Here is a 72,089-nt window from a genome sequence, read left to right on the forward strand (position 1 = left end):
ACAATTAAAAAAAATTTGTAGTTTGAGAAAGAACAACTTAATCTTCAGCAATCAGTATAAAAAGAGGTGCAAATGCCAACCATACATACCTAAAAGGTGGAGCGGAAGTATTCAGCTGGAAGTAGGTGTGAATGTTCGACCATAATTTGTAAAAAGCGGGTAAGAAAAGGTTCGAATGCCCGACTATATATTAACAAAAGCGGGAGGAGAGGTCTTCGGATGAGAGTGGGTGAGAATTTCCAACCATAATCTATAAAATACGGTGAAAAAAAATATGTGAATGCCTCATAGAACACTAAAAGCGGAAGTGTTCGGCTGCAAGAAGGTGTGAATGTTCGACCATAATTTGTAAAAAGCGGGTAAGAAAAGGTTCGAATGCCCGACTATATATTAACAAAAGGGGGAGGAGAGGTCTTCGGATGAGAGTGGGTGAGAATTTCCAACCATAATCTATAAAATACGGTGAAAAAAAATATGTGAATGCCTCATAGAACACTAAAAGCGGAAGTGTTCGGCTGCAAGAAGGTGTGAATGTCCGACTATATTTGGTGAAAAGCAGGTGAAGCAAGGTCTGAATGCCCAACCTTACATCATCAAAAGCGAGATCAGAGGTGTTTGGCTGCAAGAAGGCCATAGTTTGCCAAAAGCGGGTAAGGTGCGAATGACCGACTAAATATCAACAAAATTGGGGGCGGAGGTCTTCGGATGCAAGTGGGTGTGAATATCCCACCATACAAGTATGGTGGAGAGGAAGCTGTGAATGGCCGACCATAGTAAAAGGCGGGTGAGAGAAGGTGCGAATGTCAAACCATACATAATCAAAACAGGGAGCGGAGGTGTTCTGCTGTAAGAAGGTGTGAATGTCCAACCATAGTTGGTAAAAAGCGGGTAAGAAAAGGTTAAAATACCCGACTGTACACAATCAATAGCGGGAGCGGAGTTGTTCGGCTACTAAAAGTCCAACCATGGTTTGTAAAAAGCGGGTAAGAAAAGGTGCGAATGCCCGACAATGTATGATCAAAAGAGGGAGTGGAGGTTTTCGGCTGCAAGAAGGTCTGAATGTCCAACCATAATTTGTAAAAACCGGGGAAGAAAAGGCTCGAAAGCCCGACTATACACCATCAAAAGTGGGAGCGGAGGTGTTCAGCTGCAAGACGGTCTGAATGTCCATCAATAATTGCTAGAAAACATGAAAGAAAATTTTCGAATATCAAACTGCACATGTTCAGCTGCAAGAAGGTGTGAATGTCTACCCATAATTACTGAAAAATGGGTAAGAAAAGGTGCGAATGCCTAAACATACATCATCAAAAGAGGGAGCGGAGGTGTTCCGCTGTAAGACGGTGTGAATGTCCGACCATAGATGGTAAAAAGCGGGTAAGAAAAGGTTAAATTACCCGACTGTACACAATCAAAAGAGGGAGCGGAGTTGTTCAGCTAAGAGAAGGTGTGAAAGTCCGACCTTGGTTTGTAAAAAGCGGGTAAGAAAAGGTTCGTATGCCCGAATATACACCATCAAAAGCGGAAGCGGAGGTGTTCGGCTGCAAGATATTGTGAACGTCCGACCAAAGTTTATAAAAAGCAGTTAAGAAAAGGTTCGAATATCTAACCAAACATAATCAAAAGCGGGAGCAGAGCTGTTCGACTGGAAGTAGGTGTGAATGTCAGATCATAATTTGCAAAAAGCTGATGAGAAAGGGTGAGAATGCCCGACTATACACCATCAAATGCGGTAGCGGAGTTGTTCGGCTGTGAGTAGGTGTGAATCTCCAACCATAATTGCTGAAAAATGTGTTAGAAAAGGTAAAAATGCCGGTCCATACATAATCAAAATCGGGAGAGGTGGTGTTCAGCTGCAAGAAGGTCTGAATGTCCATCAATAATTGCTAGAAAACATGAAAGAAAATTTTCCAAAATCAAACCACACATGATCATAAGTGGGAGAGGAGGTGTTCAGCTGCAAGAAGGTGTGAATGTCCACCCATAATACCTGAAAAATGGGTAAAAAAAAGGTGCGAATGCCCAACCATACATCATCAAAAGCAGGAGTGCATGTGTTCGGCTACAAGAAGGTGTGAACGTCCAACCAAAGTTTGTAAAAAGCCGTTTAGGAAAGGTTCGAATATCCAACCATACATAATCAAAAGCGGGAGCAGAGCTGTTCGACTGCAAGTAGGTGTGAATGTCAGATCATAATTTGCAAAAAGCTGATGAGAAAGGGTGAGAATGCCCGACTATACACCATTAAATGCGGTAGCGGAGTTGTTCGGCTGTGAGTAGGTGTGAATCTCCAACCATAATTGCTGAAAAATGTGTTAGAAAAGGTAAAAATGCCGGTCCATACATAATCAAAATCGGGAGAGGTGGTGTTCAGCTGCAAGAAGGTCTAAATGTCCATCAATAATTGCTAGAAAACATGAAAGAAAATTTTCGAAAATCAAACCACACATGATCATAAGTGGGAGAGGAGGTGTTCAGCTGCAAGAAGGTGTGAATGTCCACCCATAATACCTGAAAAATGGGTAAAAAAAAAGGTGCGAATGCCCAACCAGACATCATCAAAAGCAGGAGTGCATGTGTTCGGCTACAAGAAGGTGTGAACGTCCAACCAAAGTTTGTAAAAAGCAGTTAAGAAAAGGTTCGAATATCCAACCATACATAATCAAAGCGGGAGCAGAGCTGTTCGACTGCAAGTAGGTGTGAATGTCAGATCATAATTTGCAAAAAGCTGATGAGAAAGGGTGAGAATGCCCGACTATACACCATCAAATGCGGGAGCGGAGTTGTTCGGCTGTGAGTAGGTGTGAATCTCCGACCATAATTGCTGAAAAATGTGTTAGAAAAGGTAAGAATGCCGGTCCATACATCATCAAAAGCGAGAGAGGTTGTGTTCGGCTGCAAGTAGGTGTGAATGTCCAGCCATAATTACTCACAAACGGGTAAGAAAAGGTAGTATTGCCAGACCATATATGATCAAAACAGGGAGCGGAGGTGGTTCAGCTGCAAGAAGGTTTGAATGTCCGACTAAAGTTCAAATATATTAACAAAAGCGGGAGGAGAGGTCTTCGGATGAGAGTGGTTGAAAATTTCCAACCATAATCTATAAAATGCGGTGAAAAAAAGGTGTGATAGAACACTAAAAGGTGGAGCGGAAGTGTTCGGCTGCAAGAAGGTGTGAATGTCCGACTATATTTGGTGAAAAGCAGGTGAAGCAAGGTCTGAATGCCCAACCTTACATCATCAAAAGCGAGATCAGAGGTGTTTGGCTGCAAGAAGGCCATAGTTTGCCAAAAGCGGGTAAGGTGCGAATGTCCGACTAAATATCAACAAAATTTGGGGCGGAGGTCTTCGGATGCAAGTGGGTGTGAATGTCCGACTATATTTGGTGAAAAGCAGGTGAAGCAAGGTCTGAATGCCCAACCTTACATCATCAAAAGCGAGATCAGAGGTGTTTGGCTGCAAGAAGGCCATAGTTTGCCAAAAGTGGGTAAGGTGCGAATGACCGACTAAATATCAACAAAAGTGGGGGCGGAGGTCTTCGGATGCAGGTGGGTGTGAATATCCCACCATACAAGTATGGTGGAGAGGAAGCTGTGAATGGCCGACCATAGTAAAAGGCGGGTGAGAGAAGGTGCGAATGTCAAACCATACATAATCAAAACAGGGAGCGGAGGTGTTCTGCTGTAAGAAGGTGTGAATGTCCAACCATAGTTGGTAAAAAGCGGGTAAGAAAAGGTTAAAATACCAGACTGTACACAATCAATAGCGGGAGCGGAGTTGTTCGGCTACTAAAAGGTGTGAAAGTCCGACCATGGTTTGTAAAAAGCGGGTAAGAAAAGGTGCAAATGCCCGACAATGTATGATCAAAAGAGGGAGTGGAGGTTTTCGGCTACAAGAAGGTCTGAATGTCCAACCGTAATTTGTAAAAACCGGGGAAGAAAAGGCTCGAAAGCCCGACTATACACCATCAAAAGTGGGAGCGGAGGTGTTCAGCTGCAAGACGGTCTGAATGTCCATCAATAATTGCTAGAAAACATGAAAGAAAATTTTCGAATATCAAACTGCACATGATCATAAGCGGGAGAGGAGGTGTTCAGCTGCAAGAAGGTGTGAATGTCTACCCATAATTACTGAAAAATGGGTAAGAAAAGGTGCGAATGCCTAACCATACATCATCAAAAGAGGGAGCGGAGGTGTTCCGCTGTAAGACGGTGTGAATGTCCGACCATAGATGGTAAAAAGCGGGTAAGAAAAGGTTAAATTACCCGACTGTACACAATCAAAAGAGGGAGCGGAGTTGTTCAGCTAAGAGAAGGTGTGAAAGTCTGACCTTGGTTTGTAAAAAGCGGGTAAGAAAAGGTTCGTATGCCCGAATATACACCATCAAAAGCGGAAGCGGAGTTGTTCGGCTGTGAGTAGGTGTGAATCTCCAACCATAATTGCTGAAAAATGTGTTAGAAAAGGTAAAAATGCCGGTCCATACATAATCAAAATCGGGAGAGGTGGTGTTCAGCTGCAAGAAGGTGTGAATGTCCACCCATAATACCTGAAAAATGGGTAAAAAAAAAGGTGCGAATGCCCAACCATACATCATCAAAAGCAGGAGTGCATGTGTTCGGCTACAAGAAGGTGTGAACGTCCAACCAAAGTTTGTAAAAAGCAGTTAAGAAAAGGTTTGAATATCCAACCATACATAATCAAAAGCGGGAGCAGAGCTGTTCGACTGCAAGTAGGTGTGAATGTCAGATCATAATTTGCAAAAAGCTGATGAGAAAGGGTGAGAATGCCCGACTATACACCATCAAATGCGGGAGCGGAGTTGTTCGGCTGTGAGTAGGTGTGAATCTCCGACCATAATTGCTGAAAAATGTGTTAGAAAAGGTAAGAATGCCGGTCCATACATCATCAAAAGCGAGAGAGGTTGTGTTCGGCTGCAAGTAGGTGTGAATGTCCAGCCATAATTACTCACAAACGGGTAAGAAAAGGTAGTATATCCAGACCATATATGATCAAAACAGGGAGCGGAGGTGGTTCAGCTGCAAGAAGGTTTGAATGCCCGACTAAAGTTCAAATATATTAACAAAAGCGGGAGGAGAGGTCTTCGGATGAGAGTGGTTGAAAATTTCCAACCATAATGTATAAAATGCGATGAAAAAAAGGTGTGATAGAACACTAAAAGGTGGAGCCGAAGTTTTCGGCTGCAAGAAGGTGTGAATGTCCGACTATATTTGGTGAAAAGCAGGTGAAGCAAGGTCTGAATGCCCAACCTTACATCATCAAAAGCGAGATCAGAGGTGTTTGGCTGCAAGAAGGCCATAGTTTGCCAAAAGCGGGTAAGGTGCGAATGTCCGACTAAATATCAACAAAATTTGGGGCGGAGGTCTTCGGATGCAAGTGGGTGTGAATGTCCGACTATATTTGGTGAAAAGCAGGTGAAGAAAGGTCTGAATGCCCAACCTTACATCATCAAAAGCGAGATCAGAGGTGTTTGGCTGCAAGAAGGCCATAGTTTGCCAAAAGCGGGTAAGGTGCGAATGACCGACTAAATATCAACAAAAGTGGGGGCGGAGGTCTTCGGATGCAGGTGGGTGTGAATATCCCACCATACAAGTATGGTGGAGAGGAAGCTGTGAATGGCCGACCATAGTAAAAGGCGGGTGAGAGAAGGTGCGAATGTCAAACCATACATAATCAAAACAGGGAGCGGAGGTGTTCTGCTGTAAGAAGGTGTGAATGTCCAACCATAGTTGGTAAAAAGCGGGTAAGAAAAGGTTAAAATACCCGACTGTACACAATCAATAGCGGGAGCGGAGTTGTTCGGCTACTAAAAGGTGTGAAAGTCCGACCATGGTTTGTAAAAAGCGGGTAAGAAAAGGTGCGAATGCCCGACAATGTATGATCAAAAGAGGGAGTGGAGGTTTTCGGCTGCAAGAAGGTCTGAATGTCCAACCATAATTTGTAAAAACCGGGGAAGAAAAGGCTCGAAAGCCCGACTATACACCATCAAAAGTGGGAGCGGAGGTGTTCAGCTGCAAGACGGTCTGAATGTCCATCAATAATTGCTAGAAAACATGAAAGAAAATGTTCGAATATCAAACTGCACATGATCATAAGCGGGAGAGGAGGTGTTCAGCTGCAAGAAGGTGTGAATGTCTAGCCATAATTACTAAAAAATGGGTAAGAAAAGGTGCGAATGCCTAACCATACATCATCAAAAGAGGGAGCGGAGGTGTTCCGCTGTAAGACGGTGTGAATGTCCGACCATAGATGGTAAAAAGCGGGTAAGAAAAGGTTAAATTACCCGACTGTACACAATCAAAAGAGGGAGCGGAGTTGTTCAGCTAAGAGAAGGTGTGAAAGTCCGACCTTGGTTTGTAAAAAGCGGGTAAGAAAAGGTTCGTATGCCCGAATATACACCATCAAAAGCGGAAGCGGAGGTGTTCGGCTGCAAGATATTGTGAACGTCCGACCAAAGTTTGTAAAAAGCAGTTAAGAAAAGGTTCGAATATCTAACCAAACATAATCAAAAGCGGGAGCAGAGCTGTTCGACTGCAAGTAGGTGTGAATGTCAGATCATAATTTGCAAAAAGCTGATGAGAAAGGGTGAGAATGCCCGACTATACACCATCAAATGCGGGAGCGGAGTTGTTCGGCTGTGAGTAGGTGTGAATCTCCGACCATAATTGCTGAAAAATGTGTTAGAAAAGGTAAGAATGCCGGTCCATACATCATCAAAAGCGAGAGAGGTTGTGTTCGGCTGCAAGTAGGTGTGAATGTCCAGCCATAATTACTCACAAACGGGTAAGAAAAGGTAGTATTGCCAGACCATATATGATCAAAACAGGGAGCGGAGGTGGTTCAGCTGCAAGAAGGTTTGAATGCCCGACTAAAGTTCAAATATATTAACAAAAGCGGGAGGAGAGGTCTTCGGATGAGAGTGGTTGAAAATTTCCAACCATAATGTATAAAATGCGGTGAAAAAAAGGTGTGATAGAACACTAAAAGGTGGAGCCGAAGTTTTCGGCTGCAAGAAGGTGTGAATGTCCGACTATATTTGGTGAAAAGCAGGTGAAGCAAGGTCTGAATGCCCAACCTTACATCATCAAAAGCGAGATCAGAGGTGTTTGGCTGCAAGAAGGCCATAGTTTGCCAAAAGCGGGTAAGGTGCGAATGTCCGACTAAATATCAACAAAATTTGGGGCGGAGGTCTTCGGATGCAAGTGGGTGTGAATGTCCGACTATATTTGGTGAAAAGCAGGTGAAGAAAGGTCTGAATGCCCAACCTTACATCATCAAAAGCGAGATCAGAGGTGTTTGGCTGCAAGAAGGCCATAGTTTGCCAAAAGCGGGTAAGGTGCGAATGACCGACTAAATATCAACAAAAGTGGGGGCGGAGGTCTTCGGATGCAGGTGGGTGTGAATATCCCACCATACAAGTATGGTGGAGAGGAAGCTGTGAATGGCCGACCATAGTAAAAGGCGGGTGAGAGAAGGTGCGAATGTCAAACCATACATAATCAAAACAGGGAGCGGAGGTGTTCTGCTGTAAGAAGGTGTGAATGTCCAACCATAGTTGGTAAAAAGCGGGTAAGAAAAGGTTAAAATACCCGACTGTACACAATCAATAGCGGGAGCGGAGTTGTTCGGCTACTAAAAGGTGTGAAAGTCCGACCATGGTTTGTAAAAAGCGGGTAAGAAAAGGTGCGAATGCCCGACAATGTATGATCAAAAGAGGGAGTGGAGGTTTTCGGCTGCAAGAAGGTCTGAATGTCCAACCATAATTTGTAAAAACCGGGGAAGAAAAGGCTCGAAAGCCCGACTATACACCATCAAAAGTGGGAGCGGAGGTGTTCAGCTGCAAGACGGTCTGAATGTCCATCAATAATTGCTAGAAAACATGAAAGAAAATGTTCGAATATCAAACTGCACATGATCATAAGCGGGAGAGGAGGTGTTCAGCTGCAAGAAGGTGTGAATGTCTAGCCATAATTACTAAAAAATGGGTAAGAAAAGGTGCGAATGCCTAACCATACATCATCAAAAGAGGGAGCGGAGGTGTTCCGCTGTAAGACGGTGTGAATGTCCGACCATAGATGGTAAAAAGCGGGTAAGAAAAGGTTAAATTACCCGACTGTACACAATCAAAAGAGGGAGCGGAGTTGTTCAGCTAAGAGAAGGTGTGAAAGTCCGACCTTGGTTTGTAAAAAGCGGGTAAGAAAAGGTTCGTATGCCCGAATATACACCATCAAAAGCGGAAGCGGAGGTGTTCGGCTGCAAGATATTGTGAACGTCCGACCAAAGTTTGTAAAAAGCAGTTAAGAAAAGGTTCGAATATCTAACCAAACATAATCAAAAGCGGGAGCAGAGCTGTTCGACTGGAAGTAGGTGTGAATGTCAGATCATAATTTGCAAAAAGCTGATGAGAAAGGCTGAGAATGCCCGACTATACACCATCAAATGCGGTAGCGGAGTTGTTTGGCTGTGAGTAGGTGTGAATCTCCAACCATAATTGCTGAAAAATGTGTTAGAAAAGGTAAAAATGCCGGTCCATACATCATCAAAATCGGGAGAGGTGGTGTTCAGCTGCAAGAAGGTCTAAATGTCCATCAATAATTGCTAGAAAACATGAAAGAAAATTTTCGAAAATCAAACCACACATGATCATAAGTGGGAGAGGAGGTGTTCAGCTGCAAGAAGGTGTGAATGTCCACCCATAATACCTGAAAAATGGGTAAAAAAAAGGTGCGAATGCCCAACCATACATCATCAAAAGCAGGAGTGCATGTGTTCGGCTACAAGAAGGTGTGAACGTCCAACCAAAGTTTGTAAAAAGCAGTTAAGAAAAGGTTCGAATATCCAACCAAACATAATCAAAAGCAGGAGCAGAGCTGTTCGACTGCAAGTAGGTGTGAATGTCAGATCATAATTAGCAAAAAGCTGATGAGAAAGGGTGAGAATGCCCGACTATACACCATCAAATGCGGGAGCGGAGTTGTTCGGCTGTGAGTAGGTGTGAATCTCCGACCATAATTGCTGAAAAATGTGTTAGAAAAGGTAAGAATGCCGGTCCATACATCATCAAAAGCGAGAGAGGTTGTGTTCGGCTGCAAGTAGGTGTGACTGTTCGACTAAAGTTTGTAAAAAGTGGGTAAGACAAGGTGCGAATGCCTGACAATGTATGATCAAAAGCGGGAGCGGAGGTGTTCAGCTGCAAGAAGGTCTACATGTCCATCAATAATTGCTAGAAAACATGAAAGAAACTTTTCGAAAATCAAACCGCACATGATCATAAGTGGGATAGGAGGTGTTCAGCTGCAAGGTGTGAATGTCCACCCATAATTCCTGAAAAATGGGCAAAAAAAAGGTGTGAATGCCCAACCATACATCATCAAAAGCAGGAGTGGAAGTGTTCGGCTACAAGAAGGTGTGAACGTCCAACCAAAATATGTAAAAAGAAGTTAAGAAAAGGTTCGAATATCCAACCAAACATAATCAAAAGCGGGAGCAGAGCTGTTCGACTGCAAGTAGGTGTGAATGTCAGATCATAATTTGCAAAAAGCTGATGAGAAAGGGTGAGAATGCCCGACTATACATCATCAAATGCGGGAGCGGAGTTGTTCGGCTGTGAGTAGGTGTGAATCTCCGACCATAATTGCTGAAAAATGTATTAGAAAAGGTAAAAATGCCGGTCCATACATCATCAAAAGCGAGAGGGGTTGTGTTCGGCTGCAAGTAGGTGTGAATGTCCAGCCATAATTACTCACAAACGGGTAAGAAAAGGTAGTATTGCCAGACCATATATGATCAAAACAGGGAGCGGAGGTGGTTCAGCTGCAAGAAGGTTTGAATGTCCGACTAAAGTTCAAAAATATTAAAGAAAGCGGGAGGAGAGGTCTTCGGATGAGAGTGGTTGAAAATTTCCGACCATAATGTTTAAAATGCGGGTAAGGTGCGAATGTCCGACTAAATATCAAAAAAATTTGGGGCAGAGGTCTTCGGATGCAAGTGGGTGTGAATATCCAACCATACAAGTATGGTGGAGAGGAAGCTGTGAATAGCCGACCATAGTTTGGAAAAAGCGGGTAAGAAAAGGTTTGAATACCCGAACATACACCATCAAAAGAGGGAGCGGAGGTGTTCCGCTGTACGAAGGTGTGAATGTCCGACCATAGTTGGTAAAAAGCGGGTAAGAAAAGGTTAAAATACCCGACTGTACACAATCAATAGCGGGAGCGGATGTGTTCGGCTACAAGAAGGTGTGAAAGTCCGACCATGGTTTGTAAAAAGCGGGTAAGAAAAGGTGCGAATGTCCGAAAATTTATGTTCAAAAGAGAGAGCGGAGGTTTTCGGATACAAGAAGGTTTGAATGTCCCACCATAGTTTGTAAAAAGCGGGTAAGAAAAGGTTCGAATGCCCGACTATACACCATCAAAAGTGGGAGCAGAGGTGTTCCGCTGTAAGACGGTGTGAATGTCCGACCATAGTTGGTAAAAAGCGGGTAAGAAAAGGTTAAAATACCCGACTGTACACAATCAATAGCAGGAGCGGAGTTGTTCGGCTACAAGAAGGTGTGAAAGTCCGACCATGGTTTGTAAAAACCGGGAAGAAAAGGCTCGAAAGCCCGACTATACACCATCAAAAAGAAGGTTTGAATGTCCATCAATAATTGCTTTAAAACAAGAAAGTAAATTTTCGAATATCAAACCGTACATGATCATAAGCGGGAGAGGAGGTGTTCCGCTGTAAGACGGTGTGAATGTCCGACCATAGTTGGTAAAAAGCGGGTAAGAAAAGGTTAAAATACCCGACTGTACACAATCAATAGCGGGAGCGGAGTTGTTCGGCTACTAAAAGGTGTGAAAGTCCGACCCTGGTTTGTAAAAAGCGGGTAAGAAAAGGTTCGAATGCCCGAACATACACCATCAAAAGAGGGAGCGGAGGTGTTCCGCTGTAAGACGGTGTGAATGTCCGACCATAGTTGGTAAAAAGCGGGTAAGAAAAGGTTAAAATACCCGACTGTACACAATCAATAGCAGGAGCGGAGTTGTTCGGCTACAAGAAGGTGTGAAAGTCCGACCATGGTTTGTAAAAACCGGGAAGAAAAGGTTCGAATGCCCGACTATACACCATCAAAAAGAAGGTTTGAATGTCCATCAATAATTGCTTTAAAACAAGAAAGTAAATTTTCGAATATCAAACCGTACATGATCATAAGCGGGAGAGGAGGTGTTCCGCTGTAAGACGGTGTGAATGTCCGACCATAGTTGGTAAAAAGCGGGTAAGAAAAGGTTAAAATACCCGACTGTACACAATCAATAGCGGGAGCGGAGTTGTTCGGCTACTAAAAGGTGTGAAAGTCCGACCCTGGTTTGTAAAAAGCGGGTAAGAAAAGGTTCGAATGCCCGAACATACACCATCAAAAGAGGGAGCGGAGGTGTTCCGCTGTAAGACGGTGTGAATGTCCGATCATAGTTGGTAAAAAGCGGGTAAGAAAAGGTTAAAATACCCGACTGTACACAATCAAAAGAGGGAGCGGAGTTGTTCAGCTAAGAGAAGGTGTGAAAGTCCGACCATGGTTTGTAAAAAGCGGGTAAGAAAAGGTGCGAATGTCCGACAATGTATGATCAAAAGAGAGAGCGGAGGTTTTCGGATACACGAAAGTTTGAATGTCCTACCATAGTTTGTAAATAGCGGGTAAGAAAAGGTTCGAATGCCCGACTATACACCATAAAAAGCGGGAGCGGAGGTGTTCCGCTGTAAGACGGTGTGAATGTCCGACCATAGTTGGCAAAAAGCGGGTAAGAAAAGGTTAAAATACCCGACTGTACAAAATCAATAGCGGGAGCGGAGTTGTTCGGCTACAAGAAGGTGTGAAAGTCCGACCATGGTTTGTAAAAAGCAGTTAAGAAAAGGTTCGAATATCCAACCAAACATAATCAAAAGCGGGAGCAGAGCTGTTCGACTGCAAGTAGGTGTGAATGTCCAGCCATAATTACTCACAAACGGGGGAAGAAAAGGTAGTATTGCCAGACCATACATGATCAAAACAGGGAGCGGAGGTTCAGCTGCAAGTTGTGAATGTCTGACTATAGTTTGTAAAAAGCGGGTAAGACAAGGTGTGAATGCCCGACAATGTATGATCAAAAGAGACAGCGGAGGTGTTCGGCTGCAAGGTCTGAATGTCCAACCATAATTTGTAAAAACCGGGTAAGAAAAGGCTCGAAAGCCCGACTATACATCATCAAAAGTGGGAGCGGAGGTGTTCAGCTTCAAGAAGGTGTGAATGTTCGACTAAAGTTTGTAAAAAGCTGGTAAGACAAGGAGCGATGTCCCGACATTGTATGATCAAAAGCGGGAGCGGAGGTGTCCAGCTTTGAGTAGGTGTGAATGTCCGACCATAATTGCTGAAAAATGTGTACCATTTTACTGGACCATACATCATCAAAAGCGGGAGAGGTGGTGTTCGGCTGCAAGAAGGTGTGAAAGTCCGACAATGGTTTGTAAAAAGCGGGTAATAAAAGGTTCGAATGCCCGAATATACATCATCAAAAGCGGAAGCGGAGGTGTTCGGATGCAAGAAGGTGTGAACGTCCGACCAAAGTTTGTAAAAAGCAGTGAAAAGCGAGAAAAAGCTTTTCGTGAGTTCTCTATGATTTGGGATTTTGCTTATAAAATGCATTACTTCACTCAAACTATGTTAAAACTGATTTGTCCTTCATATTTACCATGTCTAGATCGACTTCAACAAAGAAAAACATTGGACTTTGCAGTAAAAGAAAGAGCAAATCTAAAGTTTCAGGAATCCGAGTATAAGCCTGCTTTCATGAGTTCTGCACGATTTCGGATTTAGCTATAAAATGAATTGCTTTGCTCAAACCAAGTTAAAACTGCTTTGTCCTTCCATATTCAATGTCTAGATCGACTTCAACAAAGAAAAACATTGGACTTTGCAGTAGAAGAAGTTGAAATCCATCTACACATTGATAAATATGAAGGACAAAGCAGTTCCCACTTGCCCATAAGAAAATAAGCTTATTCTGGGATTCCTGATCCTTCAGTTTTGCTCTTTCTTCTACTGCAAAATACAATGTTGTTCTTTGTTGAAGTCGATCTAGACATTGATAAATATGAATGAAAAAGCAGTTTTAACTTGGTTTGAGTGAAGGAATTGATTTTATAGATAAAATCCCAAATCATGCAGAACTCCTCAAAAGGGGCGTATGGCTTAATCACAAGTGTGGCTCTTTCTCATTCAGGGTAGTATGAGGAAGTTTATGCTTGAAATATATGTAGAAATGGGTACATATGAAGGACAAAGCAGTGTTAACTTAGTTTGAGTGAAGGAATTCATTTTATACATAAAATCCGAAATCGTGCAGAACGTATGAAAAGAAGCTTATTCTCGGATTCCTGATCCTTCAGTTTTGCTCTTTCTTCTACTGCAAAATACAATGTTGTTCTTTGTTGAAGTCGATCTAGACATTGATAAATATGAAGGAAAAAGCAGTTTTAACTTGGTTTGAGTGAATTAATTCATTTTATACATAAAATCCGAAATCGTGCAGAACTCATGAAAATAAGCTTATTCTCGGATTCCTAAAACTTTTGATTTGCTCTTTCTTTTATTGCAAAGTACAACGTTGTTTTTTGTTTAAATCTATCGAGACATTGATAAATATGAAGGTAAAAGCCGTTTTAACATAGTTTGAGTGAAGGAATTGATTTTATAGATAAAATCCCAAATCATGCAGAACTCCTCAAAAGGGGCGTATGGCTTAATCACAAGTGTGGCTCTTTCTCATTCAGGGTAGTATGAGGAAGTTTATGCTTGAAATATATGTAGAAATGGGTACATATGAAGGGCAAAGCAGTGTTAACTTAGTTTGAGTGAAGGAATTTATTTTATACATAAAATCCGAAATCGTGCAGAACGTATGAAAAGAAGCTTATTCTCGGATTCCTGATCCTTCAGTTTTGCTCTTTCTTCTACTGCAAAATACAATGTTGTTCTTTGTTGAAGTCGATCTAGACATTGATAAATATGAAGGAAAAAGCAGTTTTAACTTGGTTTGAGTGAATTAATTCATTTTATACATAAAATCCGAAATCGTGCAGAACTCATGAAAATAAGCTTATTCTCGGATTCCTAAAACTTTTGATTTGCTCTTTCTTTTATTGCAAAGTACAACGTTGTTTTTTGTTTAAATCTATCGAGACATTGATAAATATGAAGGTAAAAGCCGTTTTAACATAGTTTGAGTGAAGGAATTAATTTTATAGATAAAATCCCAAACCATGCAGAACTCCTCAAAAGGGGCGTATGGCTTAATCACAAGTGTGGCTCTTTCTCATTCAGGGTAGTATGAGGAAGTTTATGCTTGAAATATATGTAGAAATGGGTACATATGAAGGACAAAGCAGTGTTAACTTAGTTTGCGTGAAGGAATTCATTTTATACATAAAATCCGAAATCGTGCAGAACTCATGAAAATAAGCTTATTCTCGGATTCCTGGATATTCACACCTTCTTGCAGCTGAACACCTCCTCTCCCGCTAATGATCATGTAAGGTTTGATATTCGAAAATTTTCTTTCATGTTTTAAAGCAATTATTAATGGACATTCACACCTACTTGCAGTCGAACAGCTCTGCTCCCGCTTTTGATTATGTTTGGTTAGATATTCGAACCTTTTCTTAACTGCTTTTTCACAAACTTTGGTCGGACGTTCACACCTTCTTGCAGCCGAACACCTACGTTTCCGGTTTTGATAGTGTATATTCGGGCATACGAACCTTTTCTTACCCGCTTTTTACAAACTTTAGTCGGACATTAACACCTTCTTGCAGCTTAACCACCTCCGCTCCCTTTTTTGATCATGTATGGTCTGGCAATACTACCTTTTCTTACCCATTTGTGAGTAATTATGGCTGGACATTCACACCTACTTGCAGCCGAACACCACCTCTCCCGCTTTTGATGATGTATGGACCGGCATTCTTACCTTTTCTAACACATTTTTCAGCAATTATGGTTGGAGATTCACACCTACTCACAGCCGAACACCTCCGCTCCCGCATTTGATGGTGTATATTCGGGCATACGAACCTGTTCTTACCCGCTTTTTAAAAACCATGGTCGGACTTTCACACCTACTAACAGCCGAACACCTCCGCTCCCGCATTTGATGGTGTATATTCGGGCATACGAACCTGTTCTTACCCGCTTTTTACAAAATATGGTCGGACTCTCACATCTTCTTGTAGCCGAACACATCCGCTCCCGCTATTGATTGTGTACAGTCGGGTATTTTAACCTTTTCTTACCCGCTTTTTACCAAGTATGGTCGGACATTCACACCTTCGTACAGCAGAACACCTACGCTCCCTCTTTTGATGGTGTATGTTTGGGCATTCAAACCTTTTCTTACCCGCTTTTTCCAAACTATGGTCGGCTATTCACAGCTTCCTCTCCACCATAGTTGTATGTTGGGATATTCACACCCACTTGCATCCGAAGACCTCCACCCCAAATTTTGTTGATATTTAGTCGGACATTCGCACCTTACCCGCTTTTGGCAAACTATGGCCTTCTTGCAGCCAAACACCTCTGATCTCGCTTTTGATGATGTAAGGTTGGGCATTCAGACCTTGCTTCACCGGCTTTTCACCAAATATAGTCGGACATTCACACCTTCTTGCAGCCGAACACTTCCGCTCCACCTTTTAGTGTTCTATCACACCTTTTTTTCACCGCATTTTATAGATTATGGTCGGAAATTTTCAACCACTCTCATCCGAAGACCTCTCCTCCCGCTTTTGTTAATATATTTGAACTTTAGTCGGACATTCAAACCTTCTTGCAGCTGAACCACCTCCGCTCCCTGTTTTGATCATATATGGTCTGGCAATACTACCTTTTCTTACCCGTTTGTGAGTAATTATGGCTGGACATTCACACCTACTTGCAGCCGAACACAACCTCTCTCGCTTTTGATGATGTATGGACCGGCATTCTTACCTTTTCTAACACATTTTTCAGCAATTATGGTTGGAGAATCACACCTACTCACAGCAGAACAACTCCGCTACCGCATTTGATGGTGTATAGTCGGGATTTCTCACCCTTTCTCATCAGCTTTTTGCAAATTATTCTCTGACATTCACACCTACTTGCAGTCGAACAGCTCTGCTCCCGCTTTTGATTATGTTTGGTTAGATATTCGAACCTTTTCTTAACTGCTTTTTCACAAACTTTGGTCGGACGTTCACACCTTCTTGTAGCCGAACACATGCACTCCTGCTTTTGATGATGTATGGTTGGGCATTCACACCTTTTTTTTGCCCATTTTTCAGGAATTATGGGTGGACATTCACACCTTGCAGCTGAACACCTCCTATCCCACTTATGATCATGTGCGGTTTGATTTTCGAAAAGTTTCTTTCATGTTTTCTAGCAATTATTGATGGACATGTAGACCTTCTTGCAGCTGAACACCTCCGCTCCCGCTTTTGATCATACATTGTCGGGCGTTCGCACCTTGTCTTACCCACTTTTTACAAACTTTAGTCGAACAGTCACACCTACTTGCAGCCGAACACAACCTCTCTCGCTTTTGATGATGTATGGACCGGCATTCTTACCTTTTCTAACACATTTTTCAGCAATTATGGTCGGAGATTCACACCTACTCACAGCCGAACAACTCCGCTCCCGCATTTGATGGTGTATAGTCGGGCATTCTCACCCTTTCTCATCAGCTTTTTGCAAATTATGATCTGACATTCACACGTACTTGCAGTCGAACAGCTCTGCTCCTGCTTTTGATTATGTTTGGTTGGATATTCGAACCTTTTCTTAACTGCTTTTTACAAACTTTGGTTGGACGTTCACACCTTCTTGTAGCCGAACACATGCACTCCTGCTTTTGATGATGTATGGTTGGGCATTCGCACCTTTTTTTTTTACCATTTTTTCAGGTATTATGGGTGGACATTCACACCTTCTTGCAGCTGAACACCTCCTCTCCCACTTATGATCATGTGTGGTTTGATTTTCGAAAATTTTCTTTCATGTTTTCTAGCAATTATTGATGGACATTTAGACCTTCTTGCAGCTGAACACCACCTCTCCCGATTTTGATGATGTATGGACCGGCATTTTTACCTTTTCTAACATATTTTTCAGCAATTATGGTTGGAGATTCACACCTACTCACAGCCCAACAACTAGGCTACCGCATTTGATGGTGTATAGTCGGGATTTCTCACCCTTTCTCATCAGCTTTTTGCAAATTATTCTCTGACATTCACACCTACTTGCAGTCAAACAGCTCTGCTCCCGCTTTTGATTATGTTTGGTTAGATATTCGAACCTTTTCTTAACTGCTTTTTTACAAACTTTGGTCGGACGTTCACACCTTCTTGCAGCCGAACACCTACACTTCCGGTTTTGATAGTGTATATTCGGGCATACGAACCTTTTCTTACCCGCTTTTTACAAACCATTGTCGGACTTTCACACCTTCTCTTAGCTGAACAACTCCGCTCCCTCTTTTGATTGTGTACAGTCGGGTATTTTAACCTTTTCTTACCCGCTTTTTACCAACTATGATCGGACATTCACACCGTCTTACAGCGGAACACCTCCGCTCCCTCTTTTGATGGTGTATGTTCGGGCATTCGAACCTTTTCTTACCCGCTTTTTACAAACCAGGGTCGGACTTTCACACCTTTTAGTAGCCGAACAACTCCGCTCCCGCTATTGATTGTGTACAGTCGGGTATTTTAACCTTTTCTTACCCGCTTTTTACCAACTATGGTCGGACATTCACACCGTCTTACAGCGGAACACCTCCTCTCCCGCTTATGATCATGTACGGTTTGATATTCGAAAATTTACTTTCTTCTTTTAAAGCAATTATTGATGGACATTCAAACCTTCTTTTTGATGGTGTATAGTCGGGCTTTCGAGCCTTTTCTTCCCGGTTTTTACAAACCATGGTCGGACTTTCACACCTTCTTGTAGCCGAACAACTCCGCTCCTGCTATTGATTGTGTACAGTCGGGTATTTTAACCTTGTCTTACCCGCTTTTTACCAACTATGGTCGGACATTCACACCGTCTTACAGCGGAACACCTCCTCTCCCGCTTTTGATGGTGTAGAGTCGGGCATTCGAACCTTTTCTTACCCGCTTTTTACAAACTATGGTGGGACATTCAAACCTTCTTGTATCCGAAAACCTCCGCTCTCTCTTTTGATCATACATTGTCGGACATTCGCACCTTTTCTTACCCGCTTTTTCCAAACTATGGTCGGCTATTCACAGCTTCCTCTCCACCATACTTGTATGGTTGGATATTCACACCCACTTGCATCCGAAGACCTCTGCCCCAAATTTTTTTGATATTTAGTCGGACATTCGCACCTTACCCGCTTTTGGCAAACTATGGCCTTCTTGCAGCCAAACACCTCTGATCTCGCATTTGATGATGTAAGGTTTGGCATTCAGACCTTGCTTCACCTGCTTTTCACCAAATATAGTCGGACATTCACACCTTCTTGCAGCCGAACACTTCCGCTCCACCTTTTAGTGTTCTATCACACCTTTTTTTCACCGCATTTTATACATTATGGTCGGAAATTTTCAACCACTCTCATCCGAAGACCTCTCCTCCCGCTTTCTTTAATATATTTTAACTTTAGTCGGACATTCAAACCTTCTTGCAGCTGAACCACCTCCGCTCCCTGTTTTGATCATATATGGTCTGGCAATACTACCTTTTCTTACCCGTTTGTGAGTAATTATGGCTGGACATTCACACCTACTTGCAGCCGAACACAACCCCTCTCGCTTTTGATGATGTATGGACCGGCATTTTTACCTTTTCTAACACATTTTTCAGCAATTATGGTCGGAGATTCACACCTACTCACAGCCGAACAACTCCGCTCCCGCATTTGATGATGTATAGTCGGGCATTCTCACCCTTTCTCATCAGCTTTTTGCAAATTATGATCTGACATTCACACCTACTTGCAGTCGAACAGCTCTGCTCCCGCTTTTGATTATGTTTGGTTGGATATTCGAACCTTTTCTTAACTTCTTTTTACATATTTTGGTTGGACGTTCACACCTTCTTGTAGCCGAACACATGCACTCCTGCTTTTGATGATGTATGGTTGGGCATTCACACCTTTTTTTTGCCCATTTTTCAGGAATTATGGGTGGACATTCACACCTTGCAGCTGAACACCTCCTATCCCACTTATGATCATGTGCGGTTTGATTTTCGAAAAGTTTCTTTCATGTTTTCTAGCAATTATTGATGGACATGTAGACCTTCTTGCAGCTGAACACCACCTCTCCCGATTTTGATGATGTATGGACCGGCATTTTTACCTTTTCTAACACATTTTTCAGCAATTATGGTTGGAGATTCACACCTACTCACAGCCAAACAACTCCGCTACCGCATTTGATGGTGTATAGTCGGGCATTCTCACCCTTTCTCATCAGCTTTTTGCAAATTATGATCTGACATTCACACCTACTTCCAGTCGAACAGCTCTGCTCCCGCTTTTGATTATGTTTGGTTAGATATTCGAACCTTTTCTTAACTGCTTTTTACAAACTTTGGTCGGACGTTCACAATATCTTGCAGCCGAACACCTCCGCTTCCGCTTTTGATGGTGTATATTCGGGCATACGAACCTTTTCTTACCCGCTTTTTACAAACCAAGGTCGGACTTTCACACCTTCTCTTAGCTGAACAACTCCGCTCCCTCTTTTGATTGTGTACAGTCGGGTAATTTAACCTTTTCTTACCCGCTTTTTACCATCTATGGTCGGACATTCACACCGTCTTACAGCGGAACACCTCCGCTCCCTCTTTTGATGATGTATGGTTAGGCATTCGCACCTTTTCTTACCCATTTTTCAGTAATTATGGGTAGACATTCACACCTTCTTGCAGCTGAACACCTCCTCTCCCGCTTATGATCATGTGCAGTTTGATATTCGAAAATTTTCTTTCATGTTTTCTAGCAATTATTGATGGACATTCAGACCGTCTTGCAGCTGAACACCTCCGCTCCCACTTTTGATGGTGTATAGTCGGGCTTTCGAGCCTTTTCTTCCCCGGTTTTTACAAATTATGGTTGGACATTCAGACCTTCTTGCAGCCGAAAACCTCCACTCCCTCTTTTGATCATACATTGTCGGGCATTCGCACCCTTTCTTACCCGCTTTTTACAAACCATGGTCGGACTTTCACACCTTTTAGTAGCCGAACAACTCCGCTCCCGCTATTGAGTGTGTACAGTCGGGTATTTTAACCTTTTTTTACCCGCTTTTTACCAACTATGGTTGGACATTCACACCTTACAGCAGAACACCTCCGCTCCCTGTTTTGATTATGTATGGTTTGACATTCGCACCTTCTCTCACCCGCCTTTTACTATGGTCGGCCATTCACAGCTTCCTCTCCACCATACTTGTATGGTGGGATATTCACACCCACCTGCATCCGAAGACCTCCGCCCCCACTTTTGTTGATATTTAGTCGGTCATTCGCACCTTACCCGCTTTTGGCAAACTATGGCCTTCTTGCAGCCAAACACCTCTGATCTCGCTTTTGATGATGTAAGGTTGGGCATTCAGACCTTGCTTCACCTGCTTTTCACCAAATATAGTCGGACATTCACACCCACTTGCATCCGAAGACCTCCGCCCCAAATTTTTTTGATATTTAGTCGGACATTCGCACCTTACCCGCTTTTGGCAAACTATGGCTTTCTTGCAGCCAAACCCCTCTGATCTCGCTTTTGATGATGTAAGGTTGGGCATTCAGACCTTGCTTCACCTGCTTTTCACCAAATATAGTCGGACATTCACACCTTCTTGCAGCCGAACACTTCCGCTCCACCTTTTAGTGTTCTATCACACCTTTTTTTCGCCGCATTTTATACATTATGGTTGGAAATTTTCAACCACTCTCATCCGAAGACCTCTCCTCCCGCTTTTGTTAATATATTTGAACTTTAGTCGGACATTCAAACCTTCTTACAGCTGAACCACCTCCGCTCCCTGTTTTGATCATATATGGTCTGGCAATACTACCTTTTCTTACCCGTTTGTGAGTAATTATGGCTGGACATTCACACCTACTTTCAGCCGAACACAACCTCTCTCGCTTTTGATGATGTATGGACCGGCATTCTTACCTTTTCTAACACATTTTTCAGCAATTATGGTCGGAGATTCACACCTACTCACAGCCGAACAACTCCGCTCCCGCATTTGATGGTGTATAGTCGGGCATTCTCACCCTTTCTCATCAGCTTTTTGCAAATTATGATCTGACATTCACACCTACTTGCAGTCGAACAGCTCTGCTCCCGCTTTGATTATGTATGGTTGGATATTCGAACCTTTTCTTAACTGCTTTTTACAAACTTTGGTTGGACGTTCACACCTTCTTGTAGCCGAACACATGCACTCCTGCTTTTGATGATGTATGGTTGGGCATTCACACCTTTTTTTTACCCATTTTTCAGGTATTATGGGTGGACATTCACACCTTCTTGCAGCTGAACACCTCCTCTCCCACTTATGATCATGTGTGGTTTGATTTTCGAAAATTTTCTTTCATGTTTTCTAGCAATTATTGATGGACATTTAGACCTTCTTGCAGCTGAACACAACCTCTCCCGATTTTGATTATGTATGGACCGGCATTTTTACCTTTTCTAACACATTTTTCAGCAATTATGGTTGGAGATTCACACCTACTCACAGCCGAACAACTCCGCTACCGCATTTGATGGTGTATAGTCGGGCATTCTCACCCTTTCTCATCAGCTTTTTGCAAATTATGATCTGACATTCACACCTACTTGCAGTCGAACAGCTCTGCTCCTGCTTTTGATTATGTATGGTTGGATATTCTAACCTTTTCTTAACTGCTTTTTACAAACTTTGGTTGGACGTTCACACCTTCTTGTAGCCGAACACATGCACTCCTGCTTTTGATGATGTATGGTTGGGCATTCGCACCTTTTTTTTACCCATTTTTCAGGTATTATGGGTGGACATTCACACCTTCTTGCAGCTGAACACCTCCTCTCCCACTTATGATCATGTGTGGTTTGATTTTCGAAAATTTTCTTTCATGTTTTCTAGCAATTATTGATGGACATTTAGACCGTCTTACAGCGGAACACCTCCTCTCCCGCTTATGATCATGTACGGTTTGATATTCGAAAATTTACTTTCTTGTTTTAAAGCAATTATTGATGGACATTCAAACCTTCTTTGGTGTATAGTCGGGCTTTCGAGCCTTTTCTTCCCGGTTTTTACAAACCATGGTCGGACTTTCACACCTTCTTGTAGCCGAACAACTGCGCTCCTGCTATTGATTGTGTACAGTCGGGTATTTTAACCTTTTCTTACCCGCTTTTTACCAACTATGGTCGGACATTCACACCGTCTTACAGCGGAACACCTCTGCTCCCGCTTTTGATGGTGTATAGTCGGGCATTCGAACCTTTTCTTACCCGCTTTTTACAAACTATGGTGGGACATTCAAACCTTCTTGTATCCGAAAACCTCCGCTCCCTCTTTTGATGGTGTATGTTCGGGTATTCAAACCTTTTCTTACCCGCTTTTTCCAAACTATGGTCGGCTATTCACAGCTTTCTCTCCACCATACTTGTATGGTTGGATATTCACACCCACTTGCATCCGAAGACCTCTGCCCCAAATTTTTTTGATATTTAGTCGGACATTCGCACCTTACCCGCTTTTGGCAAACTATGGCCTTCTTGCAGCCAAACACCTCTGATCTCGCATTTGATGATGTAAGGTTTGGCATTCAGACCTTGCTTCACCTGCTTTTCACCAAATATAGTCGGACATTCACACCTTCTTGCAGCCGAACACTTCCGCTCCACCTTTTAGTGTTCTATCACACCTTTTTTTCACCGCATTTTATACATTATGGTCGGAAATTTTGACATCTGCCTTACATGTAACAGATTAGCGGTTTAGCAGTTTTAATTTAGTTTGAGTGAAGGAATTCATTTTATAGCAAAATCCGAAATCGTGAAGAACTCATGAAAGTAAGCTTATTCTCGGATTCCTGAAACTTTAGATTTGCTATTTCTTTTACTGCAAAGTACAACGTTGGTTTTTTTGTTTAAATCTTTCAAGACATGGTAAATATGATTTTTATATATATAATAAATATATTTATTTCTGTTTACAATATATGACATGTAATAGAACTGAACCGGACCGGGGGACAAGGAAAGAAGAAGAAGAAGAAGAGGAAAGAAGAGAAAAACAGAACATACATCGCATACAACACAGCTGTGGATATAGATGACCTGAGACGACATGATAATACATCAACTGCTTAGCGACCATGCTACTGGACTAATGAATGTGGTTGTGTGTGTATGAGAACATGCAACACCCATGGCACAGGACCTACATGATAACCGTGCTTAGTTATGAGTGTATAAGCGTACAGGGCCACAATCCACAGCCCCCCCAAGCAATCAGAAGCAGGCAGAGAAGGCCACAAGACCCAGGCCACCAGCAGCCCCCACAGAGCACAGAACCCAGGAAGCCCACCGCAGGGGCAACCACGCATCCACCCAGAAGACTGCAGAGGAAGCCCCCGGAAAGAGCCCCCATAAGCATAGGGCAGAGGCCTTCCGGGAGCCAGGGGCAACAGCCCACCGACGTCGCCAGGCCCCAGCCGCCCAGACATGGGCCGTGTACTGGATCCGGGCCCCAGGAGCCCGAGCGCCCCCAAACCCCCCGGCAGAGGCCCCACCCAATACCCAGGAGGGCCAAGCGCCCCAGACAGCCACACAGTGGGTCAGTGCCTGCCCCAGCACCCCTGGCCAAGTGCCCTGGGAGTCAAGACGTGCCCACAGGTGGGTGAAGTCGCGAGCAGCGGAGAGAGGCCACGCCGCCCCCCCCATCGGGAGAAGCACAGGCAGGCCAGGCGACAGCAAGTCCAAGATCCAGGCCCAATCATTACCACACACACTTTCATGTCCCATACATCCACACGTCCTCCCTCCCTCGACTCCGCTGGGGTGTAGTGCAGCGGGCACACCAGGGGGCCAGCAGCCCCCCAGCCACCACAGACCCCAAACCAGCAGAACAATTAATTAATCCTCCTGGCCCCTCCCGCCCCGAGCAGCAACCAGGAAGCAGGGGTGTGCGAAGAAGACCCCTCCCCTCACCCTTCTGGCTCTTCAATATTTTCTAATAGTGAGCAATTAAAATTGAGGGGCAGCCAAACTTGTAGAACTGGGAGCGTGGCCCTCTGGGCAGCCTACATACCCAAAGAGCCCCGCCCACCAGATGCCACTCAGTGTAACCACCCCCCAAGACCTAATGTGTGTGTGTGAGTGTGTTTGATAAGTAGTAATGTCTAAGGTGTAATTAAAACAGGGGTGGGAACTGCAGAGGGCAACTACTGCAGAGTCCACTACACCCCACCGAACACACACGCCCCCAAAACCCTTCATGTGTGAGTGTGTGCTGTGTACAGGAGCCAGAAGGGAGAGGGGTATGGGGATATACACTGGGGGCAGCCAGGGACTGGCTGCAATAGGCATCCCCGCTACCAGGGAGCCAACACAGGACAGGAGGGCCTGATGTCCACCAGGCTCGGGGCCTGCAGCGACCATATTCTGGGAGCTACTGTACCCCCAGAAGGTACCCATCCCGCCCCACCCCACTCAACCCAACCCCACTCCGGAGGACCTCTACAAAAAACAAACAAACAACAACAAAAAACAAACAAACAAACCACCCGGTCACACCAGTCGCAGCAGCCCGGGCCTGAGACCCACCATCACCCAGGCCCCCCCAGGCCCCCCCTCAACAGGTGCGCTCTTGTGAAAAAGCAAACAGCGGCAGCAACAAAAACACAACGGGAACACCGTATTGAGGCTTTGTTCTGACCGCTCATTTGGTATGGCGTTTCTTTCAAGCAATTCTCCCGGTTAGCCCGCACTCGGCTCGCTCCCAGAGCCGTGTTAAAGTCTACTTCGCATTCACTCTCTTTTCTCCGCAGACTAAAAGAAAGTTTCATCTTGGGCTCCCTGAAACTTGCATCCTGCACCGCTGTTTGCTTTTTCACAAGAGTAGAGAAGAGCGCACCGTTCCCAGCGGCACTGCAGTACGGGGTCAATGCTTGGAGTGAACGGAGCAAGCTAATTTTTCAACTCCTATTGCTAAAAATCCATTTAATATGTAGTCCTCGTATAGAGGACATATCAGATATTAAACTGATAAGAACAGATACTACACTTGATCTTAGCCAAAAGGCCGAGAAGCGACAACTGTCCACTGGTTCACGTCCGAGGGCCCTTCCTGGCACAATGCGCACTTGTCCGCTAACACCCCTGTTCTTTTTATGGCCATAGGTGGCCAGAGTGTCACTTTGCACCTCCGCCCACCTGCTGCACTGAGCACTCTTCAGCCCTTTTAAATGGTATAACTTTGCACTCCCGCACGCTCCAGCAAGCACCATTCAAGCAACAACTTTGCACTCCAGCTTCGAACATCGGCACAGTCGCAACAAGTAAGGCGACTCTACTCAGAGAAGTCACTCTGCACAGTAACAAGATTTCTTTTGCACAGACAGAAAGGGCTTCACCCGCAAAGGTAAAGCCTGCCAAAAATAGAAACAACTCATTAGTGCTGCTCTCCACAGATGTCTTTAGTAAAAGGCGAAAGACTTGTACGTTATGAAGAGAAACCAGAGTACGATTATCCGTCACTGCGGGAGCAGGGCATCAGGCTAGTTGGCATAGCCACCTTCCCCATGGTGAGCTTTGCTTGGTTGAGACGCTTGCCCCCCCCCACCCCCCCCTCCCACCCCCCCCCCCACCCCCTTGCTCCTCGGCTGACCAAGTAGGAACAATCGGGCCCTATTCGATGGCTGCCTTGTCTTTTACTCTGTGCAAAAGACAAGGCAGCAACAAAAACACCACGGGAAAACCGTATTGAGGCTTTGTTCTGACCGCTCATTCGGTGTCGCGTTTCTTTCAAGCAATTCTCCCGGTTAGCCCACACTCGGCTCGCTCCCAGAGCCGTGTTAAAGTCTACTTCGCATTCACTCTCTTTTCTCAGCAGACTCTTGGGATTTTATCTATAAAATGAATTCCTTCACTCAAACTATGTTAAAACTGCTTTGTCCTTCATATTTACCATGTCTAGAAAGATTTAAACAAAAAAAAACAACGTTGTACTTTGCAGTAAAAGAAAGAGCAAATCTAAAGTTTCAGGAATCCGAGAATAAGCTTACTTTCATGAGTTCTTCACGATTCCGGATTTTGCTATAAAATGAATTCCTTCACTCAAACTAAATTAAAACTGCTAAACCGCTAATCTGTTACATGTAAGGCAGATGTCAAATTCACCGAAATAGGATCTAAGGGTATTCGGCCAATCGAGCTGTAGCAGCTTTGGTAAAAGAGTATAAGTTGAAGAGTTTGTGAATAAAGGTGTGCGCACACATAGTGAGCTGTAGGAAAATAGGCAGGGAGCAATGCCGGCTGGGGTATATGTTCTTGTATGTTGTCTGACTGTTTGATTTGAATGTGTTGTGTAAGTGTCCTGTTGAATGTTACATGTTTGGGCTTTGACACTTCACTGTGGTTGTTAACTGTGTGGTGTGTCCTGAAATGTTATAGGTTTGGGCTGTGTGACATGCTTAATGCTTGTCAGTAGCTACCCACTTATTCATATATAGCAACTGACAACATAAGAAGTCTGGACATACTTTGATAGTAGTTGTAGAAGTATCCTTATTGATAATAGATAAACTAATTCATAGTGATAGAACAGTAGATGAACAGGTGCCTGCACAGGTCTCACGAAAATAAAATGGGTGTATGATTGCTGACGGCAGAGCAATACTGCCAAACTTATGAGTTCTTGTGGCAAACTTGATTCAGTGTCTTGACGTGTATACGCTGTTTCGCTGACTTGATTGTCACAAGAAACAAAGTGTGTTTGATAAGATCCGACCATTTTATTACGGGAGGATCAGTATGTATGGATTCTGATGTGACTGATAAACCCATTCGTATCGTAAGCATAATCTAATACGTGAGACAACGCCCTGGCACACAATCAAAAAAAAAAGAGAGAGCGGTTTTGTGTCCCCACAGTCCATAATGTAGAAAAGAGAGAAAAAAAGCCTTTCTGATTTGGTGTGTGTAATCACAGTGCAGAGTGTAGAGAAAAGAGAGAAAAGAAAGCCGTTTTGGTGTCACGGGTGTTGTGACTTACACACACACATTTCTGAATTGAGAAAGGAAATTATTTTAGAGGAAGCACTAGAGTTTAGATCCCACATTTGTTGATAGGCATTCATTTATTTCTTCACTTCTGATGAAGTTTCAACAATAAACAACAAACTTTGTATTATGAGAAAGAACCAGACTCATTCTTCAGGAATCCGAAAATAAGCTCTATTTTACGAGTTATGCACGAATTCGGATTCTCCAATAAAACGAATTCCTTAACTCTAACCAAGTTAAGACTGCTTTGTCCTTCATATTTATTCATGTCTAATCAAGTTTCAACGATAAACAACGTTGTACTTTGTAGAATGAGAAAGAACTTCTTCAGCAATAAGCATCTCTCGACATATGACGAAATACAGATTTTGCTATAAAATTAATTCCTTCTATCAGCCTGACTTAAAACTGTTTGTCCTCCTTATTTATCCACTTCAAATCAAGTTTCAACAATTAAAAAAATTTTTTAGTTTGAGACAAAACAACTTCATCTTAAGCAATCAGTAGGGTAAGAAAGGGTAAGAAAAGGTGCAAATGCCAACCATCCATCCATCCATCCATCATCTGCCGCTTATCCGGGGGTCGGGTCGCGGGGGCAGCAGCTTGAGCAGAGAAACCCAGACGTCTCTGTCCCCGGCCACTTCCTCCAGCTCTTCCGGGGGGACCCCGAGGCGTTCCCAGGCCAGCCGAGAGACATAGTCTCTCCAGCGTGTCCTGGGTCTTCCCCGGGGTCTCCTCCCAGTGGGACGTGCCCGGAACACCTCCCCAGGGAGGCGCCCAGGGGGCATCCTAACCAGATGCCCGAGCCACCTCATCTGACTCCTCTCAATGCGGAGGAGCAGCGGTTCTACTCCGAGCCCCTCCCGGATGACTGAGCTTCTCACCCTATCTCTAAGGGAGAGCCCAGACACCCTGCGGAGGAAACCCATTTCGGCCGCTTGTATTCGCGATCTTGTTCTTTCGGTCACTACCCACAACTCGTGACCATAGGTGAGGATGGGAACGTAGATTGACCAGTAAGTAGAGAGCTTCGCCTTCTGGCTCAGCTCCCTCTTCACAACGACGGGTCGGTGCAGAGCCCGCAACACTGCAGACGCCGCACCGATCCGCCCGTCAATCTCCCGCTCCATTCGTCCCTCACTCGTGAACAAGACCCCGAGATACTTGAACTCCTCCACTTGGGGAAGGATCTCATTCCCGACCCGGAGAGAGCATTCCACCCTTTTCCGGCTGAGAACCATAGTCTCGGATTTGGAGGTGCTGATTCTCATCCCAGCCGCTTCACACTCGGCTGCGAATCGCTCCAGTGAGAGCTGAAGGTCACGGCCTGACGACGCTAACAGAACCACATCATCTGCAAAAATGCCAACCATACATCACTAAAAGGTGGAGCGGAAGTATTCGGCTGCAAGTAGGTGCGAATGCCTGACAATGTATGATTAAAAGAGGGAGCGGAGGTTTTCGGCTGCAAGGTCTGAATGTCCAACCATAATTTGTAAAAACTGGGGAAGAAAAGGCTCGAAAGCCCGACTATACACCATCAAAAGCGGGAGCGGAGGTGTTCGGCTGCAAGTAGGTGTGAATGTTCGACCATAATTTGTAAAAAGCGGGTAAGAAAAGGTTTGAATGCCCGACTATATATTAACCAAAGCAGGAGGAGAGGTCTTCGGATACGAGTGGGTGAGAATTTACAACCATAATCTATAAAATGCGGTGAAAAAAAAGGTGTGAATACCCCATAGAACACTAAAAGGTAGAGCGGAAGTGTTCGGCTGCAAGAAGGTGTGAATGTCTGACCATAGTTTGTAAAAAGCGGGTAAGAAAAGGTTCGAATGCCCGAACATACACCATCAAAGGAGGGAGCGGAGGTGTTCCGCTGTAAGAAGGTGTGAATGTCCGACCATAGTTGGCAAAAAGCAGGTAAGAAAAGGTTAAAATACCCGATTGTACACAATCAATAGCGGGAGCAGAGTTGTTCCACTACTAAAAGGTGTGAAAGTCCGACCATGGTTTGTAAAAAGCGGGTAAGAAAAGGTGTGAATGCCCGACAATGTATGATCAAAAGAGGGAGAGGAGGTTTTCGGCTGAAACAAGGTCTGAATGTCCATCCATATTTTGTAAAAATCTGGGAAGAAAAGGCTCGAAAGCCCGACTATACACCTTCAACAGCTGGAGCGGAGGTGTTCAGCTGCAAGAAGGTCTGAATGTCCATCAATAATTGCTAGAAAACATGGAAGAGAATTTTCAAATATCAAACCGCACATGATCATAAGCGGGAGAGGAGGTGTTCAAATGCAAGAAGGTGTGAATGTCCACCCATAATTACTGCAAAATGGGTAAGAAAAGGTACGAATGCCCAACCATACATGATCCTAACAGGGAGCGGAGGTGTTTGGCTGCGACAAGGTGTGTATGTACACCCATAATTAATGAAAAGCGGGCAACAAGTAGGTTTGAATACCCATCATCAAAAGTAGGAGTGGATGTGTTCGGCTACAAGAAGGTTTGAATGTCTGACCATAGTTTGTAAAAAGCGGGTAAGAAAAGGTTCGAATGCCCGAACATACACCATCAAAGGAGGGAGCGGAGGTGTTCCGCTGTAAGAAGGTGTGAATGTCCAACCATAATTGGCAAAAAGCAGGTAAGAAAAGGTTAAAATACCCTATTGTACACAATCAATAGCGGGAGCAGAGTTGTTCCGCTACTAAAAGGTGTGAAAGTCCGACCATGAATTGTAAAAAGCGGGTAAGAAAAGGTGCGAATGCCCGACAATGTATGATCAAAAAAGGGAGCGGAGGTTTTCGGCTGAAAGAAGGTCTGAATGTCCATCCATAATTTGTAAAAATCGGGGAAGAAAAGGCTCGAAAGCCCGACTATACACCATCAACAGCTGGAGCGGAGGTGTTCAGCTGCAAGAAGGTCTGAATGTCCATCAATAATTGCTAGAAAACATGGAAGAGATTTTTCGAATATCAAACCGCACATGATCATAAGCGGGAGAGGAGGTGTTAAAATGCAAAAAGGTGTGAATATCCACCCATAATTACTGCAAAATGGGTAAGAAAAGGTACGAATGCCCAACCATACATCATCAAAAGCAGGAGTGGATGTGTTCGGCTACAAGAAGGTTTTAATGTCCGACCATAGTTTGTAAAAAATGGGTAAGAAAAGGTGCGAATGCTCAACCATACATCATCAAAAGCAGGAGTGGATGTGTTCGGCTAAAAGAAGGTTTGAATGTCCGACCATAGTTCGTAAAATGCGGGTAAGAAAAGGTTCGAATGCCCGAACATACACCATCAAAAGAGGGAGCGGAGGTGTTCCGCTGTAAGACGGTGTGAATGTCCAACAATAGTTGGTATAAAGCGGCTAAGAAAAGGTTAAAATACCCGACTGTACACAATCAATAGCCGGAGCGGAGTTGTTCGGCTACAAGAAGGTGTGAAAGTCCGACCATGGTTTGTAAAAAGTGGGTAAGAAAAGGTTCGAATGCCCGAATATATACCATCAAAAGCGGAAGCGGAGGTGTTCGGCTGCAAGAAGGTGTGAATGTCCGACCAAAGTTTGTAAAAAGCAGTGAAGAAAAGTTTCGAATATCCAACCAAACATAATCAAAAGCGGGAGCGGAAGTGTTCGGCTGTGAGTAGGTGTGAATGTCAAACCATAATTGCTGAAAAATGTGTTAGAAAAGACTAGAATGCCGGACCATACATCATCAAAAGCGGGAAAAGTGGTGTTCGGCTGCAAGTAGGTGTGAATGTCCAGCCATAATTACTCACAAACCGGTAAGAAAAGGTAGTATTGCCAGACCATACATTATCAAAACAGGGAGCGGAGGTGGTTCAGCTGCAAGGTGTGAATGTCTGACTAAAGTTTATAAAAAGCGGGTAAGACAAGGTGCGAATGCCTGACAATGTATGATCAAATGAGGGAGCGGAGGTTTTCGGCTGCAAGGTCTGAATGTACAACCATAATTTGTAAAAACTGGGGAAGAAAAGGCTCGAAAGCCCGACTATACACCATCAAAAGCGGGAGCGGAGGTGTTCGGCTGCAAGTAGGTGTGAATGTTCGACCATAATTTGTAAAAAGCGGGTAAGAAAAGGTTTGAATGCCCGACTATATATTAACAAAAGCAGGAGGAGAGGTCTTCGGATAAGAGTGGGTGAGAATTTCCAACCATAATCAATAAAATGCGGTGAAAAAAAAGGTGTGAATACCCCATAGAACACTAAAAGGTGGAGCAGAAGTGTTTGGCTGCAAGAAGGTGTGACTGTTCGACTATATTTGGTGAAAAGCAGGTGAAGCAAGGTCTGAATGCCCAACCTTACATCATCAAAAACGAGATCAGAGGTGTTTGGCTGCAAGAAGGCCATAGTTTGCCAAAAGCGGGTAAGCTGCGAATGACCGACTAAATATCAACAAAAGTGGGGGCGGAGGTCTTCGGATGCAAGTGGGTGTGAATATCCCACCATACAAGTATGGTGGAGAGGAAGCTGTGAATGGCCGACCATAGTAAAAAGCGGGTGAGAAAAGGTGCGAATGTCCAATCATACATGATCAAAACAGGGAGCGGAGGTGTTTGGCTGCGACAAGGTGTGTATGTCCACCCATAATTAATGAAAAGCGGGCAACAAGTAGGTTTGAATACCCATCATCAAAAGCAGGAGTGGATGTGTTCGGCTACAAGAAGGTTTGAATGTCTGACCATAGTTTGTAAAAAGCGGGTAAGAAAAGGTTCGAGTGCCCGAACATACACCATCAAAAGAGGGAGCGGAGGTGTTCCGCTGTAAGACGGTGTGAATGTCCAACAATAGTTGGTAAAAAGCGGGTAAGAAAAGGTTAAAATACCCGACTGTACACAATCAATAGCGGGAGCGGAGTTGTTCGGCTACAAGAAGGTGTGAAAGTCCGACCATGGTTTGTAAAAAGCGGGTAAGAAAAGGTGCGAATGCCCGACAATGTATGATCAAAAGAGGGAGTGGAGGTTTTCGGCTGCAAGAAGGTCTGAATGTCCAACCATAATTTGTAAAAACCGGGGAAGAAAAGGCTCGAAAGCCCGACTATACACCATCAAAAGTGGGAGCGGAGGTGTTCAGCTTCAAGACGGTGTTCAGCTTCAAGACGGTCTGAATGTCCATCAATAATTGCTAGAAAACATGAAAGAAAATTTTCGAATATCAAACTGCACATGATCATAAGCAGGAGAGGAGGTGTTCAGCTGCAAGAAGGTGTGAATGTCTACCCATAATTACTGAAAAATGGGTAAGAAAAGGTGCGAATGCCTAACCATACATCATCAAAAGAGGGAGCGGAGGTGTTCCGCTGTAAGACGGTGTGAATGTCCGACCATAGATGGTAAAAAGCGGGTAAGAAAAGGTTAAATTACCCGACTGTACACAATCAAAAGAGGGAGCGGAGTTGTTCAGCTAAGAGAAGGTGTGAAAGTCCGACCTTGGTTTGTAAAAAGCGGGTAAGAAAAGGTTCGTATGCCCGAATATACACCATCAAAAGCGGAAGCGGAGGTGTTCGGCTGCAAGATATTGTGAACGTCCGACCAAAGTTTGTAAAAAGCAGTTAAGAAAAGGTTTGAATATCTAACCAAACATAAGAATGAGTCTTTTCCGCTGTAGAATGCCCGACTATAGACCATCAAATGCGGGAGCGGAGTTGTTCGGCTGTGAGTAGGTGTGAATCTCCGACCATAATTGCTGAAGAATGTGTTAGAAAAGGTAAGAATGCTGGACCGAACATCATCAAAAGCGGTAGAGGTGGTGTTCGGCTGCAAAAAGGTGTGACTGTTCGACTAAAGTTTGTAAAAAGTGGGTAAGACAAGGTGCGAATGCCTGACAATGTATGATCAAAAGCGGGAGCGGAGGTGTTCAGCTGCAAGAAGGTCTACATGTCCATCAATAATTGCTAGAAAACATGAAAGAAACTTTTCGAAAATCAAACCACACATGATCATAAGTGGGATAGGAGGTGTTCAGCTGCAAGGTGTGAATGTCCACCCATAATTCCTGAAAAATGGGCAAAAAAAAGGTGTGAATGCCCAACCATACATCATCAAAAGCAGGAGTGGAAGTGTTCGGCTACAAGAAGGTGTGAACGTCCAACCAAAATATGTAAAAAGCAGTTAAGAAAAGGTTCGAATATCCAACCAAACATAATCAAAAGCGGGAGCAGAGCTTTTCGACTGCAAGTAGGTGTGAATGTCAGATCATAATTTGCAAAAAGCTGATGAGAAAGGGTGAGAATGCCCGACTATACATCATCAAATGCGGGAGCGGAGTTGTTCGGCTGTGAGTAGGTGTGAATCTCCGACCATAATTGCTGAAAAATGTGTTAGAAAAGGTAAGAATGCCGGTCCATACATCATCAAAAGCGAGAGAGGTTGTGTTCGGCTGCAAGTAGGTGTGAATGTCCAGCTATAATTACTCACAAACGGGTAAGAAAAGGTAGTATTGCCAGACCATATATGATCAAAACAGGGAGCGGAGGTGGTTCAGCTGCAAGAAGGTTTGAATGTCCGACTAAAGTTTAAATATATTAAAGAAAGCGGGAGGAGAGGTCTTCGGATGAGAGTGGTTGAAAATTTCCGACCATGATGTATAAAATGCGGTGAAAAAAAGGTGTGATAGAACACTAAAAGATGGAGCGGAAGTGTTCGGCTGCAAGAAGGTGTGAATGTCCGACTATATTTGGTGAAAAGCAGGTGAAGCAAGGTCTGAATGCCCAACCTTACATCATCAAAAGCGAGATCAGAGGTGTTTGGCTGCAAGAAGGCCATAGTTTGCCAAAAGCGGGTAAGGTGCGAATGATCGACTAAATATCAACAAAATTTGGGGCAGAGGTCTTCGGATGCAAGTGGGTGTGAATATCCAACCATACAAGTATGGTGGAGAGGAAGCTGTGAATAGCCGACCATAGTTTGGAAAAAGCGGGTAAGAAAAGGTTTGAATACCCGAACATACACCATCAAAGAGGGAGCGGAGGTGTTCCGCTGTAAGACGGTGTGAATGTCCGATCATAGTTGGTAAAAAGCGGTTAAGAAAAGGGTAAAATACCCGACTGTACACAATCAAAAGAGGGAGCGGAGTTGTTCGGCTAAGAGAAGGTGTGAAAGTCCGACCATGGTTTGTAAAAAGCGGGTAAGAAAAGGTTCGTATGCCCGAATATACACTATCAAAACCGGAAGCGTAGGTGTTCGGCTGCAAGAAGGTGTGAACGTCCGACCAAAGTTTGTAAAAAAGCAGTTAAGAAAAGGTTCGAATATCTAACCAAACATAATCAAAAGCGGGAGCAGAGCTGTTCGACTGCAAGTAGGTGTGAATGTCAGAGAATAATTTGCAAAAAGCTGATGAGAAAGGGTGAGAAATCCCGACTATACACCATCAAATGCGGGAGCGGAGTTGTTCGGCTGTGAGTAGGTGTGATTCTCCAACCATAATTGCTGAAAAATGTGTTAGAAAAGGTAAGAATGCCGGTCCATACATCATCAAAAGCGGGAGAGGTGGTGTTCGGCTGCAAGTAGGTGTGAATGTCCATTAATAATTGCTTTAAAACATGAAAGAAATTCGAATATCAAACCTTACATGATCATTAGCGGGAGAGGAGGTGTTCAGCTGCAAGAAGATGTGAATATCCACCCATAATTACTGAAAAATGGGTAGGAAAAGATGCGAATGTCCAACCATAAATCATCAAAAGCAGGAGTGGAGTTGTTCAGCTACAAGAAGGTATGAAAGTCCAACCATGGTTTGTAAAAAGCGGGTAAGAGAAGGTTCGAATACCCGAATATATACCATCAAAAGCGGAAGCCGGGGTGTTCGGCTGCAAGAACGTGTGAACGTCCGACCATAGTTTGTAAAAAGCAGTTAAGAAAAGGTTTGAATATCCAACCGAACATAATCAAAAGCGGGAGCAGAGTTGTTCGACTGCAAGTAGGTGTGAATGTCAGATCATAATTGCTGAAAAATGTGATAGAAAAGACTAGAATGCCGGACAATACATCATCAAAAGCGGGAGAGGTGGTTTTTCGGCTGCAAGTAGGTGTGAATGTCCAGCCATAATTACTCACAAACGGGGGAAGAAAAGGTAGTATTTCCAGACCACACATGATCAAAACAGGGAATGGAGGTGGTTCAGCTGCAAGGTGTGAATGTCTGACTAAAGTTTGTAAAAACCGTGTAAGACAAGGGGCGAATGCCCGACAATGTATGATCAAAAGAGGGAGCGGAGGTTTTCGGCTGCAAGGTCTGAATGTCCAACCATAATTTGTAAAAATCGGGGAAGAAAAGGCTCGAAAGCCCGACTATACACCATCAAAAGCGGGAGCAGAGGTGTTCAGGTGCAAGAAGGTCTGAATGTCCGACCAATAATTACTGAAAAATGGGTAAGAAAAGGTGCGAATGCCAAATCATACATCATCAAAAGCAGGAGCGGATGTGTTCGGCTACAAGAAGGTTTGAATGTCCAACCATAGTAAGTAATAGGTGGGTAAGAAAAGGCTCGAATGCCCAACTATACACCATCAAAAGCGGAAGCGGAGGTGTTCGGCTGCAAGACGGTGTGAACGTCCAACCAAAGTTTGTAAAAAGCATTAAGAAAAGGTTCGAATATCCAACCGAACATAATCAAAAGCGGGAGCAGAGCTGTTCGACTGCAAGTAGGTGTGAATATCAGATCATAATTTGCAAAAAGCTGATGAGAAAGGGTGAGAATGCCCGACTATACACTGTCAAATGTGGGAGCGGAGGTGTTCGTCTGTGAGTAGGTGTGAATGTCCGACCATAATTGCTGAAAAATGTGTTAGAAAAGGTAAGAATGCCGGACCATATATCATCAAAAGCGGGAGAGGTTGTGTTCGGCTGCAAGAAGGTGTGAATGTCCAGCCATAATTACTCACAAACGGGTAAGAAAAGGTACTATTGCCAGACCATATATGATCAAAACAGGGAGCGGAGGTGGTTCAGCTGCAAGAAGGTTTGAATGTCCGACTAAAGTTTGTAAAAAGCGGGTAAGACAAGGTGTGAATGCCCGACAATGTATGATCAAAAGAGGAGCGGAGGTTTTCGGCTGCAAGAAGGTCTGAATGTCCACCCATAATTACTGAAAAATGGGTAAGAAAAGGTGCGAAAGCCCAACCGCACATGATCATAAGTGGATGAGAAGGTGTTCGACTCCAAGTAGGTGTGAATGTAAGATCATAATTTGTAAAAAGCGGGTAAGAAAAGGTAAGAATGCCCAACCATAAATTATCAAAAGCGGCAGCAGAGTTTCGGCTGGTATTTATCAATGTCTAGATAGATTTCAACAAAAAACAACGTTGTACTTTGCAGTAAAAGAAAGTGCAAATCAAAAGTTTTAGGAATCCGAGAATAAGCTTATTTTCATGAGTTCTGCACGATTTTGGATTTTATGTATAAAATGAATTTCTTCACGCAAACTAAGTTAACACTGCTTTGTCCTTCATATGTATCCATTTCTACATATATTTCAAGCATAAACTTCCTCATATTACCCTGAATGAGAAAGAGCCACACTTGTGATTAAGCCATACCTCCCTTTTGAGGAGTTCTGCATGATTTGGGATTTTATCTATAAAATTAATTCCTTCACTCAAACTATGTTAAAACGGCTTTTACCTTCATATTTATCAATGTCTCGATAGATTTAAACAAAAAAACAACGTTGTACTTTGCAATAAAAGAAAGAGCAAATCAAAAGTTTTAGGAATCCGAGAATAAGCTTATTTTCATGAGTTCTGCACGATTTCGGATTTTATGTATAAAATGAATTCATTCACTCAAACCAAGTTAAAACTGCTTTTTCCTTCATATTTATCAATGTCTAGATCGACTTCAACAAAGAACAACATTGTATTTTGCAGTAGAAGAAAGAGCAAAACTGAAGGATCAGGAATCCGAGAATAAGCTTCTTTTCATACGTTCTGCATGATTTGGGATTTTATGTATAAAATGAATTCCTTCACTCAAACTAAGTTAACACTGCTTTGTCCTTCATATGTACCCATTTCTACATATATTTCAAGCATAAACTTCCTCATACTACCCTGAATGAGAAAGAACCACACTTGTGATTAAGCCATACGCCCCTTTTGAGGAGTTCTGCATGATTTGGGATTTTATCTATAAAATCAATTCCTTCACTCAAACTATGTTAAAACGGCTTTTACCTTCATATTTATCAATGTCTCGATAGATTTAAACAAAAAAACAACGTTGTACTTTGCAGTAAAAGAAAGAGCCAATCAAAAGTTTTAGGAATCCGAGAATAAGCTTATTTTCATGAGTTCTGCACGATTTCGGATTTTATGTATAAAATGAATTCATTCACTCAAACCAAGTTAAAACTGCCTTTTCCTTCATATTTATCAATGTCTAGATCGACTTCAACAAAGAACAACATTGTATTTTGCAGTAGAAGAAAGAGCAACACTGAAGGATCAGGAATCCGAGAATAAGCTTATTTTCTTATGGGCAAGTGGGAACTGCTTTGTCCTTCATATTTATCAATGTGTAGATGGATTTCAACTTCTTCTACTGCAAAGTCCAATGTTTTTCTTTGTAGAAGTCAATCTAGACATTGATGAATATGGAAGGACAAAGCAGTTTTAACTTGGTTAAAAACCATGGTCGGACTTTCACACCTTCTTGTAGCCGAACACCTCCGCTCCCGCTATTGATTGTGTACAGTCGGGTATTTTAACCTTTTCTTACCCGCTTTTTACCAACTATGGTCGGACATTCACACCGTCTTACATCGGAACACCTCCGCTCCTGCTTTTTATGGTGTATAGTCGGGCATTCGAACCTTTTCTTACCCGCTATTTACAAACTATGGTAGGACATTCAAACCTTCGTGTATCCGAAAACCTCCGCTCTCTCTTTTGATCATACATTGTCAGACATTCGCACCTTTTCTTACCCGCTTTTTACAAACCATGGTCGGACTGTCACACCTTCTTGTAGCCGAACACATCCGCTCCCGCTATTGATTGTGTACAGTCGGGTATTTTAACCTTTTCTTACCCGCTTTTTACCAAGTATGGTCGGACATTCACACCTTCGTACAGCGGAACACCTCCGCTCCCTCTTTTGATGGTGTATGTTCGGGCACTCGAACCTTTTCTTACCCGCTTTTTACAAACTATGGTCAGACATTCAAACCTGCTTGTAGCCGAACACATCCACTCCTGCTTTTGATGATGGGTATTCAAACCTACTTGTTGCCCGCTTTTCATTAATTATGGGTGGACATACACACCTTGTCGCAGCCAAACACCTCCGCTTCCTGTTTTGATCATGTATGATTGGACATTCGCACCTTTTCTCACCCGCTTTTTACTATGGTCGGCCATTCACAGCTTCCTCTCCACCATACTTGTATGGTGGGATATTCACACCCACTTGCATCCGAAGACCTCCGCCCCCACTTTTGTTGATATTTAGTCGGTCATTCGCAGCTTACCCGCTTTTGGCAAACTATGGCCTTCTTTCAGCCAAACACCTCTGATCTCGTTTTTGATGATGTAAGGTTGGGCATTCAGACCTTGCTTCACCTGCTTTTCACCAAATATAGTCGAACAGTCACACCTTCTTGCAGCCGAACACTTCTGCTCCACCTTTTAGTGTTCTATGGGGTATTCACACCTTTTTTTTCACCTTATTTTATTGATTATGGTTGGAAATTCTCACCCACTCTTATCCGAAGACCTCTCCTCCTGCTTTTGTTAATATATAGTCGGGTTTCAAACCTTTTCTTACCCGCTTTTTACAAATTATGGTCGAACATTCACACCTACTTGCAGCCGAACACCTCCGCTCCCGCTTTTGATGGTGTATAGTCGGGCTTTCGAGCCTTTTCTTCCCCGGTTTTTACAAATTATGGTTGTACATTCAGACCTTGCAGCCGAAAACCTCCGCTCCCTCATTTGATCATACATTGTCAGGCATTCGCACCTTGTCTTACCCGCTTTTTATAAACTTTAGTCAGACATTCACACCTTGCAGCTGAACCACCTCCGCTCCCTGTTTTGATAATGTATGGTCTGGCAATACTACCTTTTCTTACCGGTTTGTGAGTAATTATGGCTGGACATTCACTCCTACTTGCAGCCGAACACCACTTTTCCCACTTTTGATGATGTATGGTCAAGGATTCTAGTCTTTTCTAACACATTCTTCAGCAATTATGGTTTGATAACCTACTCACAGCCGAACACTTCCGCTCCCGCATTTGATGGTGTATAGTCGGGCATTCTCACCCTTTCTCATCAGCTTTTTGCAAATTATGATCTGACATTCACACCTACTTGCAGTCGAACAGCTCTGCTCCCGCTTTTGATTATGTTTGGTTGGATATTCGAAACTTTTCTTCACTGCTTTTTACAAACTTTGGTCGGACGTTCACACCTTCTTGCAGCCGAACACCTCAGCTTCCGCTTTTGATGGTATATATTCGGGCATTCGAACCTTTTCTTACCCGCTTTTTACAAACCATGGTCGGACTTTCACACCTTCTTGTAGCCGAACAACTCCGCTCCCTCTTTTGAAGGTGTATGTTCGGGCATTCGAACCTTTTCTTACCCGCATTTTACGAACTATGGTCGGACATTCATACCTTCTTTTAGCCGAACACATCCACTCCTGCTTTTGATGATGTATGGTTGAGCATTCGCACCTTTTCTTACCCATTTTTTACAAACTATGGTCGGACATTCACACCTTCTTGCAGCTGAACACCTCCTCTCCCGCTTATGATGATGTGTGGTTTGATATTCGAAAATTTTCTTTCATGTTTTCTAGCAATTATTGATGGACATTCAGACCTTCTTGCAGCTGAACACCTCCGCTCCCGCTTTTGATGATGTATAGTCGGGCTTTCGAGCCTTTTCTTCCCCGGTTTTTACAAAATTATTGTTGGACATTCAGACCTTCTTGCAGCCGAAAACCTCCGCTCCCTCTTTTGATCATACATTGTCGGGCATTCGCACCTTCTCTTACCCGCTTTTTACAAACCAGGGTCGGACTTTCACACCTTTTAGTAGCCGAACAACTCCGCTCCCGCTATTGATTGTGTACAGTCGGTATTTTCACCTTTTCTTACCCGCTTTTTACCAACTATGGTCAGACATTCACACCTTCTTACAGTGGAACACCTCCGCTCCCTCTTTTGATGGTGTATGTTCGGGCATTCGAACCTTTTCTAACCCGCTTTTTACAAACTATGGTCGGACATTAAAACCTTCTTGTAGCCGAACACATCCACTCCTGCTTTTGATGATGTATGGTTGGGCATTCGTACCTTTTCTTACCCATTTTGCAGTAATTATGGGTGGACATTCACACCTTTTTGCATTTTAACACCTCCTCTCCCGCTTATGATCATGTGCGGTTTGATATTCGAAAATTCTCTTCCATGTTTTCTAGCAATTATTGATGGACATTCAGACCTTCTTGCAGCTGAACACCTCCGCTCCAGCTGTTGATGGTGTATAGTCGGGCTTTCGAGCCTTTTCTTCCCCGATTTTTACAAATTATGGATGGACATTCAGACCTTCTTTCAGCCGAAAACCTCCACTCCCTCTTTTGATCATACATTGTCGGGCATTCGCACCTTTTCTTACCCGCTTTTTACAATTCATGGTCGGACTTTCACACCTTTTAGTAGCGGAACAACTCTGCTCCCGCTATTGATTGTGTACAATAGGGTATTTTAACCTTTTCTTACCTGCCTTTTGCCAATTATGGTTGGACATTCACACCTTCTTACAGCGGAACACCTCCGCTCCCTCCTTTGATGGTGTATGTTCGGGCATTCGAACCTTTTCTTACCCGCTTTTTACAAACTATGGTCAGACATTCAAACCTTCTTGTAGCCGAACACATCCACTCCTGCTTTTGATGATGGGTATTCAAACCTACTTGTTGCCCGCTTTTCATTAATTATGGGTGGACATACACACCTTGTCGCAGCCAAACACCTCCGCTCCCTGTGAGGATCATGTATGGTTGGGCATTCGTACCTTTTCTTACCCATTTTGCAGTAATTATGGGTGGACATTCACACCTTCTTGCATTTGAACACCTCCTCTCCCGCTTATGATCATGTGCGGTTTGATATTCGAAAATTCTCTTCCATGTTTTCTAGCAATTATTGATGGACATTCAGACCTTCTTGCAGCTGAACACCTCCGCTCCAGCTGTTGATGGTGTATAGTCGGGCTTTCGAGCCTTTTCTTCCCAGATTTTTACAAAATATGGATGGACATTCAGACGTTGTTTCAGCCGAAAACCTCCGCTCCCTCTTTTGATCATACATTGTCGGGCATTCGCACCTTTTCTTACCCGCTTTTTACAAACCATGGTCGGACTTTCACACCTTTTAGTAGTGGAACAACTCTGCTCCCGCTATTGATTGTGTACAATCGGGTATTTTAACCTTTTCTTACCTGCTTTTTGCCAACTATGGTCGGACATTCACACCTTCTTACAGCGGAACACCTCCGCTCCCTCCTTTGATGGTGTATGTTCCGGCATTCGAACCTTTTCTTACCCGCTTTTTACAAACTATGGTCAGACATTCACACCTTCTTGCAGCCGAACACCTCCGCTCCCGCTTTTGATGGTGTATAGTCGGGCTTTCGAGCCTTTTCTTCCCCGGTTTTTACAAATTATGGTTGGACATTCAGACCTTGCAGCCGAAAACCTCCGCTCCCTCTTTTGATCATACATTGTCAGGCATTCGCACCTACTTGCAGCCGAATACTTCCGCTCCACCTTTTAGTGATGTATGGTTGGCATTTGCACCTTTTCTTACCCTTTCTTACCCTACTGATTGCTTAAGATTAAGTTGTTTTTTCTCAAACTACAACATTTTTTTAATTGTTGAAACTTGATTTGAAGTGGATAAATAAGGAGGACAAACAGTTTTAAGTCAGGCTGATAGAAGGAATTAATTTTATAGCAAAATCTGTATTTCGTCATATGTCGAGAGATGCTTATTGCTGAAGAAGTTCTTTCTCATTCTACAAAGTACAACGTTGTTTATCGTTGAAACTTGATTAGACATGAATAAATATGAAGGACAAAGCAGTCTTAACTTGGTTAGAGTTAAGGAATTCGTTTTATAGGAGAATCCGAATTCGTGCATAACTCGTAAAATAGAGCTTATTTTCGGATTCCTGAAGAATGAGTCTGGTTCTTTCTCATAATACAAAGTTTGTTGTTTATTGTTGAAACTTCATCAGAAGTGAAGAAATAAATGAATGCCTATCAACAAATGTGGGATCTAAACTCTAGTGCTTCCTCTAAAATAATTTCCTTTCTCAATTCAGAAATGTGTGTGTGTAAGTCACAACACCCGTGACACCAAAACGGCTTTCTTTTCTCTCTTTTCTCTACACTCTGCACTGTGAGCACACACACCAAATCAGAAAGGCTTTTTTCTCTCTTTTCTACATTATGGACTGTGGGGACACAAAACCGCTCTCTCTTTTTTTTTTTGATTGTGTGCCAGGGCGTTGTCTCACGTATTAGATTATGCTTACGATACGAATGGGTTTATCAGTCACATCAGAATCCATACATACTGATACTCCCGTAATAAAATGGTCGGATCTTATCAAACACACTTTGTTTCTTGTGACAATCAAGTCAGCGAAACAGCGTATACACGTCAAGACACTGAATCAAGTTTGCCACAAGAACTCATAAGTTTGGCAGTATTGCTCTGCCGTCAGCAATCATACACCCATTTTATTTTCGTGAGACATGTGCAGGCACCTGTTCATCTACTGTTCTATCACTATGAATTAGTTTATCTATTATCAATAAGGATACTTCTACAACTACTATCAAAGTATGTCCAGACTTCTTATGTTGTCAGTTGCTATATATGAATAAGTGGGTAGCTACTGACAAGCATTAAGCATGTCACACAGCCCAAACATATAACATTTCAGGACACACCACACAGTTAACAACCACATTGAAGTGTCAAAGCCCAAACATGTAACATTCAACAGGACACTTACACAACACATTCAAATCAAACAGTCAGACAACATACAAGAACATATACCCCAGCCGGCATTGCTCCCTGCCTATTTTCCTACAGCTCACTATGTGTGCGCACACCTTTATTCACAAACTCTTCAACTTATACTCTTTTACCAAAGCTGCTACAGCTCGATTGGCCGAATACCCTTAGATCCTATTTCGGTGAATTTGACATCTGCCTTACATGTAACAGATTAGCGGTTTAGCAGTTTTAATTTAGTTTGAGTGAAGGAATTCATTTTATAGCAAAATCCGAAATCGTGAAGAACTCATGAAAGTAAGTTTATTCTCGGATTCCTGAAACTTTAGATTTGCTCTTTCTTTTACTGCAAAGTACAACGTTGTTTTTTTTTGTTTAAATCTTTCTAGACATGGTAAATATGAAGGACAAAGCAGTTTTAACATAGTTTGAGTGAAGGAATTCATTTTATAGATAAAATCCCAAGAGTCTGCTGAGAAAAGAGAGTGAATGCGAAGTAGACTTTAACACGGCTCTGGGAGCGAGCCGAGTGTGGGCTAACCGGGAGAATTGCTTGAAAGAAACGCGACACCGAATGAGCGGTCAGAACAAAGCCTCAATACGGTGTTCCCGTGGTGTTTTTGTTGCTGCCTTGTCGATTGCACAGGGGCAAGCGTTTCAACCAAGCAACGCTCACCATCGGGAAGGTGGCTATGGCAACTAGCCTGATGCCCTGCTCCCGCAGTGACGGATAATCGTACTCTGGTTTCTCTTCATAACATACAAGTCTTTCGCCTTTTACTAAAGACTTTCGTGGAGAGCAGCACTAATGAGTTGTTTCTATTTTTGGCAGGCTTTACCTTTGCGGGTGAAGCCCTTTCTGTCTGTGCAAAAGAAATCTTGTTACTGTGCAGAGTGACTTCTCTGAGTAGAGTCGCCTTACTTGTTGCGATTGTGCCGATGTTCGAAGCTGGAGTGCAAAGTTGTTGCTTGAATGGTGCTTGCTGGAGCATGCGGGAGTGCAAAGTTATACCATTTAAAAGGGCTGAAGAGTGCTCAGTGCAGCGGGTGGGCGGAGGTGCAACGTGACACTCTGGCCACCTATGGCCATAAAAAGAACACTGCTACAAGTGCGCATTGTGCCAGCAAGGGCCCTCGGACCTCAAACAGTGGACAGTTATCGCTTCTCGGCCTTTTGGCTAAGATCAAGTGTAGTATCTGTTCTTATCAGTTTAATATGTCCTCTATACGAGGACTACATATTAAATGGATTTTTAAGAATAGGAGTTGAAAAAGAAGCTTTGCTCCGTTCACTCCAAGCATCGACCCAGTACTGCAGTGCCGCTGGGAACGGTGCGCTCTTCTCTGCTCTTGTGAAAAAGCAAACAGCGGTGCAGGATGGAAGTTTCAGGGAGCCCAAGATGAAACTTTCTTTTAATCTGCTGAGAAAAGAGAGTGAATGCGAAGTAGACTTTAACACAGCTCTGGGAGCGAGCCGAGTGTGGGCTAACCGGGAGAATTGCTTGAAAGAAACGCGACACCGAATGAGTGGTCAGAACAAAGCCTCAATACGGTGTTCCCGTGGTGTTTGTGGCTGCCTTGTCTTTTGCACAGAGTAAAAGACAAGGCAGCCATCGAATAGGGCCCGATTGTTCCTACTTGGTCAGCCGAGGAGCAAGTGGGGGGAGCAAGCGTCTCAACCAAGCAAATCTCACCAAGTAGGAACAATCGGGCCCTATTCGATGGCTGCAACACCTGAAAGAGATATTGATGCGAGACCCGATCAAAAGCTTTTTCAAAGTCTAAATTTAAGATGACAAGCCGGGTGTTTCTGTCTCTAGCGTAATCAATGATGTCTCGAATCAGTACGAGGCTGTCGGTGAGTTGTCTCTCTGAGATGGCACAAGCCTGGTCTGGGTGAATTACCTCCTCTAAAACAGAGGACATCCGTGTCGTTAAAACCTTGCTAAAAAGTTTACAGTCAAAGTTTAAAAGTGTGATGGGCCTCCAATTCTTTAGGTCAGTCTTATCATTTTTATCAGAAGTGAAGAAATAAATGAATGCCTATCAACAAATGTGGGATCTAAACTCTAGTGATTCCTCTAAAATAATTTCCTTTCTCAATTTAGAAATGTGTTAGAAAAGGTAAAAATGCCGGTCCATACATAATCAAAATCGGGAGAGGTGGTGTTCAGCTGCAAGAAGGTCTAAATGTCCATCAATAATTGCTAGAAAACATGAAAGAAACTTTTCGAAAATCAAACCGCACATGATCATAAGTGGGATAGGAGGTGTTCAGCTGCAAGGTGTGAATGTCCACCCATAATTCCTGAAAAATGGGCAAAAAAAAGGTGTGAATGCCCAACCATACATTATCAAAAGCAGGAGTGGAAGTGTTCGGCTACAAGAAGGTGTGAACGTCCAACCAAAATATGTAAAAAGCAGTTAAGAAAAAGTTCGAATATCCAACCAAACATAATCAAAAGCGGGAGCAGAGCTTTTCGACTGCAAGTAGGTGTGAATGTCAGATCATAATTTGCAAAAAGCTGATGAGAAAGGGTGAGAATGCCCGACTATACATCATCAAATGCGGGAGCGGAGTTGTTCGGCTGTGAGTAGGTGTGAATCTCCGACCATAATTGCTGAAAAATGTGTTAGAAAAGGTAAAAATGCCGGTCCATACATCATCAAAAGCGAGAGGGGTTGTGTTCGGCTGCAAGTAGGTGTGAATGTCCAGCCATAATTACTCACAAACGGGTAAGAAAAGGTAGTATTGCCAGACCATATATGATCAAAACAGGGAGCGGAACTAAAGTTCAAATATATTAACAAAAGCGGGAGGAGAGGTCTTCGGATGAGAGTGGTTGAAAATTTCCGACCATAATGTATAAAATGCGGTGAAAAAAAGGTGTGATAGAACACTAAAAGGTGGAGCGGAAGTGTTCGGCTGCAAGAAGGTGTGAATGTCCGACTATATTTGGTGAAAAGCAGGTGAAGCAAGGTCTGAATGCCAAACCTTACATCATCAAATGCGAGATCAGAGGTGTTTGGCTGCAAGAAGGCCATAGTTTGCCAAAATCGGGTAAGGTGCGAATGTCCGACTAATTATCAAAAAAATTTGGGGCAGAGGTCTTCGGATGCAAGTGGGTGTGAATATCCAACCATACAAGTATGGTGGAGAGGAAGCTGTGAATAGCCGACCATAGTTTGGAAAAAGCGGGTAAGAAAAGGTTTGAATACCCGAACATACACCATCAAAAGAGGGAGCGGAGGTGTTCCGCTGTACGAAGGTGTGAATGTCCGACCATAGTTGGTAAAAGGCGGGTAAGAAAAGGTTAAAATACCCGACTGTACACAATCAATAGCGGGAGCGGATGTGTTCGGCTACAAGAAGGTGTGAAAGTCCGACCATGGTTTGTAAAAAGCGGGTAAGAAAAGGTGCGAATGTCCGTTAATGTATGATCAAAAGAGAGAGCGGAGGTTTTCGGATACAAGAAGGTTTGAATGTCCCACCATAGTTTGTAAAAAGCGGGTAAGAAAAGGTTCGAATGCCCGACTATACACCATCAAAAGCGGGAGCGGAGGTGTTCCGCTGTAAGACGGTGTGAATGTCCGACCATAGTTGGTAAAAAGCGGGTAAGAAAAGGTTAAAATACCCGACTGTACACAATCAATAGCGGGAGCGGAGTTGTTCGGCTACTAAAAGGTGTGAAAGTCCGACCCTGGTTTGTAAAAAGCGGGTAAGAAAAGGTTCGAATGCCCGAACATACACCATCAAAAGAGGGAGCGGAGGTGTTCCGCTGTAAGACGGTGTGAATGTCCGATCATAGTTGGTAAAAAGCGGGTAAGAAAAGGTTAAAATACCCGACTGTACCCGTACTGCAAGAAGGTCTGAATGTCCATCAATAATTGCTAGAAAACATGGAAGAGAATTTTCGAATATCAAACCGCACATGATCATAAGCGGGAGAGGAGGTGTTAAAATGCAAAAAGGTGTGAATGTCCACCCATAATTACTGCAAAATGGGTAAGAAAAGGTACGAATGCCCAACCATACATCATCAAAAGCAGGAGTGGATGTGTTCGGCTACAAGAAGGTTTTAATGTCCGACCATAGTTTGTAAAAAACGGGTAAGAAAAGGTTCGAATGCCCGAACATACACCATCAAAAGAGGGAGCGGAGGTGTTCCACTGTAAGAAGGTGTGAATGTCTGACCATAGTTGGTAAAAAGCGGGTAAGAAAAGGTGAAAATACCCGACTGTACACAATCAATAGCGGGAGCGGAGTTGTTCGGCTACTAAAAGGTGTGAAAGTCCGACCCTGGTTTGTAAAAAGCGGGTAAGAGAAGGTGCGAATGCCCGACAATGTATGATCAAAAGAGGGAGCGGAGGTTTTCGGCTGCAAGAAGGTCTGAATGTCCAACAATAATTTTGTAAAAACCGGGGAAGAAAAGGCTCGAAAGCCCGACTATACATCATCAAAAGCGGGAGCGGAGGTGTTCAGCTGCAAGAAGGTCTGAATGTCCATCAATAATTGCTAGAAAAAATGAAAGAAAATTTTCGAATATCAAACCACACATCATCATAAGCGGGAGAGGAGGTGTTCAGCTGCAAGAAGGTGTGAATGTCCGACCATAGTTTGTAAAAAATGGGTAAGAAAAGGTGCGAATGCTCAACCATACATCATCAAAAGCAGGAGTGGATGTGTTCGGCTAAAAGAAGGTTTGAATGTCCGACCATAGTTCGTAAAATGCGGGTAAGAAAAGGTTCGAATGCCCGAACATACACCATCAAAAGAGGGAGCGGAGGTATTCCGCTGTAAGACGGTGTGAATGTCCAACAATAGTTGGTATAAAGCGGGTAAGAAAAGGTTAAAATACCCGACTGTACACAATCAAAAGCGGAAGCGGAGGTGTTCGGCTGCAAGAAGGTGTGAATGTCCGACCAAAGTTTGTAAAAAGCAGTGAAGAAAAGTTTCGAATATCCAACCAAACATAATCAAAAGCGGGAGCGGAAGTGTTCGGCTGTGAGTAGGTGTGAATGTCAAACCATAATTGCTGAAAAATGTGTTAGAAAAGACTAGAATGCCGGACCATACATCATCAAAAGCTGGAAAAGTGGTGTTCGGCTGCAAGTAGGTGTGAATGTCCAGCCATAATTACTCACAAACCGGTAAGAAAAGGTAGTATTGCCAGACCATACATTATCAAAACAGGGAGCGGAGGTGGTTCAGCTGCAAGGTGTGAATGTCTGACTAAAGTTTATAAAAAGCGGGTAAGACAAGGTGCGAATGCCTGACAATGTATGATCAAATGAGGGAGCGGAGGTTTTCGGCTGCAAGAAGGTCTGAATGTCCAACAATAATTTTCTAAAAACCGGGGAAGAAAAGGCTCGAAAGCCCGACTATACATCATCAAAAGCGGGAGCGGAGGTGTTCAGCTGCAAGAAGGTCTGAATGTCCATCAATAATTGCTAGAAAAAATTAAAGAAAATTTTCGAATATCAAACCACACATCATCATAAGCGGGACAGGAGGTGTTCAGCTGCAAGAAGGTGTGAATGTCCGACCATAGTTTGTAAAAAATGGGTAAGAAAAGGTGCGAATGCTCAACCATACATCATCAAAAGCAAGAGTGGATGTGTTCGGCTAAAAGAAGGTTTGAATGTCCGACCATAGTTCGTAAAATGCGGGTAAGAAAAGGTTTGAATGCCCGAACATACACCATCAAAAGAGGGAGCGGAGGTGTTCCGCTGTAAGACGGTGTGAATGTCCAACAATAGTTGGTATAAAGCGGGTAAGAAAAGGTTAAAATACCCGACTGTACACAATCAATAGCGGGAGCGGAGTTGTTCGGCTACAAGAAGGTGTGAAAGTCCGACCATGGTTTGTAAAAAGCGGGTAAGAAAAGGTTCGAATGCCCGAATATATACCATCAAAAGCGGAAGCGGAGGTGTTCGGCTGCAAGAAGGTGTGAATGTCCGACCAAAGTTTGTAAAAAGCAGTGAAGAAAAGTTTCGAATATCCAACCAAACATAATCAAAAGCGGGAGCGGAAGTGTTCGGCTGTGAGTAGGTGTGAATGTCAAACCATAATTGCTGAAAAATGTGTTAGAAAAGACTAGAATGCCGGACCATACATCATCAAAAGCTGGAAAAGTGGTGTTCGGCTGCAAGTAGGTGTGAATGTCCAGCCATAATTACTCACAAACCGGTAAGAAAAGGTAGTATTGCCAGACCATACATTATCAAAACAGGGAGCGGAGGTGGTTCAGCTGCAAGGTGTGAATGTCTGACTAAAGTTTATAAAAAGCGGGTAAGACAAGGTGCGAATGCCTGACAATGTATGATCAAATGAGGGAGCGGAGGTTTTCGGCTGCAAGGTCTGAATGTACAACCATAATTTGGAAAAACCGGGGAAGAAAAGGCTCGAAAGCCCGACTATACACCATCAAAAGCGGGAGCGGAGGTGTTCGGCTGCAAGTAGGTGTGAATGTTCGACCATAATTTGTAAAAAGTGGGTAAGACAAGGTGCGAATGCCTGACAATGTATGATCAAAAGCGGGAGCGGAGGTGTTCAGCTGCAAGAAGGTCTACATGTCCATCAATAATTGCTAGAAAACATGAAAGAAACTTTTCGAAAATCAAACCGCACATGATCATAAGTGGGATAGGAGGTGTTCAGCTGCAAGGTGTGAATGTCCACCCATAATTCCTGAAAAATGGGCAAAAAAAAGTTGTGAATGCCCAACCATACATCATCAAAAGCAGGAGTGGAAGTGTTTGGCTACAAGAAGGTGTGAACGTCCAACCAAAATATGTAAAAAGAAGTTAAGAAAAGGTTCGAATATCCAACCAAACATAATCAAAAGCGGGAGCAGAGCTGTTCGACTGCAAGTAGGTGTGAATGTCAGATCATAATTTGCAAAAAGCTGATGAGAAAGGGTGAGAATGCCCGACTATACATCATCAAATGCGGGAGCGGAGTTGTTCGGCTGTGAGTAGGTGTGAATGTCCAGCCATAATTACTCACAAACGGGTAAGAAAAGGTAGTATTGCCAGACCATATATGATCAAAACAGGGAGCGGAGGTGGTTCAGCTGCAAGAAGGTTTGAATGCCCGACTAAAGTTCAAATATATTAACAAAAGCGGGAGGAGAGGTCTTCGGATGAGAGTGGTTGAAAATTTCCAACCATAATGTATAAAATGCGGTGAAAAAAAGGTGTGATAGAACACTAAAAGGTGGAGCGGAAGTGTTCGGCTGCAAGAAGGTGTGAATGTCCGACTATATTTGGTGAAAAGCAGGTGAAGCAAGGTCTGAATGCCCAACCTTACATCATCAAAAGCAAGATCAGAGTTGTTAGGCTGCAAGAAGGCCATAGTTTGCCAAAAGCGGGTAAGGTGCGAATGTCCGACTAAATATCAACAAAATTTGGGGCGGAGGTTTTCGGATGCAAGTGGTTGTGAATATCCCACCATACAAGTATGGTGGAGAGGAAGCTGTGAATAGCCGACCATAGTTTGGAAAAAGCGTGTAAGAAAAGGTTTGAATGCCCGAACATACACCATCAAAAGAGGGAGCGGAGGTGTTCCGCTGTACGAAGGTGTGAATGTCCGACCATACTTGGTAAAAAGCGCGTAAGAAAAGGTTAAAATACCCGACTGTACACAATCAATAGCGGGAGCGGATGTGTTCGGCTACAAGAAGGTGTGACAGTCCGACCATGGTTTGTAAAAAGCGGGTAAGAAAAGGTGCGAATGTCCGACAATGTATGATCAAAAGAGAGAGCGGAGGTTTTCGGATACACGAAGGTTTGAATGTCCTACCATAGTTTGTAAAAAGCGGGTAAGAAAAGGTTCGAATGCCCGACTATACACCATAAAAAGCGGGAGCGGAGGTGTTCCGCTGTAAGACGGTGTGAATGTCCGACCATAGTTGGTAAAAAGCGGGTAAGAAAAGGTTAAAATACCCGACTGTACACAATCAATAGCGGGAGCGGAGTTGTTCGGCTACAAGAAGGTGTGAAAGTCCAACCATGGTTTGTAAAAAGCAGTTAAGAAAAGGCTCGAATATCCAACCAAACATAATCAAAAGCGGGAGCAGAGCTGTTCGACTGCAAGTAGGTGTGAATGTCCAGCCACAATTACTCACAAACGGGGGAAGAAAAGGTAGTATTGCCAGACCATACATGATCAAAACAGGGAGCGGAGGTTCAGCTGCAAGGTGTTAATGTCTGACTATAGTTTGTAAAAAGCGGGTAAGACAAGGTGCGAATGCCCAACAATGTATGATCAAAAGAGAGAGCGGAGGTGTTCGGCTGCAAGGTCTGAACGTCCAACCATAATTTGTAAAAACCGGGTAAGAAAAGGCTCGAAAGCCCGACTATACATCATCAAAAGCGGGAGCGGAGGTGTTCAGCTGCAAGAAGGTGTGAATGTTCGACTAAAGTTTGTAAAAAGCTGGTAAGACAAGGAGCGATGTCCCGACATTGTATGATCAAAAGCGGGAGCGGAGGTGTCCAGCTGTGAGTAGGTGTGAATGTCCGACCATAATTGCTGAAAAATGTGTTAGAAAAGGTAAGAATACTGGACCATACATCATCAAAAGCGGGAGAGGTGGTGTTCGGATGCAAGAAGGTGTGAACGTCCGACCAAAGTTTGTAAAAAGCAGTGAAAAGCGAGAAAAAGCATTTCGTGAGTTCTGCATGATTTGGGATTTTGCTTATAAAATGCATTACTTCACTCAAACTATGTTAAAACTGATTTGTCCTTCATATTTACCATGTCTAGAAATATTTAAACAAAAAAACAACGTTGTACTTTGCAGTAAAAGAAAGAGCAAATCTAAAGTTTCAGGAATCCGAGTATAAGCCTGCTTTCATGAGTTCTGCACGATTTCGGATTTTGCTATAAAATGAATTGCTTTGCTCAAACCAAGTTAAAACTGCTTTGTCCTTCCATATTCATCAATGTCTAGATCGACTTCAACAAAGAAAAACATTGGACTTTGCAGTAGAAGAAGTTGAAATCCATCTACACATTGATTAATATGAAGGACAAAGCAGTTCCCACTTGCCCATAAGAAAATAAGCTTATTCTCGGATTCCTGATCCTTCAGTGTTGCTCTTTCTTCTACTGCAAAATACAATGTTGTTCTTTGTTGAAGTCGATCTAGACATTGATAAATATGAAGGAAAAAGCAGTTTTAACTTGGTTTGAGTGAATTAATTCATTTTATACATAAAATCCGAAATCGTGCAGAACTCATGAAAATAAGCTTATTCTCGGATTCCTAAAACTTTTGATTGGCTCTTTCTTTTACTGCAAAGTACAACGTTGTTTTTTTTTGTTTAAATATATCGAGACATTGATAAATATGAAGGTAAAAGCCGTTTTAACATAGTTTGAGTGAAGGAATTGATTTTATAGATAAAATCCCAAATCATGCAGAACTCCTCAAAAGGGGCGTATGGCTTAATCACAAGTGTGGTTCTTTCTCATTCGGGGTAGTATGAGGAAGTTTATGCTTGAAATATATGTAGAAATGGGTACATATGAAGGACAAAGCAGTGTTAACTTAGTTTGAGTGAAGGAATTCATTTTATACATAAAATCCCAAATCATGCAGAACGTATGAAAAGAAGCTTATTCTCGGATTCCTGATCCTTCAGTTTTGCTCTTTCTTCTACTGCAAAATACAATGTTGTTCTTTGTTGAAGTCGATCTAGACATTGATAAATATGAAGGAAAAAGCAGTTTTAACTTGGTTTGAGTGAATGAATTCATTTTATACATAAAATCCGAAATCGTGCAGAACTCATGAAAATAAGCTTATTGTCGGATTCCTAAAACTTTTGATTTGCTCTTTCTTTTATTGCAAAGTACAACGTTGTTTTTTTGTTTAAATCTATCGAGACATTGATATATATGAAGGTAAAAGCCGTTTTAACATAGTTTGAGTGAAGGAATTAATTTTATAGATAAAATCCCAAATCATGCAGAACTCCTCAAAAGGGAGGTATGGCTTAATCACAAGTGTGGCTCTTTCTCATTCAGGGTAATATGAGGAAGTTTATGCTTGAAATATATGTAGAAATGGGTACATATGAAGGACAAAGCAGTGTTAACTTAGTTTGCGTGAAGAAATTCATTTTATACATAAAATCCGAAATCGTGCAGAACTCATGAAAATAAGCTTATTCTCGGATTCCTAAAACTTTTGATTTGCACTTTCTTTTACTGCAAAGTAAAACGTTGTTTTTTGTTGAAATCTATCTAGACATTGATTACATTCACACCTACTTGCAGTCGAACACCTTCTCATCCACTTATGATCATGTGCGGTTGGGCTTTCGCACCTTTTCTTACCCATTTTTCAGTAATTATGGGTGGACATTCAGACCTTCTTGCAGCCGAAAACCTCCGCTCCTCTTTTGATCATACATTGTCGGGCATTCACACCTTGTCTTACCCGCTTTTTACAAACTTTAGTTGGACATTCAAACCTTCTTGCAGCTGAACCACCTCCGCTCCCTGTTTTGATCATATATGGTCTGGCAATAGTACCTTTTCTTACCCGTTTGTGAGTAATTATGGCTGGACATTCACACCTTCTTGCAGCCGAACACAACCTCTCCCGCTTTTGATGATATATGGTCCGGCCTTCTTACCTTTTCTAACACATTTTTCAGCAATTATGGTCGGACATTCACACCTATTCTCACCCTTTCTCATCAGCTTTTTGCAAATTATGATCTGATATTCACACCTACTTGAAGTCGAACAGCTCTGCTCCCGCTTTTGATTATGTTTGGTTGGATATTCGAACATTTTCTTAATGCTTTTTACAAACTTTGGTCGGACGTTCACACCGTCTTGCAGCCGAACACCTCCGCTTCCGCTTTTGATGGTGTATAGTCGGGCATTCGAGCCTTTTCTTACCCACCTATTACTTACTATGGTTGGACATTCAAACCTTCTTGTAGCCGAACACATCCGCTCCTGCTTTTGATGATGTATGATTTGGCATTTGCACCTTTTCTTACCCATTTTTCAGTAATTATTGGTCGGACATTCAGACCTTCTTGCACCTGAACACCTCTGCTCCCGCTTTTGATGGTGTATAGTCGGGCTTTCGAGCCTTTTCTTCCCCGATTTTTACAAATTATGGTTGGACATTCAGACCTTGCAGCCGAAAACCTCCGCTCCCTCTTTTGATCATACATTGTCGGGCATTCGCCCCTTGTCTTACACGGTTTTTACAAACTTTAGTCAGACATTCACACCTTGCAGCTGAACCACCTCCATTCCCTGTTTTGATCATGTGTGGTCTGGAAATACTACCTTTTCTTCCCCCGTTTGTGAGTAATTATGGCTGGACATTCACACCTACTTGCAGCCGAAAAACCACCTCTCCCGCTTTTGATGATGTATTGTCCGGCATTCTAGTCTTTTCTATCACATTTTTCAGCAATTATGATCTGACATTCACACCTACTTGCAGTCGAACAGCTCTGCTCCCGCTTTTGATTATGTTCGGTTGGATATTCAAACCTTTTCTTAACTGCTTTTTACAAACTTTGGTCGGACGTTCACACCTTCTTGCAGCCGAACACCCCCGCTTCCGCTTTTGATGGTATATATTCGGGTATTCGAACCTTCTCTTACCCGCTTTTTACAAACCATGGTTGGACTTTCATACCTTCTTGTAGCTGAACAACTCCACTCCTGCTTTTGATGATTTATGGTTGGACATTTGCATCTTTTCCTACCCATTTTTCAGTAATTATAGGTGGATATTCACATCTTCTTGCAGCTGAACACCTCCTCTCCCGCTAATGATCATGTAAGGTTTGATATTCGAAAATTTTCTTTCATGTTTTAAAGCAATTATTAATGGACATTCACACCTACTTGCAGCCGAACACCACCTCTCCCGCTTTTGATGATGTATGGACCGGCATTCTTACCTTTTCTAACACATTTTTCAGCAATTATGGTTGGAGAATCACACCTACTCACAGCCGAACAACTCCGCTACCGCATTTGATGGTGTATAGTCGGGATTTCTCACCCTTTCTCATCAGCTTTTTGCAAATTATTCTCTGACATTCACACCTACTTGCAGTCGAACAGCTCTGCTCCCGCTTTTGATTATGTTTGGTTAGATATTCGAACCTTTTCTTAACTGCTTTTTTACAAACTTTGGTCGGACGTTCACACCTTCTTGCAGCCGAACACCTACACCTCCGGTTTTGATAGTGTATATTAGGGCATACGAACCTTTTCTTACCCGCTTTTTACAAACCATGGTTGGACTTTCACACCTTCTCTTAGCTGAACAACTCCGCTCCCTCTTTTGATTGTGTACAGTCGGGTATTTTAACCTTTTCTTACCCGCTTTTTACCAACTATGATCGGACATTCACACCGTCTTACAGCGGAACACCTCCGCTCCCTCTTTTGATGGTGTATGTTTGGGCATTCGAACCTTTTCTTACCCGCTTTTTACAAACCAGGGTCGGACTTTCACACCTTTTAGTAGCCGAACAACTCCGCTCCCGCTATTGATTGTGTACAGTCGGGTATTTTAACCTTTTCTTACCCGCTTTTTACCAACTATGGTCGGACATTCACACCGTCTTACAGCGGAACACCTCCTCTCCCGCTTATGATCATGTACGGTTTGATATTCGAAAATTTACTTTCTTGTTTTAAAGCAATTATTGATGGACATTCAAACCTTCTTTTTGATGGTGTATAGTCGGGCTTTCGAGCCTTTTCTTCCCGGTTTTTACAAACCATGGTCGGACTTTCACACCTTCTTGTAGCCGAACAACTCCGCTCCTGCTATTGATTGTGTACAGTGGGGTATTTTAACCTTTTCTTACCCGCTTTTTACCAACTATGGTCGGACATTCACACCGTCTTACAGCGGAACACCTCTGCTCCCGCTTTTGATGGTGTATAGTCGGGCATTCGAACCTTTTCTTACCCGCTTTTTACAAACTATGGTGGGACATTCAAACCTTCTTGTATCCGAAAACCTCCGCTCTCTCTTTTGATCATACATTGTCGGACATTCGCACCTTTTCTTACCCGCTTTTTACAAACCATGGTCGGACTTTCACACCTTCTTGTAGCCGAACACATCCGCTCCCGCTATTGATTGTGTACAGTCGGGTATTTTAACCTTTTCTTACCCGCTTTTTACCAACTATGGTCGGACATTCACACCTTCGTACAGCGGAACACCTCCGCTCCCTCTTTTGATGGTGTATGTTCGGGTATTCAAACCTTTTCTTACCCGCTTTTTCCAAACTATGGTCGGCTATTCACAGCTTCCTCTCCACCATACTTGTATGGTTGGATATTCACACCCACTTGCATCCGAAGACCTCTGCCCCAAATTTTTTTGATATTTAGTCGGACATTCGCACCTTACCCGCTTTTGGCAAACTATGGCCTTCTTGCGGCCAAACACCTCTGATCTCGCATTTGATGATGTAAGGTTTGGCATCCAGACCTTGCTTCACCTGCTTTTCACCAAATATAGTCGGACATTCACACCTTCTTGCAGCCGAACACTTCCGCTCCACCTTTTAGTGTTCTATCACACCTTTTTTTCACCGCATTTTATACATTATGGTCGGAAATTTTCAACCACTCTCATCCGAAGACCTCTCCTCCCGCTTTCTTTAATATATTTGAACTTTAGTCGGACATTCAAACCTTCTTGCAGCTGAACCACCTCCGCTCCCTGTTTTGATCATATATGGTCTGGCAATACTACCTTTTCTTACCCGTTTGTGAGTAATTATGGTCGGAGATTCACACCTACTCACAGCCGAACAACTCCGCTCCCGCATTTGATGATGTATAGTCGGGCATTCTCACCCTTTCTCATCAGCTTTTTGCAAATTATGATCTGACATTCACACCTACTTGCAGTCGAACAGCTCTGCTCCCGCTTTTGATTATGTTTGGTTGGATATTCGAACCTTTTCTTAACTTCTTTTTACATATTTTGGTTGGACGTTCACACCTTCTTGTAGACGAACACTTCCACTCCTGCTTTTGATGATGTATGGTTGGGCATTCACACCTTTTTTTTGCCCATTTTTTAGGAATTATGGGTGGACATTCACACCTTGCAGCTGAACACCTCCTATCCCACTTATGATCATGTGCGGTTTGATTTTCGAAAAGTTTCTTTCATGTTTTCTAGCAATTATTGATGGACATGTAGACCTTCTTGCAGCTGAACACCTCCGCTCCCGCTTTTGATCATACATTGTCAGGCATTCGCACCTTGTCTTACCCACTTTTTACAAACTTTAGTCGAACAGTCACACCTACTTGCAGCCGAACACAACCTCTCTCGCTTTTGATGATGTATGGACCGGCATTCTTACCTTTTCTAACACATTTTTCAGCAATTATGGTCGGAGATTCACACCTACTCACAGCCGAACAACTCCGCTCCCGCATTTGAAGGTGTATAGTCGGGCATTCTCACCTTTTCTCATCAGCTTTTTGCAAATTATGATCTGACATTCACACCTACTTCCAGTCGAACAGCTCTGCTCCCGCTTTTGATTATGTTTGGTTGGATATTCGAACCTTTTCTTAACTTCGTTTTACATATTTTGGTTGGACGTTCACACCTTCTTGTTGCCGAACACTTCCACTCCTGCTTTTGATGATGTATGGTTGGGCATTCACACATTTTTTTTGCCCATTTTTTAGGAATTATGGGTGGACATTCACACCTTGCAGCTGAACACCTCCTGTCCCACTTATGATCATGTGCGGTTTGATTTTCGAAAAGTTTCTTTCATGTTTTCTAGCAATTATTGATGGACATGTAGACCTTCTTGCAGCTGAACACCTCCGCTCCCGCTTTTGATCATACATTGTCAGGCATTCGCACCTTGTCTTACCCACTTTTTACAAACTTTAGTCGAACAGTCACACCTACTTGCAGCCGAACACAACCTCTCTCGCTTTTGATGATGTATGGACCGGCATTCTTACCTTTTCTAACACATTTTTCAGCAATTATGGTCGGAGATTCACACCTACTCACAGCCGAACAACTCCGCTCCCGCATTTGAAGGTGTATAGTCGGGCATTCTCACCCTTTCTCATCAGCTTTTTGCAAATTATGATCTGACATTCACACCTACTTGCAGTCGAACAGCTCTGCTCCTGCTTTTGATTATGTATGGTTGGATATTCGAACCTTTTCTTAACTGCTTTTTACAAACTTTGGTTGGACGTTCACACCTTCTTGTAGCCGAACACATGCACTCCTGCTTTTGATGATGTATGGTTGGGCATTCGCACCTTTTTTTTACCCATTTTTCAGGTATTATGGGTGGACATTCACACCTTCTTGCAGCTGAACACCTCCTCTCCCACTTATGATCATGTGTGGTTTGATTTTCGAAAATTTTCTTTCATGTTTTCTAGCAATTATTGATGGACATTTAGACCTTCTTGCAGCTGAACACCACCTCTCCCGATTTCGATGATGTATGGACCGGCATTTTTACCTTTTCTAACACATTTTTCAGCAATTATGGTTGGAGATTCACACCTACTCACAGCCGAACAACTCCGCTACCGCATTTAATGGTGTATAGTCGGGCATTCTCACCCTTTCTCATCAGCTTTTTGCAAATTATGATCTGACATTCACACCTACTTGCAGTCGAACAGCTCTGCTCCCGCTTTTGATTATGTATGGTTGGATATTCGAACCTTTTCTTAACTGCTTTTTACAAACTTTGGTTGGATGTTCACACCTTCTTGTAGCCGAACACATGCACTCCTGCTTTTGATGATGTATGGTTGGGCATTTGCACCTTTTTTTTTACCCATTTTTCAGGTATTATGGGTGGACATTCACACCTTCTTGCAGCTGAACACCTCCTCTCCCACTTATGATCATGTGTGGTTTGATTTTCGAAAATTTTCTTTCATGTTTTCTAGCAATTATTGATGGACATTTAGACCTTCTTGCAGCTGAACAGGCTTTGTGCACATGTCTCATGAAAATAAAATGGGTGTATGATTGCTGACGGCAGTGCAATACTGCCAAACTTATGAGTTCTTGTGGCAAACTTGATTCAGTGTCTTGACGTGTATACGCTGTTTCGCTGACTTGTCACAAGAAACAAAGTGTGTTTGATAAGATCCGACCATTTTATTACGGGAGGATCAGTATGTATGGATTCTGATGTGACTGATAAACCCATTCGTATCTTAAGCATAATCTAATACGCGAGACAACGCCCTGGCACACAATAAAAAAAAAAATAGAGAGAGAGCGGTTTTGTGTCCCCACAGTCCATAATGTAGAAAAGAGAGAAAAAAGCCTTTCTGATTTGGTGTGTGTGCTCACAGTGCAGAGTGTAGAGAAAAGAGAGAAAAGAAAGCCGTTTTGGTGTCACGGGTGTTGTGACTTACACACACACATTTCTGAATTGAGAAAGGAAATTATTTTAGAGAAAGCACTAGAGTTTAGATCCCACATTTGTTGATAGGCATTCATTTAATTTTTCTTTTAATCAGTTTTAAAGTGAATACTAACTGAGAAATGAAAAAGGTGAAGAGTTTAGAAGCTTGGTTCAAGAGCAAAACTTGGTTTATGATCAGCTGAGTCTCTAAACAGAACAGCAAAGGGCTTCATCGAACATTTAAAAAAGATTCAGATTGTTAGAATATCCAGAATTTATAGGAATGGTGGTGATTACTCTTATTTTCTAGAATGGAAATAACTGCACCATGTCTGTTTTATGAATTTAAGGGGCTAAAAAGTTTTGTTCTCGTTTTTCTATGATTAACCGAATGTATATGAGAGTCCAAACAGACAGAAGGGTTACGGCCGAGCGCTGGACCTTCCAAAAAAGATGAGACAGGCTGGACCTGTGCCATACTAGTTAAGACCGGCCTGTGGATAACAGGTTCTTTAAACTCTCACACACACAAACTCACACACGTTCGCACACATACACCCATACACACACACATTCTTGAACTTGCTGCAAGATTAAACATTTGCATTAACTGACTCCAGCAACTCTGAGTCTCATTGAGAGACTTTTCTCAACAATTGGGTCCTCAAACCAGATCTCAACGTTTTTTCCGCTTTCCAGGGTCGGAGCTGAAACCGTGCACGGGGGAGTCCAGTACTCCTAATGAAAGACCCCCTGCTGAATTGCGGTAATTAGGGGCCAGTGTCCACTGAAAGGGGGAAACAGGGACGAGATCGTACTTTTGAATCAATGGCCAGAAGCCATTGGCAGTGCAGGCATCAACAATAATGGTGTTATTTCACCCATTAACACTTAAGGTACCTCATGCAGTGGCTGTGATATGGTTACTTAACAAAATATCTTTACCAGACATCTCTCCTACATAACAGTTCTTCTTTCACAGCCACACCTTGTTGTCGAGAGATGTGCTACACTTAATCCATCCACACTGCTACCTACCCCACAGATGGAAAGCCTCATGATTGCATGTCAGAAATAACCATCAGTGTTTTACCCAGGCCAGACTTAACTGATATACGTTATGAAAATGCAGAAATAACTATATTTATTCAACAGGTCAAGCAAAAAACCCTGATGGCACAAATGCTACAGGATTTGCAGTAGTAACAGAAACTGAAGTTTTCTTAAAACAACCACTACCAAAAAATTACTCTGTTCAAGCAGTCGAATTGGTAGCTTTAACTGAAGCTTGTAAATTAAATAACAAAAAGGTTGTTAACGTTTACACTGACAGTCAGTATGCCTTCTCAACTGTACATGTGTTAACACAGCATTGGAAAAACAGGTATGTTGACATCCACAGCTAAATGTATAAACTACAAATATTTTAGCATTATTAGATGTTATTCAATTGCCATCTACAATAGACTCGTATGAATGACCGGAAGGAAAACCATACTGCCAAAGAATTTGTTTAAATATGCTGCAGTATTGAGCCACGGACCATGTCATGTCTCAACAGGAGGGATGGAAGCAATAATGAACAAGGTTTTTACAGCATATGGTTTTTAGAATAAATAAATGAATAAAGTTTTGTCTAGCAGGTCAAATATGTGCAAAATACATTCCACAGGGCAATCTAAGACCAAAACGAAGATAATTCCCTAAGCCAGTGTATCTTTTTCAACATATTTGTTTGGATTTCATTATTTCATTATTGTGTAGATTTCATTGAACTAAATTAATGTTAAGGGAAACGATTCTGCTCAGTGACAACAGAGGTTTTTACCAAATGGTCTGAAATATTTCCATGTGCACAAGCAGATGCACTCTCAGTAGCAAAATCACGCGTAAAATAACTCATTTCTAGATTTGAAATTCCTGAAAAGATCTTCAGTGATAATTTGACACACTTTGTAAACTATGTCATCTCACTGATGGCAAAGAACTTAAAATAGATCTTAGAAACCACTGTGATATAGAAGGTTTCGCTAACACATTGGAATTGTTTTACTATTTACATATGCATGTGCAGTGAAGAATTGCTTGCTGCTGATAAATGCAAAGAAGAACAGCTTACACATAGATGCTCACATATAGGCTGCTGAATGCAATGAAGACCTGCTTATCCAGTAAAGTTCAATGTCAATGTGTAATATTCAATTAGGATTTGCAAAACAGTGAAGTTAAACAATGAATGGGTCCATAGTCGGTATGAGAAGACTACAGGAATATTTACCTGGGTGTACGTTCAAACAGAGATGAGAAAATTGCGATAAATTATTGTTTGTTTGTTTGTTAGTATGTATATGAATGTTATGTGTATAAACTGTGTTGAGTTGTAGTTACTCAGTAGTGTCTCAGTGAAACAACCGACGGGGGAAGCCTTGCGGTGACAACAAAAGCAGTGTTTTACTGATCAGTCAAGTTGCTCCAGTGTACTCCATACAAACTGGTTGGCTACTGAAGGGATAGAAAATGGGGAATACTTGTTTTAAAGCAAACAAGGAATTAGATGGGAAAAATACATGTTTTAACGGGACCCAGACAATATTATATAGATGTCGCCACTGAAGTAAAGAACATTTACGTGGGATGGTGTGAGGGTCCTCGTTTGGCTGACGTTCGCCGATATGCTCGCCATGCTCAGAACCAAGTTGAGACGCGTAAGACAACCAAAAGGGACAAGTGTGAAAAGGAGCTGCATTTGGCAACCATGACCATGTATTACGCAGTTGGTGTAAACAGAGGACGAGGCCGAAGTCGAAGACGTGGACGTGTGGGAGAGGAGGTCGAAATGGGCCACGCCAGAGCTATGATCCGAATATTTGTTTTTACTGTGGCCAGACTGGACACTGGAAGAAGGACTGTCCACAGCTAAAAAGTGATGAAATTGGGCAAAAGGCTGACTGAGGGTGGGAGGCAGGTTCTGGACGTCACGCGGCAGCGGAGCCTTCACTAATGGGTGATAGCACAAACACACTCACACATTTTTCCTGCTCTGTGTAGTGAAGCAACGCTTGCCGACTGTGATTCACGTAGTAAAGTTTTGCATGCTATTTCCGTCCTAGAGCAAAGATATTTCTTTCAGAATATAGGAACTTATGTTCATCAGTAGTGACGTCAGGGGAGTTTGATTGTCCTCCAAAGTTAAGTGGAAACCACGTTTACTGTATGTCTGCATCAGGCCAGGTTGTGAAGGAGAAAATGACAATGCCCATTGCGTGTTGTCACTCCCGATGAGCTCTCCTTCAAACACTCATTTTTGTTATCAGAGTTGTGTCCCATTCACCTGATGGGCTGTGATCTCATGTGTAAATTAGGCATTATTTTAACTTCTACACCAGAGGGTGTTAAGGTTATGTTACAGCCTGACAAAGTTTTCACAGCAGTGCAGTTTGATTCATCGGCACTTACATATGCTTATGAGTGGAAACTTCCCAGCTCTCCTTTTTCACAACAACTAGTGGAAGAAGCAAAAGCGTTAGTTTCACCCCTTTCTGATTTCATGCAACCTACTGATTTGCACTGCACATCACACATTTCTTCGGGGCCTGACAATGACTATGAGAAGAAGTGAAAAAATATGTGCGCCTACTTTATTGGCTGTGTCGCTCACTCCAGAGCACTTCGATTTTTTTAATGTTTGTGGTACTCGCCCTCACATTTCCTTGGCCAAACATACACACTGGCAGTGACAAGGTGTGGGAGAGTTTGTTGCTACATGTCAGAAAGAAATGGAGTGGACCGTTTCACCTGCTGATCCAAATTTGATGTTTTCTGAACGATTGTCAGCATACAAAAAAACATTTTTGAGTACAATGCATTGTCAAAGAACTGTGGACTTAATTCCTACCACAGAATCACATTTTGAAGCATGTTTTTTAAATGAAACAGATTTGTCTTTGATACCCATGTTGGCTGAAGTGCCCAATGATCTTTGGGCTAAGAGCAAATATGATGTGGGGTTGATAAAAGGCTGTGAACCAGTAATTGTCACCCCTAAATCAGACTTTTGTCCATGTAAAAAACAATACCCTTTTAAGCCTGAAGCAATTAAAGGGATTAAACCTGTTTTTCAATCTTTTCAGAAAACAGGCGTTATTGTTCCTTTTGAAAATTCACCTGTGCTTACTCCATTGTTTCCTGTTAAAAAGATTAAAGATGCTGGCCAGCCAGATGAATGGCGTTTTGTACAGGACCTCCAAGCGGTGAATGCTGCAGTTCAGCCACATGCTCCTACTGTGCCCAACCCACACACTATTTTGTCTCAAATTACATCAGATGCACAGTTTTTCTCAGTGGTTGACTTGTCGCCAGTGCACCCTGATAGCCCATTTTGGTTTGCTTTTTAGTTTGAAGGGAGATCTTGGACTTTTACCCGGTTATGCCAGGGGTACTGTGAAAGTCCCACTATTTACAATGCTGCCCTCAAAGCTAGTCTGGATTAACTTCAATCAACCACAGGCTCTGCTCTTTTGCAGTATGTGGATGACATCCTTTTATGTGGTCCATCTAAACAACAGTGTGAAAAAGACAGTGAATCTGTTGAAACATCTTCCTTCTTATGGCCATAAAGCCAGCCTTTCTAAGTTACAGTTTGTACAGGACGAAGTCACCTTTTTGGGTCATGTGATTTTTAAGGATGGGCGCTCACTTTCTCCTAAACGTGTTGCTGCAGTTCAGATCATTCCTAAACCGGTTACTAAAAAACAGCTTATGTCATTCTTAGGTATAACATCTTACTGCAGGAACTTTATTCCTAACTACTCTTTTCTCGAAGCTCTCTTAGGTGCTCTTATCCATGGTAAAGGCAGCTGCAGTTCTGACATGCAGCTCCAGCCTTTAGTCAGCTTAAGCTGGCTCTTCAAACAGCACCAACACTTGGCATTCCAGATCCTCATAAACCTTTCATACAGGCAGTTGATGAGAAGCATGGTTGTATGACATCTGTTCTTATGCAGGAACATGGGGCAGGCAAAGGCCAGTGGCTCATTTCTCAGCAAAACTGGACTCTGTGACTGCAGGCCTGCCTGGTTGTCTTCGTGCTGTTGCAGCTGCAGAGAAAGCTGTCCTGGCCTCCCAAGATATTGTGGGCTACGCTAATTTGACTGTTTTGGTTCCTCATGCTGTTGCCTTTATTCTTCTCGAGCAGAAAACTTCACATCTTTCAACTGCTCGTTGGCTCAGATACACCTCTGTGATATGCCAAATGTCACTGTTAAACGTTGTACTGTTCTGAATCCTGCTACTTTGCTTCCGACTCCTGAGGATGGGGAGCCTCATGACTGTGAAGCTGTTTTGGAACAAGTTTGTACACCCCGACCTGATCTTTTAGAGACTCCTCTTCCAAACTCTGACATGATTCTTTTTGTAGATGGATCAGCTTTGCGTGATCCAGCCACAGGTACTAACTGTGTTTGGTTTGCAGTATGTTCTTCACATGACACTTTGTTGTCTGGTTCTCTTCCTAAACATTTCTCTGCTCAAACTACTGAGCTTATTGCACTTACTGAAGCTTGTAAGTTGGCAGCTGGTAAGTCTGTCACTATTTACACAGATTCCAGATATGCTTTTGGTGTTGTTCATGACTTTGGTGCGCTGTGGAAACACAGGCATTTCCTTAAATCAGATGGTAAAACTATTCTGAACTCCAAGCAGGTTTCTGATCTTCTTGATGCGATCCTTTTGCCTACAGCAATCTCGGTCTGTAAGTGTACGGCTCACACTAACTCAGACGATCCTGTTGCTTGTGGCAATGCCAGAGCTGATGCTGCAGCTAAGCAAGCAGCTAATTTTTTTCCTGTTTTCGCTTCCCTCTCTTTGCAGGCAGAAGACTCCCTCACAGATCTCCATGCTTTGCAAACTTTTGCCTCTGCAGATGAAATTTGGTCCTCTGGACGCATTTGGTCCTCTGTGGGTGCAACTCATACGGATGGTGTTTGGATGGGACCTGATGGTAAACCCTGTCTACCTAAACATTTTTTTCCTCATTTTTCAAAATTGACACATGGGTTGGACCATGTGTCAAAAGGGGGGATGCTGAATGCACTCACTGCTCAGTGGTTCACAAAAGGGTTCAGTTCATATGCGCAAAAATACTGTCAGTCATGTATGGTTTGTGCCACACATAATGTAGGAAAGGCATTACACACATCGCAAGTTGCACACCCTCCACCAGAAAAACCTTTTGAACATTTGATGATGGATTTTGTTGAACTCACACCAGCTGAAGGAAAGAAATATGCACTAGTAATAGTGGACGTGTTTAGTAAATGGGTTGAAGTTTTCCTTGCAAAACATGCAAACAGTAATGCAGTGACTAAAGCACTGCTAAACAGAAATCATTCCTAGATGGGGCATTCCAGAGAAGATCAGCAGTGATAATGGCACACATTTTGTAAACACTGCATTGACTGAGGTTGGTAAATTCCTGGGAATAACCTTGCGCACACATTGTGCTTATCATCCACAGAGTGGAGGTGCTGTGGAAAGAGAAAATGGTACATTAAAGTCCAAGTTAGCCAAATGTTGTGAAGAAACAGGTCTGCCATGGACAAAAGTATTACCTATTGTGCTTACCTACATGAGAATGAGAATCAGAGCTCAAGTGAATCTCAGCCCATTTGAAATTTTATTTGGCAGACCTCCTAACCTGGGATTGGGACCTGTAACCAGACCCCTCCCTTCCACAACTGTTTGTGATGATGCTATGTTGTCTTACTGTCGAAACCTTTCCACTGTTCTATCTCAAGTTTCACAGACAGTAAAAGCAGCCCTTCCAGCCACAGAAAACACACCACTCCAACCAGATGACAGGTGGTGAAGGAACTTCGCAGGAAACATTGGAAGTCCAAACGTTGGCAAGGCCCGTTCCAGGTGCTACTGGTCACTCATACAGCTGTTAAAGTTGCAGAGAGAGCAACCTGGATTCATGCCAGTCACTGTAAGAAGGTACCAGAACCAGTAGATGACTTCCACCCTGACATACATCAGCCTAACCAACACGCCCGGAAGGACAAGGATAAGAGTCAGCAGTAAAAGCTGTACTCCACCGGTGTGTTAAGTGCTAGTAACCTCTGACACCGAAGATTGAAACATCCTTACTGAGACCTGCGATGAAGATGATCATACACATGCTGTGAACCATGGAAGAAACTGTTTGTTGTTTGTATTTTCTTATTTGTAACCAGCATGTGCACATTGTATCTTGATTTCACAGGAAGCAATAATACAGGGCTGCTGTATTTTTCCCTGTGTGAAAGGCCTCATTGTATGTATCTCACCAAATGATTCAAATGACTCAAAGAACTTTTTTGCTTTCAAAATTTTTCCTCTAGTGACGCTGACTTAGAGAGGGATGAAGATAATCATATTTAATTGTTCATGTTTTGATTGTTTATCATTGGACCCTTTATCACTATGATGCCTGCATTTTAAACTCACGTTGTGTGCAAATGCAGGCTGATGTTTTACAGATAAAGTTATTATTTTCCTTGTTTCTTTTGGGTTGATTAATATAATGGTATTATTATAATCAAAAGGGAGGAATGTAATGGAAAATAATTCTTATATGCATTGTATTGAGTGTTACTGTGTATAACCTGCAAATGACCGAGCTGCAAGGTACCACCCTGCCCTGTTTTCTTAAATTCCTCTTTACAATGGTGGGCTTGTTATTATGAGATAGCTGCACTTTAGGGGGGACAGGGTTAGGCTGGTATTTACGAGTGTGTCTGGGTAACCTCAACTAATGGTTGGGGAGGAAAGTTAGAAGAACAATCAATTATACCCAAAAACAGATGACGTGATGAGTGGGCAATATAACTGTGTGTTTTTGCTTCAGTGGTCAGAGCAACTCTGTATTCTGTACTGTGTTGTTCTCTCTTGCAAGATATTATTATTAAAGCCTCTTATCTCCTCAAAAGAAAATAACTGACTCCCCAAGTGCAAGTGTCAGGACAAATGATCAAACTTCTCCAAGCTTCAGTCTGCAGAGAGGTACAAGACAGGGTTGCCCACTTTCGCCCTCACTTTTTGCTATTTTCATCGAACCTTTAGCAGCTGCTATCAGACAAGATAGAAATATTAAAGGCATCCAACCCCAAAATATTGAGCATAAAATAAGTCTTTATGCTGATGATGTATTACTTTTCCTTCAGAACTCACAGACGTCTCTCACTCACACGATCACACTCATAAATAAATTCTCAGCACTTTCTGACTACTCTATCAATTGGTCTAAGACCACAGTTCTGCCCATTAACTATAGGGACCAGAATATACCTTCGATCACTTTACAGTCAGGAAATATTAGATATTTAGGCATAAACATTTCCTCCAGGCTCTCAGGGCTAACAAAGCTAATTTATGTGCAATTATTAAAGACAGTAGAGGACGATCTCTCTCGTTTGAAGTCCTTACCTATATCACTTATGGGGAGAGTTACAACCATTAAAATGATGATACTACCAAAAGTTAACTATTTGTTCTCAATGATCCCCATAAAACCATCTGCTACTTGGTTTAAGTCACTAGGTTCATGCATCTCCAAATTTCTGTGGAAAAACAAACCACCACGTATTAGTTTAAAAACCCTACAGAAGACCAAGGACAGTGGTGGATTAGATTTACCTAATTTTCAGCACTATTCCTTAGCCAATAGGTTACAGTATATATCAAAATGGTTTAAACCTAGCCCAATAGATGAACCATGGATAAATATAGAACAAGCATTGTGTGATAATCTGGAAATCTCTGACCTGCCACTTATTAGTCAAAACGTAAAAAATCACAAATGTTTCAAAAGCATTAACATCAGCACCTCTCTGACAGCCTGGTAGGAATTTCTTAAAATAACAAAGTCTTCACTTGTCCCGTGTAAGCTTACACCCATCTGGAACAATCCTGACATCCTGCAAAACAAAAAAATGCTAAACTTTACTCTGTGGAAGATCAAAGGAATCAAACATCTGGAACATATAATCCAAAATGGACATTTTATTTCATTTGATGAGCTCATATCACAACATGAGATAGGCAGCAATAAATTCCTAGAATATCAACAACTTAAGTCTATAATAACAAAGAAATATATCCTCCACCAACCAGACTTACAACTCCTGATTAGGGTAGTAGAATTTCTAAGCATCTGCACCCCAAAACTACTATCAAAAATATATAAATTATTGTCTAAGATAGATGACACAATGTCTCTACCGTCCTCAAAATGGGAGGCAGATTTATCCATCAGTTCTAGTCATAGCTTCTGGCCACATATATGTTTGAACACCTTCAGAATGACTCGAAATCCTAATTTACAGCTCATACAATACAAAATTCTTCATAGAACACACTATACAGGACAAAGGATGTTCAGGATGGGTCTAACACACTCAAACATCTGCTCACATTGCACAGATAACACACCTGATGATTATGCACACGCTTTGTGGTTTTGTGCGCCTGTCCAGAGGTTCTGGCTTGAAGTCTTTGCGGACCTATCAACATGACTAAAGTGTAGCATTCCTGCATGCCCCACACTGTGCATACTGGGTGACTTAGACAACATCAATGTGGAATTTAGCTTAGCACACATGATCCTCACAGTGTTATGTATAGCAAAGAAAACTATTCTCATGAACTGGAAAGCGAAGAACAATCTGTGTATTAACCAGTTTAGAAATTTTCTTTTAGATTATATTAGCATGGAAACAATGTTTGCTTCCTCAAAACATCAATTGGCTGAATTTAATTTTCTCTGGTCCCTTCTGATTAGCTTGATCACATAGTGGTGGTGGTGGGTTGCTGTCCCGTCGCTCTGGGCGGTTGGGTGTGTGCTGGGGGGGGCTGTGTGGCTTCGGGCGTCTGGTGGTCTCTCGGGTCGTGGGGAAATACAGCAGCCCTGTATTATTGCTTCCTGTGAAATCAAGATACAATGTGCACATGCTGGTTACAAATAAGAAAATACAAACAACAAACAGTTTCTTCCATGGTTCACAGCATGTGTATGATCATCTTCATCGCTGGTCTCAGTAAGGATGTTTCAATCTTCGGTGTCAGAGGTTACTAGCACTTAACACACCGGTGGAGTACAGCTTTTACTGCTGACTCTTATCTTTGTCCTTCCGGGCGTGTTGGTTAGGCTGATGTATGTCAGGGTGGAAGTCATCTACTGGTTCTGGTACCTTCTTACAGTGACTGGCATGAATCCAGGTTGCTCTCTCTGCAACTTTAACAGCTGTGTGAGTGACCAGTAGCACCTGGAACGGGCCTTGCCAACGTTTGGACTTCCAATGTTTCCTGCGAAGTTCCTTCACCACCTGTCATCTGGTTGGAGTGGTGTGTTTTCTGTGGCTGGAAGGGCTGCTTTTACTGCCTGTGAAACTTGAGATAGAACAGTGGAAAGGTTTCGACAGTAAGACAACATAGCATCATCACAAACAGTTGTGGAAGGGAGGGGTCTGGTTACAGGTCCCAATCCCAGGTTAGGAGGTCTGCCAAATAAAATTTCAAATGGGCTGAGATTCACTTGAGCTCTGATTCTCATTCTCATGTAGATAAGCACAATAGGTAATGCTTTTGTCCATGGCAGACCTGTTTCTTCACAACATTTGGCTAACTTGGACTTTAATGTACCATTTTCTCTTTCCACAGCACCTCCACTCTGTGGATGATAAGCACAATGTGTGCGCAAGGTTATTCCCAGGAATTTACCAACCTCAGTCAATGCAGTGTTTACAAAATGTGTGCCATTATCACTGCTGATCTTCTCTGGAATGCCCCATCTAGGAATGATTTCTGTTTAGCAGTGCTTTAGTCACTGCATTACTGTTTGCATGTTTTGCAGGGAAAACTTCAACCCATTTACTAAACACGTCCACTATTACTAGTGCATATTTCTTTCCTTCAGCTGGTGTGAGTTCAACAAAATCCATCATCAAATGTTCAAAAGGTTTCTCTGGTGGAGGGTGTGCAACTTGCGATGTGTGTAATGCCTTTCCTACATTATGTGTGGCACAAACCATACATGACTGACAGTATTTTTGCGCATATGAACTGAACCCTTTTGTGAACCACTGAGCAGTGAGTGCATTCAGCATCCCCCCTTTTGACACATGGTTCAACCCATGTGTCAATTTTGAAAAATGAGGAAAAAAATGTTTAGGTAGACAGGGTTTACCATCAGGTCCCATCCAAACACCATCCGTATGAGTTGCACCCACAGAGGACCAAATGCGTCCAGAGGACCAAATTTCATCTGCAGAGGCAAAAGTTTGCAAAGCATGGAGATCTGTGAGGGAGTCTTCTGCCTGCAAAGAGAGGGAAGCGAAAACAGGAAAAAAATTAGCTGCTTGCTTAGCTGCAGCATCAGCTCTGGCATTGCCACAAGCAACAGGATCGTCTGAGTTAGTGTGAGCCGTACACTTACAGACCGAGATTGCTGTAGGCAAAAGGATCGCATCAAGAAGATCAGAAACCTGCTTGGAGTTCAGAATAGTTTTACCATCTGATTTAAGGAAATGCCTGTGTTTCCACAGCGCACCAAAGTCATGAACAACACCAAAAGCATATCTGGAATCTGTGTAAATAGTGACAGACTTACCAGCTGCCAACTTACAAGCTTCAGTAAGTGCAATAAGCTCAGTAGTTTGAGCAGAGAAATGTTTAGGAAGAGAACCAGACAACAAAGTGTCATGTGAAGAACATACTGCAAACCAAACACAGTTTGTACCTGTGGCTGGATCACGCAAAGCTGATCCATCTACAAAAAGAATCATGTCAGAGTTTGGAAGAGGAGTCTCTAAAAGATCAGGTCGGGGTGTACAAACTTGTTCCAAAACAGCTTCACAGTCATGAGGCTCCCCATCCTCAGGAGTTGGAAGCAAAGTAGCAGGATTCAGAACAGTACAACGTTTAACAGTGACATTTGGCATATCACGGAGCACAGAGGTGTATCTGAGCCAACAAGCAGTTGAAAGATGTGAAGTTTTCTGCTCGAGAAGAATAATGGCAACAGCATGAGGAACCAAAACAGTCAAATTAGCGTAGCCCACAATATCTTGGGAGGCCAGGACAGCTTTCTCTGCAGCTGCAACAGCACGAAGACAACCAGGCAGGCCTGCAGCCACAGAGTCCAGTTTTGCTGAGAAATGAGCCACTGGCCTTTGCCTGCCCCATGTTCCTGCATAAGAACAGATGTCATACAACCAT

At 42.8% G+C, this 72,089-nt stretch overlaps 4 non-coding genes across 4 annotated transcripts; 2 read left to right on the forward strand and 2 right to left on the reverse strand.

The window, feature by feature from the left end:
* Window positions 1-25,174: 25,174 nt before the first annotated feature.
* On the reverse strand, window positions 25,175-25,365 carry LOC140285829 (U2 spliceosomal RNA). The gene has a single exon (XR_011910776.1). It is a non-coding gene; the product is annotated as a U2 spliceosomal RNA (small nuclear RNA).
* Window positions 25,366-25,681: 316 nt separating this feature from the next.
* Window positions 25,682-25,795, reverse strand: LOC140285865 (U5 spliceosomal RNA). Its single transcript, XR_011910807.1, has one exon. It is a non-coding gene; the product is annotated as a U5 spliceosomal RNA (small nuclear RNA).
* An 18,338-nt stretch (window positions 25,796-44,133) lies between these two features.
* On the forward strand, window positions 44,134-44,247 carry LOC140285861 (U5 spliceosomal RNA). Its single transcript, XR_011910803.1, has one exon. It is a non-coding gene; the product is annotated as a U5 spliceosomal RNA (small nuclear RNA).
* Window positions 44,248-44,555: 308 nt separating this feature from the next.
* On the forward strand, window positions 44,556-44,740 carry LOC140285835 (U2 spliceosomal RNA). The gene has a single exon (XR_011910781.1). It is a non-coding gene; the product is annotated as a U2 spliceosomal RNA (small nuclear RNA).
* Window positions 44,741-72,089: the final 27,349 nt, after the last annotated feature.

This window comes from Leuresthes tenuis, unplaced genomic scaffold (assembly GCF_036924035.1).
Source record: "Leuresthes tenuis unplaced genomic scaffold, fLeuTen1.0.hap1 SCAF_61, whole genome shotgun sequence".
Taxonomy (NCBI): domain Eukaryota; kingdom Metazoa; phylum Chordata; class Actinopteri; order Atheriniformes; family Atherinopsidae; genus Leuresthes; species Leuresthes tenuis.